This window comes from Schistocerca americana, chromosome 4 (genome assembly GCF_021461395.2).
Source record: "Schistocerca americana isolate TAMUIC-IGC-003095 chromosome 4, iqSchAmer2.1, whole genome shotgun sequence".
NCBI lineage: Eukaryota > Metazoa > Arthropoda > Insecta > Orthoptera > Acrididae > Schistocerca > Schistocerca americana.
Genome location: NC_060122.1, coordinates 654,949,978 through 655,022,066, shown reverse-complemented (window position 1 = coordinate 655,022,066; position 72,089 = coordinate 654,949,978).

Genomic DNA, 72,089 nt, shown 5'->3' with positions numbered 1-72,089 from the left:
AGCGCAGTAGAAGTGGAAACAATGCCTACTAAAAGGAGCAAAGGAATCTACCATGTGTTACGTATCAACCATTTGTAAAATATCGATTTCTAACTTTTGCTCAGATATTATCGTCTTAAAAAGTACCTCGAATTGTTACTGCTATGGCACACACTTCTGATATATTATGTTCTTTATGATGTATTGTGATCTTTTATTATTTGCTGCATATGGCATATTTGAGCACTACCCTGCTGAAGTATATACTTTTTCATTTGTAACTAAATACACTCATTTTTCTCTTCAGGTCAGATTATGACATATATATAATGATAAACATATATACACTCCTGGAAATTGAAATAAGAACACCGTGAATTCATTGTCCCAGGAAGGGGAAACTTTATTGACACATTCCTGGGGTCAGATACATCACATGATCACACTGACAGAACCACAGGCACATAGACACAGGCAACAGAGCATGCACAATGTCGGCACTAGTACAGTGTATATCCACCTTTCGCAGCAATGCAGGCTGCTATTCTCCCATGGAGACGATCGTAGAGATGCTGGATGTAGTCCTGTGGAACGGCTTGCCATGCCATTTCCACCTGGCGCCTCAGTTGGACCAGCGTTCGTGCTGGACGTGCAGACCGCGTGAGACGACGCTTCATCCAGTCCCAAACATGCTCAATGGGGGACAGATCCGGAGATTTTGCTGGCCAGGGTAGTTGACTTACACCTTCTAGAGCACGTTGGGTGGCACGGGATACATGCGGACGTGCATTGTCCTGTTGGAACAGCAAGTTCCCTTACCGGTCTAGGAATGGTAGAACGATGGGTTCGATGACGGTTTGGATGTACCGTGCACTATTCAGTGTCCCCTCGACGATCACCAGTGGTGTACGGACAGTGTAGGAGATCGCTCCCCACACCATGCTGCCGGGTTTTGGCCCTGTGTGCCTCGGTCGTATGCAGTCCTGATTATGGCGCTCACCTGCACGGCGCCAAACACGCATACGACCATAATTGGCACCAAGGCAGAAGCGACTCTCATCGCTGAAGACGACACGTCTCCATTCGTCCCTCCATTCACGCCTGTCGCGACACCACTGGAGGCGGGCTGCACGATGTTGGGGCGTGAGCGGAAGACGGCCTAACGGTGTGCGGGACCGTAGCCCAGCTTCATGGAGACGGTTGCGAATGGTCCTCGCCGATACCCCAGGAGCAACAGTGTCCCTAATTTGCTGGGAAGTGGCGGTGCGGTCCCCTACGGCACTGCGTAGGATCCTACGGTCTTGGCGTGCATCCGTGCGTCGCTGCGGTCCGGTCCCAGGTCGACGGGCACGTGCACCTTCCGCCGACCACTGGCGACAACATCGATGTACTGTGGAGACCTCACGCCCCACGTATTGAGCAATTCGGCGGTATGTCCACCCGGCCTCCCGCATGCCCACTATACGCCCTCGCTCAAAGTCCGTCAACTGCACATACGGTTCACGTCCACGCTGTCGCGGCATGCTACCAGCGTTAAAGACTGCGATGGAGCTCCGTATGCCACGGCAAACTGGCTGACACTGACGGCGGCGGTGCACAAATGCTGCGCAGCTAGCGCCATTCGACGGCCAACACCGCGGTTCCTGGTGTGTCCGCTGTGCCGTGCGTGTGGTCATTGCTTGTACAGCCCTCTCGCAGTGTCCGGAGCAAGTATGGTGGGTCTAACACACCGGTGTCAATGTGTTCTTTTATCCATTTCCAGGAGTGTATTAAAACGAATTTGGCAGCGCGCGTATATTTCATATTTATGACACATAGGTCCCTATAGGATGCACTGCTAAATGACAAGCTTTTATGATGACACTAGGCAGACATGGAATACATGAATGAGAGGTCTATTGATTGAATTATAGTGTATTTTGTGGTAAAATGGGTATTTTAATGAACAATATGCTACTTATCCACAATTAATTCTTTCCTATTTTTACACGTTTAGCACTTACTAATCAATTTTCTTTACATATCTAAGGTTACTATTGTGAAATGTATATGATCTTGTTGCATGATATGAATGTTGCTTAACACAGCTTTTGCCTGTTGCGAACTGACTGTACACAGTTGTTGATGAACCAACATACCTTTGACAGTGGCCTCTTATTGGCATTTTGTGATGACACTGGAATCTTCCATTTTCAGGACAATGTACTTGGCTCAAATTGCTGCATTGTTGTTATAATGAAATTTTTTGTAATATTTGTCTTTGCAAAAACAGACATAATGCCTTATGGGATAACAGCAATCAGTGACTTTATAATGTTACTTAAAATCCGTCTTGATTGCAAATTTTTTATTCATATGACCGGTTTCGGTTCATTCAGAACCATCTTTAGATATGTGATATTTCAGCTACAGGAGTAACCCGTCCAAAGCCAGCAACTTTCGCATGCCACTTTACATAAAAAAAAAATGAAAAATGTGAAAGTTGCTGGATTTGGACGGGTTACTCCTGTAACTGAAATATCAGATCTGAAGATGGTTCTGAATGAACCGAAACCGGTCATATGAATAAAAAATTTGCAATCAAGACGGATTTCAAGTAACATATTTGTCTTTGACCTAGAATTTGTTCATAATTTTTTTACTGACTTACAATACTGTTTTTTGCTGCATAAGTTTAGAATAAAATATTTTGGTGCATTGGCTTCCTGACAAAATTTTTGTCATGTTTATAGGATTTTAATAATGAATTTGGCTGCACTGCTGTTCTGATTAACTATTTTTCTAAATTGATGTATATTGTGGTGCCTACAATGTTGTGAGAGTTCACTTAGAGTAAACATTTACTGCTAGAGTATATAAATGAGGTAAATGTCATAACAAATAGAATTCTGACAAATGATTATAGGAAGACGGTTGGTACGTTGTTTGGGGTTTAAGGGACCAAACTACAAGGTCATCAGTCCCTTGTTTCAAATGTGGTCCATTCCGCTTGTGTGACATCTCAGGAAAGTCAGAACAATTAAAGGGAAAAGGCTAAAAATGTAAAAGGGCAGTCATGTTGTCAGTGATAAAAACAAAATGAAGGAAGTCAGCAAGAGAACGAACCCAACGCTATGCTGAAGCAGCAGCCTGCGACATAAAAGGTACAACCGCTAGAATGAAGAAGTATGTATGGGAAAAGGAGAGTAACCATTCCTTTAAAAAAGGTAAAAACAGACTGAAAGGGGAAGAAAAGAGAATCTCGGTCAGGGAGGTGAGTCGGGAATCTCCAAACACGGCTTACAGTGGGAGATACCCCAACACCACAGAGAGATTAAAAACCTTAAAACTGAGAATAAAAACCACTTTCTCGGAGGAAACCAAGAGCCAGAGAGACCATCCGGGAATCGTCAGTCAACATCAAAGGTAAGGTGTGGGGGAGTCTGTACTTAGCACGCAAAGCCAAAAGAAAGGGGCATTCAACCAAAATGTGGGCTACTGACTGGAAGGCTCCTCAACCACTAAGTGGGGGTGGCTCATCACGCAAAAGAAAACCAACTGATCAGCCTGGTGTGGCCAATGCGGAGACGACACAGTGTGGTCGAGTCCTTTCGGGAGAGGCGAAAGGAAGAACGCCATGGGCCTGGTGTCACCTTAATTGCACGAAGTTTATTAGACAGGGCAGTAGCCTCCCAAGAGTTGGCCCATGACTGTGCGAATTGGGATTTGATGTGAAGCCGTAAATCCGCAGCAGAAGGGTTTACAGGACACGGGGGTAAGTGACTGCTCCCCCAGCCAAACAATCAGCGAGGTCATTACCCGGGATACCCACATGGCCAGGGACCCAAAGGAAGTCAATGGAACAAGCAGCACAGTGAATATCAGCGAGATGGTCATGGATGGCAGAGACCAAGGGTTGGCGCGAAAAACACCAGTCAATAGCCAGAAGGCCACTCATTGAATCTGTACATAACAAAACGCGGTTGTGTTGGGACTGTTTAATAAAGGTAAGGGCCTGGGAAATTGCCATCAATTCCGCAGTAAACACCCCACATGTAGGTGGCAGAAGACGATTTTCCGTTCCAACAGAGGACGTGAAGGCATACCCCACATGATCAGCAGATTTAGAGCCATCAGTGTAAAAAACAACAGCATCCCGAAACTCCCATAAAATTTGGCGGAAAAAGGAACAGAACACCATAGGGGGATGGAATCTTTCGGATCTCGGCGGAGATCCATCCGAATACGAGGCCGAGGAACTAACCAGGGGGGGGGGGGGGGGGGTGGAGGGGAGGGAGCGAGGAAGACAGGACAAAGACGGAAGCTGAAAATCACAGCAAAGAGACGCATGGCGGAGCCCAACCGGTAAACCCACATGAGGGCGGGAATCGGGTTGGCGACGTCCATGGTCTGGGAACAGGATAGAATAGGAAGGATGAGTGGGAGAGGAACGGATAGCGAGTGCATAAGACATCAGAAGCTGGGACCGCCGAGCAGAAAGGATGGGGGATCTCAGCTTCAACAAGGAGCCACCACAGGATGCCTCGCCTGTTGGGCCAGTGGCCGATTCTCCGGCAAGGTCCCGACAGTCACAGAGGGCGGGCCTATTAGTTATAGGGAGCTCCAACGTTAGGCGGGTTATGGAGCCCCTCAGGAAAATAGCGGGTAGGTCGGGGAAGAATGCCAGTGTGCACTCGGTGTGCTTGCCGGGGGGTCTCGTCCGTAATGTGGAGGAGGCCCTTCCGGCAGCTATTGAACGCACTGGGTGTGACCGGCTGCAGATAGTAGCACATGTCGGAACGAATGACGCCTGCCGCTTGGGTTCTGAGGCCATCCTTGGTTCCTTCCGGCGGCTGGCTGATTTGGTGAAGACAACCAGCATCGCACGCGGAGTGTAAGCTGAGCTTAATATCTGCAGCATAGTGCCCAGGGTCGATCGCGGTCCTCTGGTTTGGAGCCGTGTGGAGGGTCTAAACCAGAGGCTCAGACGACTCTGCGACTATAATGGTTGCAAATTCATCGACCTCCGTTATTGGGTGGAGAACTGTAGGGCCCCCCTAGACAGGTCAGGCGTGCACGACACACCGGAAGCAGCTACTAGGGTAGCAGAGTACGTGTGGCGTGCACACGGGGGTTTTTTAGGTTAGAGGGACCCCCCCCCCCCCCCTTGGGCGAAACGATAAAATACCTGACGGCTTACCAGAGAGGACATTATCATCGTTGATAAAGAACGTCCGTCCTCAGAGACCAAAAACAGGAAACGTTAACGTAATATTGGTAAACTGCAGGAGTATCCAGGGCAAGGTTCCTGAATTAGTATCTCTTATTGAAGGAAATAGTGCGCATATAGTATTAGGAACGGAAAGTTGGTTAAAACCGGAAGTGAACAGTAACGAAATCCTAAACACAGAATGGAATATATACCGCAAGGATAGGATAAACGCCAATGGTGGAGGAGTATTTATAGCAGTAAAGAATTCAATAATATCCAGTGAAGTTATTAGCGAATGCGAATGTGAAATAATCTGGGTTAAGTTAAGTATCAAAGGTGGGTCAGATATGATAGTCGGATGCTTCTATAGACCACCTGCATCAGCAACCGTAGTAGTTGAGCGCCTCAGAGAGAACCTGCAGAACGTCGTGAAGAAGTTTCGTGATCATACTATTGTAATAGGGGGAGACTTCAATCTACCAGGTATAGAATGGGATAGTCACACAATCAGAACTGGAGCCAGGGACAGAGACTCTTGTGACATTATCCTGACTGCCTTGTCCGAGAATTACTTCGAGCAGATAGTTAGAGAACCAACTCGTGAAGCTAACGTTTTAGACCTCATAGCAACAAATAGACCGGAACTTTTCGACTCCGTGAATGTAGAAGAGGGTATCAGTGATCATAAGTCAGTGGTTGCATCAATGACTACAAGTGTAATAAGAAATGCCAAGAAAGGAAGGAAAATATATTTGCTTAACAAGAGTGATAGGGCACAAATCGCAGAATATCTGAGTGACCACCATCAAACGTTCATTTCTGAGGAAGAGGATGTGGAACAAAAATGGAAAAAATTCAGAAACATCGTCCAGTACGCCTTAGATAAGTTCGTACCGACTAAGGTCCAAAGCGAGGGGAAAGATCCACCGTGGTATAACAATCATGTACGAAAGGTACTACGGAAATAAAGAAAGCTTCATCATAGGTTTAAGAGTAGTCGAATCATAGCTGATAAGGAAAAGCTGAACGAAGCGAAAAAGAGCGTAAAGAGAGCAATGAGAGAAGCATTCGACGAATTCGAACATAAAACATTGGCAAACAATCTAAACAAGAACCCTAAAAAGTTTTGGTCATATGTAAAATCGGTAAGCGGATCTAAATCCCCTATTCAGTCACTCGTTGACCACGATGGCACCGAAACAGAGGACGACCGAAGAAAGGCAGAAATACTGAATTCAGTGTTCCGAAACTGTTTCACTGCGGAAAATCGTAACACGGTCCCTGACTTCAGCCGTCGCACGGACGCCAAAATGGAAAATATTGAAATAAACGATATCGGAATTGAAAAACAACTGCTATCACTTAGTAGCGGAAAAGCATCCGGACCAGACGAGATACCCTTAAGATTCTACAGTGATTATGCTAAAGAACTTGCCCCCTTTCTATCAGCAATTTATCGTAGATCGCTGGAAGAACGTAAAGTACCTAGCGACTGGAAGAAAGCGCAGGTCGTTCCCATTTTCAAGAAGGGTCATAAATCAGATGCGAATAATTATAGGCCTATTTCGCTTACGTCAATCTGTTGTAGAATAATGGAACATGTTTTGTGTTCTCGTATTATGACGTTCTTAGATAATACAAATCTCCTTCATCATAACCAACATGGATTCCGCAAACAGAGATCATGTGAAACTCAGCTCGCCCTATTTGCCCAAGAAATTCACAGTGCCGTAGACACTGGCGAGCAGATTGATGCCGTATTCCTGGACTTCAGGAAGGCATTTGATACGGTTCCGCACTTACGTTTAGTGAAAAAAATACGAGCTTACGGAATATCGGACCAGGTTTGTGATTGGATTCAGGATTTCCTAGAAGAAAGAACACAACATGTCATTCTTAACGGTTCAAAATCTGCAGATGTAGAGGTAATTTCGGGAGTACCGCAGGGAAGCGTGATAGGACCTTTATTGTTTACAATATACATAAATGACTTAGTTGACAACATCGGTAGCTCCGTGAGGCTATTTGCAGATGACACGGTTGTCTACAAGAAAGTAGCAACATCAGAAGACTCGTACGTACTCCAGGAGGACCTGCAGAGGATTAATGCATGGTGCGACAGCTGGCAGCTTTCCCTAAACGTAGATAAATGTAATATAATGCGCATACATAGGGGCAGAAATCCATTCCAGTACGATTATGCCATAGGTGGTAAATCATTGGAAGCGGTAACGACCGTAAAATACTTAGGAGTTACTATCCGGAGCGATCTGAAGTGGAATGATCACATAAAACAAATAGTGGGAAAAGCAGGCGCCAGGTTGAGATTCATAGGAAGAATTCTAAGAAAATGTGACTCATCGACGAAAGAAGTAGCTTACAAAACGCTTGTTCGTCCGATTCTTGAGTATTGCTCATCAGTATGGGACCCTTACCAGGTTGGATTAATAGAAGAGATAGACATGATCCAGCGAAAAGCAGCGCGATTCGTCATGGGGACATTTAGTCAGCGCGAGAGCGTTACGGAGATGCTGAACAGGCTCCAGTGGCGGACACTTCAAGAAAGGCGTTACGCAATACGGAGAGGTTTATTATCGAAATTACGAGAGAGCACATTCCGGGAAGAGATGGGCAACATATTACTACCGCCCACATATATCTCGCGTAATGATCACAACGAAAAGATCCGAGAAATTAGAGCAAATACGGAGACTTACAAGCAGTCGTTCTTCCCACGCACAATTCGTGAATGGAACAGGGAAGGGGGGATCAGATAGTGGTACAATGGGTGCCCTCCGCCACACGCCGTAGGGTGGCTCGCGGAGTATAGATGTAGATGTAGATCAACAGGGCTAGTAGGATAGGCACCGGTGGCCAAACGGATACCACGATGGTGGACTGGATCCAGCACGTGCAGTGTGGAAGGAGCAGCTGAACCATAAACTTGACAACCATAGTCCAAGCGAGACAGAACTAGAGCACGATAAAGATGGAGAAGGAGGGAATGGTCCGCACCCCAAGAGGAGTGGGCAAGGAAGCAAAGGACATTGAGTTTACGGAAACATCCTACCTTCAGAAGGCTGATATGGGGCAGCCAAGTGAGCTTGTTTTCGAAAAGAAGACCCAGGAAACGAAACTGTGGGACCACAGGCAATCGTTGTGCATCGTGATAGAGCTCTGGATCAGGGTGGATCGTAGTACGGCGACAGAAGTGGACCACCCGCGATTTTAGAGGAGAGAATTGAAACCCGTAGGAGAGGGTCCATGCAGAGACACGCCATATAGCTCCCTGGAGCTGCCGCTCTGCAGAGGAAATCGAAGAGGAACTAACCCAAATGCAGAAATCATCCACATACAGGGCAGGGGCGACCAAAGGACCGGCAGAGGCCACAAGTCCATCGATAGCAATGAGGAAAACAAGGACACTCAAGACAGAACCCTGTGGGATGCCCGTTTCCTGGGTCCGTGGAGAACTAAAAACAGTACCAACCCGAACCCTGAATGACCAATGGAACAGGAACTGGTGGATAAAAATCAGGAGTGGGCCCCGAAGACCCCACTGATGAAGGGTAAGTAAAATGTGATGGCGCCAGGACGTGTCATAGGCCTTGCGAAGCTCAAAAAATACTGCAAGCAAATGGCGGCGCTGGGAAAAAGCCCGCCGAACTGCGGATTCCAAGCAAAGTAAATGATCGATAGGAGACCATCCCTCTCGGAAGCCACTCTGGTAAGGGGACAATAGATCCCGAGATTCGAGGACCCAATTGAGCCGACGGGCTACCATCCGTTCAAGTAACTTACAAACAACATTGGTCAAACTAATTGGCCAATAGCTGTCAACATATCGAGGGTTCTTACCAGGCTTAAGGACAGGAACCACGATACTATCCCCCCACTGAGAAGGGAAGTCATCCTGGAGCCAGATACGGTTGAACACCCAAAGAAGATGTTGCCGTTGTAGAGCACTGAGATGTTGAAGCAGACCATTCTGGGCCAGGGGCCGTATCATGAGAAGAAGATAGAGCAGAAAGAAATTCCCATTCAGTAAAAGGTTCGTTGTAAGATTCTGACTCGAAAGGGGTAAAACATAAGGTGGAACCTTCAGCCCACTGTTTCTGGTGAAGGAAAGCAGCCGGATAGGAGGTTGATGCTGATGCCACTGCAAAATGGGTCGCAAGATGTTCTGCGAGAACTAATGGGTCCGTACAAATGCCATCTGGGAGGTGAAGGCCTGGGAGGGTGGACTGCCGATGGCCACCTTGGAGAGAGCAAAGTGTAGCCCATACCCGTGACAGAGGGACAGTAGAACCGAGGGCAGAAACAAGTCGTTGCCAACATATCCGCTTGCTCTGTTTGATTAAATAACGGGCTTTAGCGCGAAGGTGTTTAAAGGTAGTAAGGCTGGCTATGGATGGGTGCCTCTTAAACTGTTGCAAAGATCGACGATCACAGATGGCAATGGCAATGGCCATACTCCACCACAGGACTTGCCGGCGACGAAATGATCCAGATGAGCGTGGGACAGCAAGGCTAGCAGCGCGAACAATCGCGTCAGACAAGTCACGTAGGACGTCATCAATACAACCCGACAAAGAGAAAACACGACCTGTGCAGTGTACAGAGGCCAATCGGCGCGTTGGAAAGACCAACGAGGTAACCTGTCTATCGGGTAGTGGGAAGGGAGAGAGAGAATCAACGGGAAATAGTCACTATCACAAAAGTCGTCGTGTGGCGACCAGTGTAATGAAGGGAGGAGAGTGGGAGAAGAAAGACAAAGATCAATGGCAGAAAAGGTACCATGACCGGCACTGAAATGAGTAGGGGAGCCATCATTATGAAGGCACAAGTCGTGGTCTGCAATAAGCTAGTCTATGACAAGACCTCGTCTAGATGGAAAGGCACGGCCCCACAAAGGATGATGAGCATTAAAGTCCCGAAGGAGGAGGAAGGGAGGAGGAAGTTGCTGAAGAAGGGCAGTTAAGGTAGCAGGTGCAAGATTCCTGTCAGGAGGGAGATAAAGATTGCAAACCATGACCTCAGAGTCTAGGTGGACCCTAACAGCAACCGCTTCCAATGTAGTTTGAAGAGGAATCCATGTGCTAGCATTGTCTGTACGGACCAACGTACAAAAGCCACCAGAAGCCCGCAGGGGTCCGACCCGATTTCGACAGAACCCACGGAGGGTCGGTGAGTGAGCATTAGTAAAATGAGATTCCTGTAGAACCACACAAGCTGCAGAGTAAGACGAAATAAGGGATTTCAATTCCGGAAGGTGACGATAGTACCCATTACAATTCCATTGGATAACCACAGAACGATGATTTAAATGGGGGCTGAACACACTAAAGCCAGTCATACTGCCAGGTCTCCACCCGTCACGGACAAGGAGGGGGCGACATCCATGAACGACAGGTCAGAATCCGGTTGTGAAGACGGGGATGGGACCTCTTGTGACACCAGAGGCTCTTTGTCCCGGGACTTATGTTTCTTCATCTTTTCAGGCTGAGATCGAGGAGGGCTGTGTGGCATAAAGGAGCCAGCTGCAGCAAGATCGGGAACAGAAAGAGACAGGGCGACCTGGAGGCCGACAGATCGCGGCTCTCGCGGTCGTCGCATGGCAGCAGGCTTTTGGCCTGGAAGGTGCCAGGAAGGGGCATCCCGGGAGAGGCGCCCTTGACCAGCAGACGCCGAAGGAGTGGGACACTTCTCCGGCTGGGGAGGGGGAGCAGCGGCCAGAGTAGAATATGTGGGAGCTGCAGGGGAGGGGGGCAAGAGAGGGGTCTGGGACTGGGGTAAGGAAGGGGGAGGAAGGGGTGAAGATGTAACCAAAGTGTAACTAGATGTCATGGACACAGGATGAAGACGTGTATACTTCTTATGGGCCTCTGTGCAGGTTAAACGATCGAGGTACTTATACTCCTGTATCTTCTTTTCCTTCTTATATACTGGGCAATCTGGTGAACGTGGAGAATGATTGCCATGACAATTAACACACACATGAAGGGGAACACAGGGACTCCCCTCATGGAGTGGACGTCCACAGTCACCACAGAGAGGGTCCTGTGAACAGCGGGAAGACGTGTGCAAAATGCAAGCTCGTAAAACACCTCATAGGAGGTGGGATGTACGGCTTCACATCACATCGATAAACCATAATCTTAACTTTCTCAGGGAGGGTATCCCCTTCAAAGGCCAGGATAAAGGCACCAGTATCAATGCGATTGTCCTCAGGACCCTTCTGAACACGCTGAACGAAGTGAGCACCCCGCCGTCCGAGACTGTCCCGAAGTTCCTCATCAGTTTGAAGGATGAGGTCCCTGTGAAAAATGACACCTTGAACCATATTTAGAGACTGTTGGGGGGTAATAGACACAGGAATTGTGCCAAGATGGGTACAGGCACGAAGGGCAGATTGGGCAGCTGAAGCAGTTTTGATCACCAACGAACCCAACCTCATCTTGCTCAGGGAGTCCACTTCGCCAAACTTGTCTTCAATGTGTTCCACAAAGAATAAAGGTTTGGTATTGGTGAAAGTATCCCCATCAGTCCTGGTGCAAACCAGACAACGGAGAAAAGGTTTCGCCCCTAGGCGACGGGCCTGACCCTCTTCCCAGGGGGTAGCCATGGAAGGGAAGGCGGAAGGGGCAAGGAAAGCAGCACTCGAAGAATCAGTTCCATGCAGAGAGATGGCCGCAGAAGAATGGCCAGAGTTCTGGACCTGTATGTGTTTCATTTGCATAGCGTCCACCCTGATACCACCCACTCTGATCAAGGGCTCTCCTCACGGGCGCCACCCAGCCACAGCAAGGGCAGTCTGGCACGGTGGGCATTGCCGGGAGTTCTGATGCTCCAGGATGACGAGCAACCACTCCAAGGCTTGCATGAGGAGGTCATTGCTCAGGTATCAGAAGTGTGATCCCTGTGTGTTCAGGGGACTCAACGAAAAAGCTACATAGCGACCGCACCACATGGGCTGGCTACCATGCTGGCTATGCACCCTAGCATCAGACAACAACATGAAAGAAAAGGTGGAATGTACTGGGAGGGTAGACGTCGGAGACACTAGGTAAGGTGCTCTTCCCCAAATGGTCCCTGAGGGGGACCAGGGAGTGCCAAAAGGAGGAGGTGATTTCGCAACAAAGCCAAATTGTAAAACCAACAGAACCAGGAGGATAGCGGGGGCCAACATAAGCAAGGACACCAAGAGAGGAAGAGGAGAGGGCTAGGGGAAAGGATCAAGGAGGGGAAAGGAGGGGAAGGGAAAATAAATGCAACCCTGGAGAGAAAGAAGGCTACAATAGCTCGGGGCCCCGCTCTCGCCACTCAGGTATCCACAAAAGAGTTGTGGATCACCTGGTGGGATTATAGGAAGAGAATAAATATGAAATGTAACAGATGCACCTAGAAATAAGAAAGAAATATTTACTAAAATAAACGGATGTAGTAAATTGTCTCAGTAGGACAGTCAATTAAAACAGCATACATGCTATGGTAGAGGAAATATGGTAAATGGAATGTGGAAATATAAATGACCACAATCATTTAGAACAATGATTATACTTGTAGTATGTGGTTATGATGTTGTGACAATGAAACACATAATGTTTTTGGCAGGTAAATTGACATGAAAGGTTGTATTATCTGTCTATAATGTTTTTGGCAGTTATACTGGGTTAAGAAATACTATGAGTGATGCATGAGATTTCAGTGAACGTGTAGTATGTACATAATACAGAAGGTAGAAAGCTGATCAGTTCATTGTAGTAGTATGTGACACTAGGATAAACTGTCACACACAATGACTGAGACTCTAACTTTGACATGCACTCAGTTCCTTTTCCTTCACATGAACCATGATACATTTGTTTGTTTGTCCTTTATTAGTGGTTTATATACCATCTTGCTCTTACATTGTGTATGTTATCATGTATGCATTTTTATTACCACTGTTCCTATGTTTTACACATTAGTTGTTAGTTCTCAGTAACTAAATATTTTCTGTAATGTAAGATGTATTATTGTTTGCTCACTAGATTTTCTTTTACATTTTATGGGTTTTTGTCACCATAAGAAGATAATGATGTTTTCTCTGTTGCTCCTATTGTTAACTTTACTTTGTATCTGACTCAGAATACTGCACAGTTTTTTCTGTATATAGATGTTCCATGACCACTCTGATTATTCTAATCAGCAAATATTCCTGTTTTGTACATAAGGTTCCTCTCACATTCTTACGCAATGCTCGTGTACTATTTCACATATTTTCTAGGAACAAGGTCATTTCTTAGAGAGACAATACTGCATGTTCAGGTCAGATATTTGTAAACTACATATATAATAACAAACTCAATGAATTTGCCAGGGATTTAATGAAGTTATTCACACATTTAAAAGAAAAAATAGTAGTGAGAGCAAACGTATTTACAAGACTTCAAATGAACATTTGAGTTGGCAATGGAAGATTTCTTCCCTGGGTCTGCTCATACTTGATTCTACACTTACTACCAATCTTCAGAATCCTGTCAGTGATTGACAGTCAATGGCCTTACTAAGTCTGCCTCTAGTATAACATCATCAATACTTCAAGAAATGTTGTCAATATTGTGCTGGTTCGTTATCTTATCTGCAGGATTAATGAAGAGATATTAAATAGTATCTTAGTTGGTGATAAGTGAGGCAACATTTTATCTTCAACTGTATTCCCAAACTGGCCTCAAGACTAATGATAAGAGACGTTAAAGTAAACCTTGAATGACTATAAGTGGTGCAACGTTTACCAACATTCTACAGAACTCGGCAAATAGTGTGTGTGCTTCCTGCCTGTGCAAAGACAATTTTCACACATAAAACTCAAATTGGAACGTTCCATTGTACATTTTATAGCCCGAATGCTAACACTTGTAATGTTGTTTATGATTATAAGTTACAGTACTCACTCCTTTATAATTTTTTTTTAATTTTCATTCTCATTACCTTACCACAGCTAAGACAATCCGTATGAAATTTTTTCCTGATGGCAGGGGATGATGCAAGCTTCTCATGTTTTCTGCTATTGTTAATAATTCATTTTTGCTGTACTCTGACAAAGATGAATGAGCGCGCTTTATGAGTAGTCAATAAGACCATTGACACTGTGTCAGTTTTATCTGTAGTTCACTTGCTAGACAGTCAGTTGTACAGCGCTGAGACATTCATATATGAGTCATAGGGGCGAGCAGTCAAATTTTAAGAGGAGATCTGATTTACGTGAATCTGGGAGAAATTCCCTGAAATACTTTGTTATGGTGATGAAAAGCTATTTCTAAACATACATTTTTTTTATAGAGAATACCTCTGGAGGAATTATTCAAGGTAAATAGTGCACACACAAGAATGAAATTTTTGTTTGTCAGAACTATTATTTGAGGGAAATCCCGAGTTCTTTAGATAGCTAACAACTTTCAGGTTTAGTGTTGATTTGGTCCCTTTGTTTTAATTTTGTCACAAATAACACATCTGGCTGAAATGATAACCACTTTTAAGGAGATAATTTCGTAATTGTTGGGTTCTCCTTACATTGTACAGTCCCTTTCGTCAATATCTAGAGTTTAGTTTGTAAAGGGCGATTTACGTAAAAACCTCCTCCATACTTAGTAAAGTTTTGAACATTTTGTTGTGTGTGCATTGCACCGTACGCCACAAAAGCAACAGACTTTTTATGCCAAAAAAATTGGTTGCATTGCGTTTTCTTTAGCTGTTGAAGATGATGATTTGCATTTGCTTTCAAGAACGTTAGTCCAGTAGGCAAAATGTAGCGTAGTGAGCAATAGGTAAGTTATTTCATGGTAGATATCATCTTCCATTCTTGAGCACACAGAGTGTAGTCGGGATTGTCAGCGGTTGTTCTAGAAAGCAGATTAATTTTCAGTGGAAAATTCTGGTAATATAAATCATTTATTTTCTTCCGAATAGAGCAGTAATTTATTTTTGTGGGTATTCCAAATCAAATACTGCACATCATATCACGCAACGACGTTAATGTAGTCTGGTACTGTGTTTTAGTTTTATAGTTTCCATTTGGGAAACAATTTGTGTAATTAGTTCCTTTTGTTATTTAATTAGATTCATTTTCTTCACTTACAGTTTAAAGGTTTATTTATGACACTGTTCACACGCTCAATGTAGGCCCAACTAACAGTCAGTATTGCTTATAAGTTCAATATGATGTATCTAAAGTACACGTTAGACGACGAGAAAACTTTACAAAGCAAAATATTCAGTATTCAACACACATACTTTATTTTATTTTATTTTATTTTATTTTATTTTTTTGGAAGTTCACAGCAGAAGTATTCTACTTGGTCCTGCTAAGCTTTTCAAGTGACGCAAAGATTGACAACTTGCTTGAAATATATGTAAATGTACAATATGTGCTTTGCAAAACAAAACAACGTTGTACCCTATAACTGTAATTTCAGTGACTCACAGTTGGAGTCATTCATCTCATAGAAATGCTTAGGTGTAACAGTGCGTAGGGATACGTATCTGTTGGCTCATTCATAGATAAGCGAGGTGACAGACTTCTGTTCATTAGTAGGATACTGGGGAAATGCAGCCAGTAAAGAAATTACACTGCTCAGAATACCGTCCATACAAAATATTACAAATGGTGGATGTTGAATGTATACAGACAATGATGCCATGAATGGTCAGAGGTTTTTTAACTCATGGTTGAGCATCATGAAAATGCTAAAAAACTTGAGTAGGCATACCCTTTAAAATATATGCTCATTATCCAGCGAATGTTTGATTAAAATTTTTCAAGAATCAGTATTAAGTTAAGAATCTGCATATTTTCCTTAGCTTCCTAAATATTCCTCTTGCAGGAACCACAAAGACAAAATTAGACTAACTACAGAGTGCACATAGGCATTTATGCAGCGATTCTTCCCTGACTCCATTTCAGAAGGAACCGAAAGAGGATTTGCTCTTCAGTTTGGTTTCATTAAACAAAAAAAAAAAAACAAAAAAAGAGTTGACTGTAAATTAGGCTCAATAGAAAAAACGACTATGTGCCCTAGAAATGTGTGAAATCTTAAGGGACTTAACTGCTAAGGTCATCAATCCCTAAGCTTACACACTACTTAACCTAAATTATCCTAAGGACGAACACACACACCCATGCCCGAGAGAGGATTCGAACCTCCGCCGGGACCAGGCGCACAGTGCATGACTGGAGCGTCCTAGACCGTATGTGCCCCTAGTCCGCCACAATTGAAAGAGAACTAAAAACCACAGAGAAAACTAGTTTATTTACTTATCCAAAAAAAATATTGTTGCAAAGCAGCGGGCTGATCAATAACTTATTTACTTCCACAGTAACTAATAATATTGATGTATGACTTTGAATAACACGAGCTATAAAGATCTTATGTACAATTTTTGTGAGTCAGATGCTGTGAAACGTCAAGTTTTCTTTCAGAAATCTTTATTCTATGGTGGTATCTCTTTTTTATGCTGTGGAAATGTATGGACAAAGTTCAAAACCATCGAACAATATGCATTAGATGAGCATGTGCCAAGCAAGATCGTAAGAGACGGAAAAGAGCTACCGTGGTACAACAACCGAGTTAGAAAACTGCTACGGAAGCAAAGTGAACTTCACAGCAAACATAAACATAGCCAAAGCCTTGCAGACAAACAAAAATTACACGAAGCTAAATGTAGTGTGAGGAGGGCGATGCGAGAGTCGTTCAACGAATTCGAAAGTAAAGTTCTATGTTCTGACTTGCCAGAAAATCCTAAGAAATTTTGGTCTTATGTCAAAGCGGTTGGTGGATCAAAACAAAATGTCCAGACACTGTATGACAAAACTGGTTCTGACACAGAGGATGACACACTAAAGGCCGAAATGCTAAATGTCTTTTTCCAAAGCTGTTTCATAGAGGAAGACTGCACTGTAGTTCCTTCTCTAGATTGTCGCACAGATGACAAAATGGTAGATATCGAAATAGATGACAGAGGGATAGAAAAACAATTAAAATCGCTCAAAAGAGGAAAGGCCTCTGGACTATATGGGATACCAGTTCGATTTTACACAGAGTACGTGAAGCAACTTGCCCTCGCTTTTTACAGTGGTGTACCGTAGGTCTCTAGAGAGCGTAGCGTTCTAAAAGATTGGAAAAGGGCACAGGTCGTCCCCGTTTTAAAGAAGGGACGTCGAACAGATGTATGGAACTGTAGACCTATATCTATAACGTCTATCAGTTGTAGAATTCTGGTACATGTATTATGTTCGAATATAAGACTTTTCTGGAGACTAGAGATCTACTCTGTAGGAATCAGCATGGGTTTCGAAAAAGACGATCGTGTGAAACCCAGCTCGCGCTATTCGCCCACGAAATTCAGAGGGCCATTGACACGGGTTCCCAGGTATATGCCGTGTTTCTTGGCTTCCGCAAGGCGTTTGATACAGTTCCCCACAGTCGTTTAGTGAGCAAAGTATGGGTATATGGACTATCAGACCGATTGTGTGATTGGATTGAAGAGTTCCTAGATAACAGAACGCAGCATGTCATTCGCAATGGAGAGAAGTCTTCCGAAGTAGGAGTGATTTCAGGTGTGCCACAGGGGAGTGTCGTAGGACCGTTGCTATTCACAATGTGTATAAATGACCTTTTGGATAACCTCGGAAGTTCACTGAGGCTTTTTGCGGATGATGCTGTAGTATATTGAGAGGTTGTAACAATGGAAAATTGTATTGAAATACAGGAGGATCTGCAACGAATTGACGCATGGTTTAGGGAATGGCAATTTAATGTCAATGTAGACAAGTGCAATGTGCTGCGAAAACCTAGAAAGAAAGATCCTTTATCACTTAGCTACAATATAGCAGGAGAGCAAATGGAAGCAGTTAATTCCATAAATTATCTGGGAGTAAGCATTAGGAGTAATTTAAAATGGAATGACCATATAAAATTAATCGTCCGTAAAGCAGATGCCAGACTGAGATTTATTGGGAGAATCCTAAGGAGATGCAGTCCGAAAACAAAGGAAGTAGGTTACAGTACACTTGTTCGCCCACTGCTTGAATACTGCTCACCAGTGTGGGATCCGTACCAGATAGAGTTGATAGAGCAGATAGAGAAGACCCAACAGAATGCAGCGCGCTTCGTTACAGGATCATTTAGTAATCGTGAAAGCGTTACAGAGATGATAGATAAACTCCAGTGGAAGACTCTGCAAGAGAGACGCTCAGTAGCTCGGTACAGGCTTCTGTTGAAGCTTCGAGACATACCTTCACCTAGGAGTCAAGCAGTATAATCCTCCCTCCTCCGTATAACTCGCGAAGAGACCATGACGATAAAATCAGAAAGATTAGAGCCCACACAGGGGCATACCGATAATCTTTCTTTCCACGAACAATACGAGACTCGAACAGAATGGAGAACCGATAGAGGTACTGAAGGTACACTCCGCCACACACCGTCATGTGGCTTGCGGAGTATGGATGTAGATGTAGATGTGGATGTAGATACAACCTGGATCACATGTTGTTTCTGTTAATGGTATTTTGTAATTACTTATTCTAGTACTCCATTAGGTTGAATCCTCTCTAAACCAGATCATTAACAGGTCTCATTTTAACAACTTAATTTGACTAAGTATTCATTTTCACACAACTGCAAAGGGTATATCTTAAAAACATGATTACTGAAATCCAGACTGGTGAAAAATACTCGTATTCTATTAGGCAGAAACAACTTAATCGCATTATTAATAATGTTTATAGTTTGATTGGTTGTCACTTGGATTCTTGTAATATGTTTGCTAATTACGCCTCACTGTACACTGTACTGATCACTTCGAGTTTTGGTTCTTAGGACTAATGGGGATTAAGGATTACCTAAACCACAGAACGCAAGTCAAATGTTACAAAAGATTTCTCAGTTTTTTGATGAAGTCACATGTTAGTGTCTCGTTTCACTGCCAGATATTTATAAAGTTGTGAAATAATATTAAAATCCAAATATGTGTAGGGCTTTCAGAAGGATTTCGACATCCACCTTCCATGATGATAGCCCCCGGAACACGGAAAAATGTTCCAAGTGATGGTGCTTCAGAGGGATCTAAGTTAATTTTTAAACTTTGGTATAATGCTGTTCGCTTAAACTGTGTCGAATGAAATCTAGAAGTCGGATCACATAGAAATCGTCTAAGTGATCCTTAATTTTTATGTGCTGAATTCCTGTTTGCGGTTTATTAAGATCGCTTAAAGGTCAAGAATATCGAAATACATTGGTATAGTCGAATTTGTGTTACTACAGACCATCTTTCTTCCAAAATGTTTCTGACAACAACGTCATCTGCCCAATAACTAAAAGATCAATAAATGAAATCTTTACCAAACAGCTTAATTCAAAACACGCGCACCTCTAAAATTTCACTGTTGTGCCAAGCACTAATGCTGAAACACTCCTTTCAGAGAGAGTTCCGTAGGAAACATTTGACTGCTCTGTTCTGTAGTAAGTCAATCGAAATCACCAACACTGAATGAGTTGTGGATTTTTGTAGATTTCTCAGTTTAAATTTTATTTATATGCTAAGGTACATAATAAATACATAAATTACCGAATTTTTGAAATTAGTATTCATTTCGCTCTCACACCTTCACAGCTGCCTCTATTCACTCAGGAAACCCCTTCCTCAAAAAATACTTGATTCCATACACGAACCTTAGCTTGCCTCTCATGCGCTGACCGATCAAAAGCTAGAATTCATCAGTTTTATTACTGATCTTCAAAGCATGTATTTGTGCCACATACTCAAATTTGAGCCATCCTGATTTAGGTTTTCCGTGATTTCCCTAAATCGCTTCAGGCAAATGCCGGGATGGTTCATTTGAAAGGGCACGGCCGATATCCTTCCCCATCCTTCCCTCGCCCGAGCTTGCGCTCCGTCTCTAATGACCTCGTTGTCGACGGGACGTTAAACACTAATCTCCTCCTCCTCCTCCTCAAATTTGAAGTAAAACGGATACTGGTTCTTTTGGATTGAGAACTCACGACGATCTTCCAGAGGTTTTTGTAGTTGCCATCTTTGTTGACATGAAGTTTCTAACTTTAATATGCACTTTCTCACAACCTTTGTTGGGATTCATGATTTTTCGGAATGATTCATCAGTTCCCAAACCCGTGACTCAGTGATGCAAAGTTGATCTACATATCCCTGAATTGTACGAATGTCCATTAACGTTTCTGTCATAAATGGCAGTTTAATTCAAGTTATCTTATCAGAGTGATACCCGAACAAATATATTACGTCCCGCAAACTATCTGCAGACGGAAATATTGTATTTGCTACCACCATTACCTGCCCTCGAAACTGAAAGACTTATGGGGTTGTCTACTCTGGGTCATAAAAGGGTTCCGTTCAGGTCTCTTGCCGGTCGTTGAGTCAATGACCCTTCTTGTCACTCGATTGAAACGAACAGTGAAATGAGAACTCATGGGGTTAAGGAAATTTGAGTAAGAAAACTTGCCTACATTAGAGTGTAACTTTATCACGAACAAGTAGTTTCTGCAAAGTTAACACTTTTCTTGGTTTTATCTCCACAGAACCACCGTTCGTTCTTATCCCATGGGCCCCAAATTGCACACAGTTCATCTGTAAATGGAACAGAATGATACTGGGAGTTAGCGTAACAAGTTATCATGAGTTTCACAATCTGTCAAAAGAGAGGAATCATAATTTGGTATCATACCATGTACCTTCTCCCAGTTTGTTGGTTACATGTTACATAGATCATTTGAACTATTCTTTTATTGAAATGGCGTGGACCAAGTCAGTTGACAGGATATGTATACATGGCAATTATTATTAATGAAAACGCTATTATTTTAGTCCTACCCATGCAACTACATTTATGGTTGAAACAACAGTTGAGATCGCAATAACGGTTGTTTATTGTGATCGGTTTCGGCTTGTGTTAACGCCATCCTCAGATTTTTTGGACCCTTTATGTCTGGTGCTGGCGGCTCCTCGGTTTTTCACGTGATGCCACTGTGTACAGTGTACGATCGTGCTATCACCTGAAAAACCGAGGAGCCCCCAGCACCAGCCATAAGGGATCCAAAAAATCTGAGGATGGCTTTAACATAAGCTGAAACTGGTCATAATAAACAAAAGTTATTGAGATCTGGACTGCTTTTTAACCAAAGTATGGCGCCAAATCACTGCGCTCCACGAACAATATTGTCTAAATTTATCAACTACACCTATAATTGTATTTATTTATTTATTTTTACTGGCTATCTGGTTTGAAGAAGAATTCGTCAGCGGAATAAAAGTTGTGCTGTTGAAACGATTTTAATTTAGATTCAAAACTTTCTTAACCAGCTGTGAAACATTACATGTTATTGGGAAAATGATAAAAAGTTTTAGTTGTTGTATTTTGAACTCCTTTCTGAGCCACTGAGATCTTTAACTGTGGGCAATGAAGGACATTTTTCCCTCTACTGTTGTAGGTATGTATATCACCATTCTTCTCGAACTGTTATCGATTATTTAAGACGAATATCATTAGCGAATATATGTATTGCGCCCACGCAGTTAAAATTTCTAGCTTCTTGAAGAAGAGCCCGTGGAGGAACACCACATATTATTCTTACTGCTCATTTTTGTGGAATCAATACTTTCTTTTTAAGTGATGAGTTAGCCAAGAAAATTATTCCTTACGACTTACTAAGTGGAAACGCGCAAAATATGTCAGGAGGTTGATAGGTGTGTTAGCAATTATACGAATAACAAACATAGTTGGACTTAAGTCTTTGAGAAGCTCAGTAACACGATTCTTCCGGTTCAAGTCTTAATCAGTAGATTTACACTAAAATTTGGAGCATTCTTACCTACTTACTGACTTCTGCTCATGTGCTACAACAATTGTTGGAATCACTATTTGTTGCATAGAACTGAATGCAGTGTGGTTTTTCATCATTTAAGGAGAGTCCCTTTTCAGAGAACCACTTAATTATTCCTTATAAATTATCATTTTCCGACTTTTCTGTTGGTTCCTCTCTAATGAGATTTGTTATAACACTAGTGTCATGAGTAAAAATACCAGTTTTGCTTTTACGATATTAAATGAATGGTCATTCACATGTAAAAGAAATAGGATTGGATCAAGAAATTAATCCTCTGGGACTTCCTTCGTCATCATTTTTCTTCCCCAGTCGCGTTACAATAGTTACCAGGGTATGAATGTACATATTTAAAGAGTTTTTGTTGATATAGTCTGAGAAGAACTGCAGCATTAAAGCTGTCCCTCTTTTCCTGACTTTGAAATTTCTGCTTAAATTAGGGGCATATGTGTACTGATTGAATACTCTTCACATTGCGAACATTTTTATCGTAGCTAATTTTGCGCAATTATCAGTACGCCCGTGGCCAGTTCTATCTGCTTTTTAAATGTGAACCACAGTTTCTGCTCAATACAGTAACACCACTACCCAGCTCTTACACGGTACAGCGTCATGACCACATAACCCCCAGTGATTACTGCATGCCGCTGCTTCGGCATAATGCTTTGTATTAGGCCCCAGTACATCGGCACGAACACCATGCGTCAACCTGCGGTGTCACCAAAATCCAGGCTGCCACTTCAGCATTACGACATAGGAACTACGTAATACCTGGGGCATCCAAATGATAACACACTGGTCTGGGCTTGTAAAAACAGCAATCGGCCAAATGGCAAAGGGTGCCGAGTCGGCGACGAGTGTTCGTTGGAAAACTGCCTTGGGATCATGAGAAACCTCTCCACTCAATCACTGTCCGCTTTTCATTGCAGCCAACCAGCGCCAGTCAGCGTCATTCCGCCATACCCCTGTCGCTCAGTCTACACCGAAGGGCCCGAGAGTCAAACTGAGGCCCTACTAGTCGCAGGCTGTATAGTAATTGCTATCACAGAATGTCACCATCAAGACATTGGAGAATGCCAGAGTTCTCTTCCTGGATGAACCACCTTCGACACAAGCCGCGGCTCAGCTTTCTAGCGACATCACATACCACCCGTGTGGTCGCGAGGCGTCGCTACATCGCCAGCATTGACTGCGTGGCCCGTTGCTGCCTGCCTAATAAGAATGCCCCTAGCCACGCAGCCCTGTTTACAGGTCCCGACAGCACACCGCCGTCGCACTGGGTAGAGCACCCATCCTGTCGTTTGGACGTGGATTTGGAACTTCTCTATATAGCAACCAAGAATAATACATTTATGTGTATTTGACGTGAGCTTCGCTGAATTTGCTCCAGCTCTCGGCGGTCCACCCAAAGCACAGGGTGAGGAGGTCGGATCGGCTATCCTGACAAGCCCACACTTGTTCCCGCATACTCCAATGGTGTCGACACTAAGACTGGCGACTCAGTTTCACCGCTCGCTACAGATCGTCGATTCTACTCCAGTACTTCTATCAACTTCTATCAGGAAACAATCCTAGAAACTATCAGAAGTCGAACCCTGGCTACCTTTTGAGGGGACCAGGGGTTTAAATGAAGTCATAAAGTTAGCTTTGTAAACTGTTATACAGCTTCTTGAACAGCGCGGTTCTCTTGATTTGGTGTTTGGTGATGTATTTTTCTTTCTATGCTGTTACCAGTAGATGCTGAAATAATGCCTTCCACCCATTCTCATTTAAGACATATCAAAATCCAAAAAGGACATCTATTTCAATCGCCATCTGAGCTAGCACGACAGTCTTGTTGTAGACGATTTATATCAGAGTAAAATAAAATTGTAATCACTGCTAAGTTATACTACCTTAATTTTACATACGAATTATGAGAAAAACATAACAAAATTCCAGCCATTTAGCCCGCTTTATAGGACACTTGTGGTACATATTCGTGATTACTGCCCGAGTGTTTGGGACCGCCACCAGATCGGGTTACAGGAAGACTTCAAAGCAATTCATAGGTGGGCTGCTGCGTTTGTTACTGGTACGTTCGATCAAAACACGAATACTACAGATATACTTCGTGAACTCAAATGGAAATACGTGGAGTAAATATGAAGCTCTCTTCGCGAAGCACTGATGAGAAAATTTAGAGATGTGACATTTGCAACTGACTGCAGATTGACTCTACTGTCATTGTCCTACGCTTTGCGCAAGAACTGCAAAGACCATATAAGAGAAATAAGGGTTCGCTAGGAGGTATATAATCAGTCTTTTCCCCCTCCATTTGCTAGTGGAACAGGAAAGGTCATGACCGTTAGTAGTACAAGGTAACCTCAGCCATGCGCCATATGGTGGCATGCGGAGTGCATTTGTAGATGCAGATGTAATAGTTTGATCTAGATCTCTTTTTACTGAGCATTATGTGAATGGCCTGTATAAATCGCCATACACATTGATGCGAAGAAAGTAATCGAAACACCAAGACGGAGTTGTGCGACGTAAGCGAAAGTTGGTAGGCATGTTGTTACATCTGAAAAATGTCTATTCAAATTTCAGCACCAGTCGCACAAGAGTGGCCCCAGTGGCGCCACGATGAGGATGTAAATTAGGTTTGGTTTAAGTGGACACTGTAGCGTCTTGATCTTTAGTTATCTTTGGGATTGGACGTGGTGAGTTGAAGATAGTCAAGAATCCCTTTAAGGCGACAAAGACGGGTTTATCAGCATCTCACTAAGTTTGAACAAGGTTGTGTTATAGGGCTAAAAGAAGCTGTATATTCCTTCTGCGACACAGCTGATAGACTTGGCAGAAATGTAACTATGCGTTGATTGCTGGCAGCGAGAATGTACGGTCGCCACACTACCAGGCTTCGGACGGCATTACCAAGATGGGTGACCATCGTGCTTGGCATACTGCTCTGGCGCATCGCACTGTATCAGCAGCAGCAATATGAGCAGCAGTTGGGACTACAGTGACACAATGAACTATTATAAATCGGTTACTTCAAGGACATCTCCGAGCCAGACTCACTGAGTTGTCCATTCCATTGTCCCCAAGCCACCACGATTTGCGACTTGTGTCGAGTGAGCGTTTATTGGAGGATAGATGGGAGGTCTGTTGTGTTTTTTGATGAAAGCTGATTCTGCCGCGGTGCCAGTAATGGCTGTGCAGAGGGCGGCCAGTTGAGGTCCTGCAGCCAATCTGTCTTGTGATAGATGAACTGGACGTACACCTGCTAATATGGCTTGGTGTGCGATTTCGTGTGATGGTAGAAGCACTCTTGTGGTTACCCCACGAATCCTTACAGCAAAACTGTGCGTCACTCTGGTGATTCGACCTGTTGTGTTGCCATTCATGAACAGCATTTCAGGGTGTGTTTTCCTACAGGATAGCGCTCGCCCACATACCACTGCTGTACTCCAACGTGCTCTATATGGTGCTGATGTGTTGCCTTGGCCTGTTCGATCACTAAATCTGTCTCTAGTTGAGCACGTATGGGACATCATCGAACGACAACTCAATCGCCATCCACAAACATCGTTAACCATACTTGCATTGAGCGACCTTGGAACTCCCTCTCACAAACTGACATCCGAAACCGGTGAAACTCAACGCATGCACGTTTGCATGGTTGCATCAAAAATTCTGGCGGTTCCAACAGTTATTAACGTACCTGCATGTCACGTCTCCAGTGGTTTACCTCACACTTACATTAACCTGTGATCTTGCAGTGTTACTCTACATTAACTATAATTTGGTGTTGCAATTTTTTCCTTCAGGTTATATAACATAGCTACAATGAAATCTTCTACAAAGATAAATTATTAGTGATATTTAGAGATATAATAATCATGACAAAATTCTTGTTGCAGCATTTTCTCTTCATAATCTCTAAATAATATAAATTCCATTATTTAGACTCTTGATACCCTTTATTAAATTATTTAGAAATTCGATAATTCAGGCGATTTCGGTGTTCTCGTTTTGCCTCAGTTTCTCACATGTTCTCTCTGTCTACATTGCCAAAATCGTTCTCAAAAACTATGAGAGATAGGTGTATTAATAAATTAAATTCTCTTTTTTTACGTACTGCCGCACAGTAGATATACGTTTTACCGCTCCATGGTCTTTCTCTTATGAAACTGCTTTGTTCTTCTAGAAGTAACAGTTCAATAATAATCTTGAACCTGTTATTAATAGCCTGAATATTCTTATTGTACCATATATTACAATTTCTTCACGTAAAATTCACTGAAACATCGTAAGAAGTTTCATTAATTTTGTTATTATACGTGTACAATCGTTGGTCAAGAATCAGTTTCTATCAACGTGTTTGTAACTGGGCTTAATGGAGAGCTACTCCATCCAAGTGAGAGAAGGAGTGTGTCCCCACATTTTCCGTGTCCATGGGGAAATTAATAACGATCTACTTTCTCAGTAATGACAACGTAAGACATCGAACTCGTCACTACATTGCCGACAACAGTTTCACAAAAGTAAGGTTCGAACCAAGAATTTACTGCACACAGCTACAAGAACACTGCAGACTGTTAACATAGGTCCCATCATACGGAATAGGTTCTCTGTTATGTCAGTAACTGGAATCCCTTTTTAGTAACGAAGTCCAATATGTTGTCCTGGACGGTGATTGGTCATTGGAGGAAGAGGTATCACCAAGAGTTCCTAAGGGAAGTGCTACAGGACGGCTCTGGTTCTCTATACAAATAAACTATCTGTTGTACAGGTTGAGCAGTAACCTGCGGCTGCTTGTTGACGAAACCTTAGTGTACGAGACAGCGTCGTCTTTAATTGACGGTGTCACAGAAATTTTCATGTGATGAATGTCAGCTTATTGAAAATGAGGAAAAATATACATTAATCCAGACGAACTGGAAAAGTCCTTCAATATTCGAATACATTATTAGTGATGTGTTGCTTCATAGAACCACGCCGATTAAATATCTAGACGTAACGTTGCAGTGAGACCTGAAAGGGAACAAGCACGTAAGGTCTGTTTCAGGGGAGGCCAATGGTCTTCGGTTTACTGGGAGCATTCTAGGAATGTGTAACTCAACAATAAACGCGATAGCATGCAGAACACTTGTGCGAACCGTTACTGCGTACTGCTTGATTTCTTGGGATTCCCAATAGCCCTGATTAGAGGAAGATATCGAAACAATACAGGGGTTTCGGGCCTACTGCTAGATTTACTACCGGTATGTTCGGTGTAAACGCGAGTAAGACAGAAATGTTCCGTGAATTCAAACAGGAATCCTCGAAGGAAACAAGACAGAACAATTTTGAGAAAATTTATGAAACTGTCGTTTACAACTGACTGTGGAACAGCACTACTACCAAGATATATTTCCCATAACGAATAAAGGCCGTGAGGACATAGTAAGTTAAATCAGGGCTCATTAGGAAGAATATAGGTAGGCTTTTTGTTTTTCATTTTCTCAGATGCACGTACGAGTTGAACAGGAACGGACACGTCTATCAGTGGTACTAGGTATCCTCTGCCATGCACGGTATGGTGGCTTGCGGAGTATTTATATAGCGCAAAGTTACAGCACTGGGAGACGAGCCTCACTGACGATGAAGTTTTGAATTTTTGTTGGGTAAATTTTGCTACACAGTTTCATATTATCGTTATTATTAAAAATGTCTTAGATTTAGAGATACTTATTTTTAATTATCCTGCTTTAAGACTTTCATCCTAACATTGTAATTTAACCACCTCAGTCCGTGGGTCCACATGCGTGGACTTCGCGGTTTTACTTCGTAAAGCTTATGAACAGTTTCTATCGACTAAATACCTCTAGTACACGTTTGTGGAAGCTTCGTAGTTTCAGTCCGTGCCACCAGATTGCACCCAATCTGCTTGCAGTGCCATCTGTGATGTTTTGAAGATACGGGATGGCGAAATGGCTACACACGGCACACGCTCTGAAGGTAATTGAAAATAATACCTTATTCTATACGCTAACTCTACTTAATTTTTTGCTTTACACATGTAAAAATTGTAACAAATGTGATTGATATATGTTTTTTTTTTCAAATTATCTCACATTGTGAATACAGAGGACATCGAAAGTCGCATTACACGTATGTGTACTTCAGGTCTCAACCTCAAAGTTTTCCTGCTTACCTTATTCATTGTGAAGTTTTAGTTGTTGTAGTATTGCGTGAATAAATCCTCATAATTATCCAATTGTTGTGGCTAAATGTTATATAATGTTTACGATCTCGATTATTTAAACACCATAAATTAATTTATGGCATTATTTTCAGTAATCAACGATGAAGACGTACTTCGGATGCTGAAGGACAGTGACTTCAGTTCACTTTCACACGATGAGAGTCAAGAATTGTCGGATGAGGAGGCTTTCCCTGAATCTACAGTCACTACTGAACAAGCAGACATCGAAATAGAAGACCCTATGCCTGGTTCGTCGCAGGACAATGGACGTAAACGTAAGTTAAAATGGAAGTGCTTAAAAATGGAAAACAAGGAGCCAGGTGAAAATAATTTCGAAGATATGACGGATGATGTGTTAAGGGATCCTGCTGAATTTTTTATCGAATATTATGATAAGAATTTTTAGAATGTTGTTGCAGAACAGACAAATCTATATCATGTGCAAAATAATAGTAAGAATTTGAACACAAATATGAACGAAATTCTTTCCTTTGTAGGGATTGAAATTCTACTGGGTACGCTCATGCTACCACAAGCCAAGATGTACTGGAGTAGGCTACTTGATCTGCCTCTCATCAGTAATACTCTGACGGGACAGATACTTGAAGTTACGCAATCTTTCACATTTTGTAAATAATTTACATGACCAAGATAGGAGTGACAAACTTTGGAAAGTGAGGCCTGTGATTAATGTTTTCAGGAGTAAGTGTCTCGCTTTGCCACGATCTAAGCACCTATTAATTGATGAGCAGATGATTCCATTCTCTGGCAGATGTGCCATAAGAACTTATGTGCCATCGAAACCCAATCCTCTTGGGTTGAAAAACTTTATTTTGGCATCTTCAGATGGTTTATTTCTTGACTTCATAATATATACTGGCAAAGGAACAGTGCCTGACACTGAATTAAAAGAAATAGGTTTAGGTGCAAGTGTAATTAAGCTGTTGACTGTGACAGTTCCAAAGAATGGACAGCATGTGATATGTAGTGACAGATTTTGTACAGGCATTAAGTCAATTGAGCTTCGCTTAAGCAACAACATATAACAAACAAGTACTGTAATGAAAATCAGAATCTCTGATGTGGTTTCAAAATTGAAAACTGATTGTGATCTAAACAGAGGTGAATGGGATGAATATGTGAGGGCAGACAAAAAGGTGTGTGCACTTAAATGGAAAGATAATAAGGCTTTCATTTTGGTATCATCTTGTGTTGGGAGTGAGCCATAAGGTACTTGTATGCGATGGTCAAAGGCGCAGAACAGAAGTATTGATGTACCACAACCAGCTACAGTGAAGAGTTACAATTGTAACATGGGTGGTATTGACCTATGTGACTGATTTATGGCCTACTACAGGTCAAATACCAGAACAAGAAAATGGACAATCAGAATATTTAACCATTTTATTCATTTAGTTATTATTAATTGCTGGATTATGTACAAAAGAACCTATGCAAAAGAAGAAGTACCAAAGTGTAACAGACTGTCCCTAATAAACTTCAGACTGAATGTGGTCAATGTACTGATAAAGGGTTCTCATGTCAGAGGGTCCTCACGACTCTTCAAAGAAATAACCTTCGATGAACAGATCACTGACAGCTCAGGAGAAGATGAAGACAATAAACCCAATAGAAGAAAGGTTGTTTCCATGCCAAGGAAGCCAACTCGATATGACCGGATTGATCATCTTCCCCAATATGTAGAGGCAAAGAATGCTTCTAAATGTCGTTTTGAAGACTGCAGATCCCGCGCAAGAACCTTGTGCAAGAAGTGCAATGTTTATTTATGTGTGACTAAAAACAATTGTTTTGCAAAATTCCATCAACAAAAACTTTAATCTGTTTTTCAATGTATTACTTATTTACCACTTAAGACCTGAAGTCCACATATGTGTGCCTAAAATATTTTGGACTGTACAAAAAATGAAAATACAATTAATGTAATCCTGAATGTAATTATGTTTAAGACTAATAAAAATAACACTGAGAACAATTTTCCTCACTTACTTTATCATCGGGACTCAAAGAGGATATAATATGTATAATAATTTTATTAATAGTAAAACAATAATAGTGCTAGTAACGACGTCTGCCTTAGCCAGGTGGGAGTAAAAGTGGCGTCTTCCTTTTAGTGATTTGGAGAATATTACATCATAGTGGTGAATATTTAAAACTAAACAAAGGGGCTACTGTGGTATTTTCAGCGAGTTTCGTAGCGGCAGTTGAATTCGATCGACTGCTGTATTGTTGTTTGTGTTGCACCGGGATGGAAAGTTGCTCCCAGCGCTCTAAGGCGTTGAACATGTAGATAGAATGACAGTACTAATAACTTTTTAAGGGAAGGAACAATTGCTGGGAGTCCCTGCAATCCCGACATCTTCTGGAGAAAGTCAAGTCACGGCAGTTCACCAGGTATCAGAAAAGTGGGTATAATTGACAACATTCAGGCACTTTGCTGTGATACGACAGCAAGCCATACAGGTTAAGCAAATGACAGCTCTACAAATGTAGGAAAACTGTTCATCCGTGACCTGTTATACCTCCCTTGCGATCGTCACATTCCTTAACTGGTAATGATGACCTGTTTCGGCTCGCTAACGGAGGTTAGTTCGGGCCCAGACGTGAAATTTTGAAGAAATTTAGACTAACTTGGACAAAAGTAAATAAACTGCAACAGCGAATCACTTAACAACTTACAGTCTATTATTCTCAAATTTGTATAAAATGAAATTTCTACGCATAAACAACAGCAACATGATCTTCCTTTGCGGTATTTAAAACAATGAGATATCGTTTCGAATCTCAGGAGGTGCATCTCATTCTACGTGGACGGCAAAGGCCATATATGAATTCAAGTTATATACATTTCAAGTTCAGTTTCACTTGCCTGATATGGGGAAGAACTCATAAATAAGACGATGTATTTTTCTTGGACACTTGTACGTCCCAGTCTGACTCCAGTCGATAGAAGCAATTAAGACACCTTACAATAATTTACTATTTTAAGTCAACTGACAAATTATCTGGATACTGATCCAGTAATCAGTAAGACTGCTGCAAAAAAAGTTTTCGAGTCACCTTTTGTACGTGGCTGCACAAACCCTGGCTTTAGCTTTCTTTGATGACAATGCTCCAACAAAGGTCAAAGAAAATATAGCTACACTTATCTGGAATTAGAAAAAATATGAAGAGGAAGAAGGAAAAAGTCAACTAGAAACGTACGTTATACAATAAATCATCAGTTTCCTATTACGGATATTTACTTTCATCTTATTGTAACACATGTTAAAAAAACTTTCTGTATGAGGTTTTCTATCAGTACAGATTTCCTCTGCACACACGTTTCAGTATCAAAAGAAACGGCGCGTTATAAAAGTCCAATTAAAGGACTTGAGTAGATGGTTGTTGTGAATGATGTTGCAGAAAGAGCTACAGAACTAATACAAAACTACAATAACAATCTCACAAGAGACGAAATTGAAAAACATTTTTTTACAAATGATTATTGTAAATTAAAAAGTACTTCAAATTGAGAATGTGCTTCTTGTGTTCCTCAAATGATCTTTTCAGTAATATGAGTCAAAATGATTTTAAACAATTGCTGGGATTGCTTGAAACTGTCACATAAGGAAGAGTACAATGCATTTTAACGGAAATAGGTCTTGCTCTGTTCCAACTTGAAGGCGTTTGAGAGTCCCCTAGAATTTGTTGGACTGGATTTTCCCGCGCTTATTTTGTTAAATGGGGCAAAAGTGAGGGGAGGGGGAAGCAAAATTTTAAATTTCCAAACTTTACATTTATCTAAGGGCCACCCCAATGTACACTGCAGAGATGCAGATATGTTCAGGAGAAAACTTTCGATGCAAATCAGAGGGATCAGAGAGGGAAAGTCACAGAGATCACTGCACTCATGAGAATCCGGTCGATGCGTAAACTGGGGAGGTGCGGGAGGGGGCGGTGAGTTAATGGTCATCCTCGAAATAGCTCCATGCACTGCGCTAAAACATTTACACTTTATTGCAGGTATCATTAGGCATCTCTGTCCAAGGTCATGAACAGGAAACCTATAACGAGACTCTATGTAACAAGTGCCTAGAGACGAATGTGAAACCGTTGGCGTCTTCCCGATGTGAAACCGCTATTGTTCGAACGAGGAGAATGGTAATTGAGACTACCGCATCCCAGAGTCTTATAACCTGGGCTGCCCTGTAAGCTACTACCTCAAAATGTTGGTCTCATGCCAACTGCTGAGAAAGTCAGCGGCCAAATTTTATCTTCTAAGACACAGAAAGCAGATAATGCCTTCGGTCCTCAGAGATTCCCCATCCTGCCTAACCTCCTACAGATACGAATTAGGACGTTTTCTGTATCAAGGTGCCTCTTTAAGAAGAAGGAATCATTAAAATTTCAGTGGATTCTAACAGCTGTCGCCAGTTCAGAAGAATTACTACTTCCTCTAATGATGATCGTATTCCATATCAAATTCCAGACTATTTTTCTACAGTATGTAAGAAATAGTCTACAATATTCTCCAGTTATACTCTCAGGGACATATCTGATTGTAAAGTAACACATACACGAAATAAAACTAAAATAATGCATGAAATACACTAGAGTGTTTATTCCTTAGGAATACAATACGGAATCTCATTAACTGGGGCCTCTTTCTTTGTTACATGACTTCGGTCGAGGACTCATGTATACGTCTCCACATGTAGCAAATTTGGCTGTAGTTGTACTGTCACATCTTAGCTGCTGGAGTGACAGGTAAAAGAGTGTAGAATGTTTGATTCTGCTCTCATAAAAATCGCCTGTTCGAATTTTCAAAGTGGGTTGTTCAGGATATTTGACGTCTCTTTCAAGTGTCCACCAACTTCACCTATTACACATTTTATACTCTAGTCTTCCATTCTCCTAAACTATTCTTTCCAGTGCCTTCTGAATGACATGCCACGTATCCAAGTACTACTGCTTCTTCTGCTAAAGGTTTTTATAGGCTTCGTACCCCACCTCTTGTTAATAAATCTTCATTTCGTACTTCATATTTCAGTTTAGATTTTAAAATTCCCAAACTTCATCACGTCGCAAATTCTCCCCATTCCTTCTTCTCCAGATTTCCAGTTGTTCGTCTTTCACTCACCTACCTTGCTGTGCTATAGATGTAGACTTACAGGAACATTTTTCTCGGTTCCACATCAAATTCTGTAATCAGTTTTGTTCTATTATTGGAAAGAATTTTACTCACCTGTAGCAACCTACATGTGATATATTCCTTGCTTCGAGCGTTCCGTATGATCTCGCTTCCTAGACAGCATCTTCCGCTACTGTATCGTTCCCACCCTCATCACTGTTTGAAACTCAAATCTGTTGCTAGCCTGGAGGATTCTGACATGTTTGTGGTAGTAATGAAGTAGCGCATGCTTCAAAAGCAGGCCTATGAACAGAGTAGTATATGACAGATGCGAAGGAGGCACCGAAATACGTGGAAACTGACTATGGAAAAAATTTAAAAATGTAATGTCCACAAAATATAAATGTTTTGGACAAGAAACTAACTTAGCAAGGAGAACGAAAAGGGAGGTGGCTTTTCAGCTAACAGAAGACCTGTACAACAAGAAACTCCAGCGCTGCGGCACTGTCATCAAACCAGACTTCCTTTATGCTTCAGAATGCCTTTCGTCAAATACAGCTAAATAGTTAGGTGAAATGCAAAAGAAGGAAAGAAAAATAAACAGGGAAGTCTTGGGACATATTACGAGAAAGGGGAATGGAAATTAAGAATTAATAAGGACATTAATGATAAAATGGAACCAATATCAGACAAAACGAGGAAGAGAAGAGTTGTCTTATAGGGACACCTACGCCAGTTATACGAAAACAAGATAACAAAAAAGAATTTTTAACTTTTTGATAGAAACCCAAAATCATCAATGACATGGATCAAAGACGTTAAAGCAGATCAGAGAGAAATGGAGACAACAGAGGCAGAAATAGGAGAAAGAGGATAGTTCAGAGAAAAATAAAAAGTTTCAAGGGCTTCTAGGAGAAAACAAAGAAAGAGAGAGGCACAATATGGACAGAAGAAAGGAGAGAAAAACATAAGTAACGAATGAAGAGCTACTGGTAAGAAGAAAAGGCGAGAAGAAAGGAGACGCAAGTAATTTCATGTTGTCCTTAGTAGTCCAAACCAATTATGAAGAAAAAAAAGGTAGTGCAAAGTGGTAATCATAAAATTGTCTTAAAATTAAGCTACAGAGCTGTCACAAACGAAATTCCCCTGTAAATGAGCTAAGTGTTAGTTAATACTTTTTTTTTATTTTTCAACTTTAGGGCTTTCACCTGCCAGAACTCAATTTTTCGTGGTGCGTTGTAGAAATGTGATATTCACTATGAAAAATTATATAATTTGTGCCAGAGGATGGCTTCAAGAGACAAGTTGAATAAAAATAAAAATAAAAACTTTTTGCAGCTTGTGATTGTTATTTACAACGAATTGGTATCGTAAAGTACGAGTATGTTGCGTAGCACCACGTTGTAGTCACGAGACCTGAAACGAGAAGATGGAGCGCAGGCACCCGATACGAAATTGTTACTGTGGAAGTATATTGTGCAAAGCAGCTTTCTTCCAGTGTATGCAGGTTCGGAGGGTTTGAGGTATGTAACCCGCCAAGTTATGAGCCCACCGGAAAACCTTGACACGGTAGCGGTTTTCGAGATGGAAGCGGGTGCTGTTCACTGAAGTCACGGCAAGTTTATTGAGCTGTGGCACACCCAAGCCTTGGCGGTGTATCGCGAACTTTTAATCGAGGCGTAAATTTTACTTTCGCCTCGAGGCGTAGGTGGCGAACGGGGTTAGCGGTGGCAGAAAGGGACGGAAGGCGCAACGGCGCCCTCGTTTTTGCCGACGAACCGGCGGGGCTGAGCTCCAGAAGTACGGCAGGGACTATTTATATCTACGCAGTGACTACTTTGGGAGAGCGGAGCTGATAGCCCTAGACTGAGAAGAACAGAGACGTTTCCAGAAGTTAGCTGGCACTAAAAACAGGACTGTCTGCGGGCCCGCGCACGGATCAGAGAGAGGAGATCGTCAACTTTGTTGGGAGCGCTCTGGAATGACGGAGGCAGAAAATGGCTCCCGTTTATTTCTGCTGTGCTACGTTATTCCGCTCCAGTATCTCCGCTTTTACTCTTGCTTTTATGTTTATCTCTCGCAATTCTTCACTGAATTGGCACTTCTGCTGTTTCCCAGAGGACGATACGTCGAAAACTACGTCAACGTCCCGCCGATTGCCACAGGCCATTACCGTAGGCCAAGTTTCACCACAGCCTCTGATGCGCACTGTCAGACAAAGAAAAATTCGGAACAGGGAATAGATTTTACGAAAAGTTGGAAATATAAACAACAACTAGTTAATAACGATAAACAGTAAGGAAATGCCCAAATAAAAAATTTATTAGCACTGAACAGTTTATGTTGTGACGTTGGACCGATAGATGTGTCATTGCAATTCTGTGCTCCGTCTGTGACGAAGAAGTCGATCTACATCCAAAGAAAAGGTGGGAAAAGACATTGACTTAATAGAATCTGAAATTGTTTTGCAGAAAATGGTAATACCATATCGGAATGCAGCTATCTTCCTTATGGTCTTCGATTCATAACACAAAGAACACCAACACTGAAGTAATCTTTTGTGCATTAATGAACATTCGGCTATCATAAACAAAGCAACTGCAGACACAAACACTAAAAAAAAACATTCCAACCAGGTGCATTTAAGGGAATTGGTCACTCAAACTGTGATTATATTTCGGAAATACAACAACCGGAGGAAGACAGTAGAAGAAATTGAAATATATATATTAAAAAAAGCAAAAGGGGATTTTATGGCCATGCATAGCTGGACGTACTGCGGAAAGCGTGATCTGACAGACTCAGAATGAAGAAATGAAACGAAAATTCCATAATACGAAAGAGTTTTGGACACTTGTGTGACCGTGGTTGTCTGCACAAAAATAAAAATCTATACTCTGCAGGTGACGAAGGGGCCGATCTACATATTTTAATTTATTTATTATATACATGTATGTGCAATGTAATAAGAAAAAATATTGTATGCAGATGTGTAAGCAAATCATAGCTAGTTGAAAGGGTGACCACCACCGAAAGAAAATAAATAAAAAGACATCATTTTCTCCTTCTTCTTCCCCCTTTTGGAAGAACCAATATTGACTCCCTTCAGTTTCTGGACATACCACGTTTCTCTCACTCTCTGCAGAGTCCACCGCGGTTTCATATTCGCTTCTCATTTAGTTGTGCTACATCTGCTGCATCTACGTGGTTACTCTGCTATTAACAGTAAAGTGCCTGGCAGAGTCATCAATGAACCACATTCAGGCTGTCTCTCTACCGTTCCACTCTCGAACGGCGCGCGGGAAAAACGAGCACTTAAATTTTTCTGTGCGTGCCCTGATTTCTCTTATTTTAGCGTAATAATCATTTCTCCCTATGTAGGTGGGTGCCAACAGAATGTTTTCGCATTCGGAGGAGAAAACTGAAATTTCATGAGAAGATCCCGTCGCAACAAAAGTGCCCTTCCTTTAATGATTGCCACTCTTGTTCATGTATCCGTCTGTGGCGCTATCTCCCCTATTTCGCGATAATACGAAACGAGATGCCCTTCTTTGATCTTTTTCGATGTCATCCGTCAGTCTCATCCGCTGCGGATCCCACACCGCACAGCAGTACTCCAGAATAGGGCGGACAAGTGTGGTGTAAGTAATCTCTTTGGTAGGTTTGTTACATCGTGTAAGCAGTCTCTTTAGTAGCTCTGTTACACCTTCTAAGTGTTCTGCCAGTGAACCGCAGTCTTTGGTTTGCTCTACCCACAACATTATGTATGTGATCGTTCCAATTTAGGTTTTTTGTAATTGTAATCCCTATTACATTTAGTTGAATTTACAGCCTTAAGATGTGTGCGACTTATCGCGTAATCGAAATTTGGCGGATTTATTTTAGTTCTCATGTGAATAACTTCACACTTTTCTTTATTCGGGGTCAATTGCCCAACTGCCACATTCTGCACCACACAGTATCTTATCCAAATCATTTTGCAATTCGTTTTGGTCATTTGATGACTTTAAAAGACGGTAAATGACAGCATCATCTGCAAATAATCTAAGAGGGCTACTCAGATTGTCTCCTATGTCGTTAATGTAGATAAGGAACAATAGAAGGCCTCTAACGCCTCATCCTGGGAATGCCGGATATTATTTCTGTTTTACTCGATGACTTTTTTCGTCTATTACTACGACCAGTGACCTTTCTGACAGGAATTCACGAATCCAGTCGCACAATTGAGGTGATATTCCATGGGCACACAGTTTAGTTAGAAGACGCTTGTGAGGGACGGTGTCAAAAGGCTTCTGGAAATGTATAAATAAGGAATCAATTTGACATCCCCTGTCGATAGCACTCATCACTTCATGAGTATAGAGAGATAGTTGTGTTTGACAAGAACGATGTTTCCTGAATGCACGCTGATTGTGTGTCAATAAATCATTTTCTTTGAGGTAATTCATGATGTTCGAATACAGTATATGTTCCAAAACGTTACTGCAAATCGACGTTAGTGGATTACTCCTATTTCCCTTTTCGAGTATTGGTGTGACTTGAGCGATTTTCCAGTCTTTAGGTACGGAACTTTCTCCGAGCGAGCGGGTATATATAATTGTTAACGATGGAGCTATTGTTCAGCATACTCTGGGAGGAACCTTACTGGTAAACAATCTGGACCGGAGGCCTTGCCTTTATTAAGTGATTTAAGCTGCTTTGCTATATCGAGGATATCTGCTTCTATGTTTCTCATCTGGGCAGATGTTCTTGATTAGAATTCAGGAATATTTACTTCATCTTCTTTGGTGAAGGAGTTTCGGAAAACTGTGTTTAATAAACTCCGCTTTAGTGACACTGTCATCAGTGACTTCAGCGTTGTTATCGCGCATTGAAGTTATTGATTACGTCTTGCCTCTGGTGTACTTTATGTATGACTAGAATCTCTTTGAGTTTTCTGCCAGATTCCGAGACAGAGTTTCGTTGAGGATATTATTAAAAGCATTTCGCATTGAAGTACGCGCTACATTTCGAACTTCTGCTAAAATATGCCAGTCTTGAGGATTTTCGTTGTATTAAATTTGGAATTCTTTTTTCATTGCTTCTTCAACAGCGATCTGTCCCGTTTTGCGTACTGTGGGGGATCATCACCATCACTTATTTATTTATGTGGTATAGATCTCTCAATTTCCGTCGATACTATCTCTTTGAAATAATTCCACATCTTTTCTACCCTTACGTAATCAGATCGGAAGGAGTGGAGACTGTCTCTTAAAAAGCCATTAAGAGCATTTTTATCAGATTTTTTAAACAGATGTACTTTGCATTTCTTTTTGATGGTCGTGTGTGTTATGGTATTCAGCCTAGCAGCAACTGCCTTGTGGTCACTAATACCTGTATTCGTCAAGATACTCCCTATTTGTTCAGGATCATTTGTTGCTAAGAGGTCAAGTATTCTTTCGCAACCATTTACACTTCGGGTGGGCTCTTGAACTAACTGGTCAAAATAATTTTTTGAGGTAGTATTCAGAACAATTTCGGATTACGTTTTATGCTTGCCGACGGCTTTAAAGGTGTAATTTTTCCAGCAATTTTGTTTCAGCGTATCGAGGGTAGATGAAGTCGCCATCTGCTATAATTGTGCGAGTGGGGTACCCATTAGAAATAAGTTTTCTTTGAACTGTTCAGCAACTATATCTTCTAAGTCAGGGGTCGTTAAAACGATCCAATTAATAGTTTAGTCCGATTGTGAAGTACAACCTCTACCCACACTATTTCGCAGGAACTATTAGATAGGAAATTCGATTCTAAGAAGCTACTCGTTAGTGTTGGCAATCAATGGTGCTGACTCACGTTTCATTATTCAGCGTCTATCAATTTATTCCGATTAGATTTGACTCTTTCGCCGATGCGAAGGGACACACCAGACAGATATTAGAGTTGGGCCGTGCTGTGATTTGAAAGGAGGCCGTCTTGGCACCGACCGGAAAAAGTCATACCATCCAGGTTATATCTCCAGGATGTGCCGGTGCAGTGTAAATTCGCAGAAACAACTTAAGCTGTTCAGGTGAAATCTTAGAAAGTGGAATGAAAAGAGAAAGCTTATGGTCCCTTTGAAGATTGTGCTTCACTGATACCTCACCTACGGGTCGCAAAACAAAATAGCTAAAGAAATGTAAAAATGGCTACTACTCGTTCATTTTGTTCATGTAAGTAATTTAGAAGTGGGTGTAAGGAAAGTGACGACGCCTACAGCAGTCCTTCCAGACTGGCCAGTGCATGAAAGTAAGCAGAGATAGGAAGTAATTAGGATACATTTTGGAGCACCAAAACTAAGAAGCTTTTTAACTAATCAACCGCCTGAGACACGAGTAAGGTAGAGGGATTAGTAGCTGATAAGATAAAATTTTAGAGCTTGGTACTCACAAGGGTTATTATTCAGGCAATCGAAATATGTAACGCTGAGAAACAAAAAGCACCAAACTTTCGTCGTCTGAAGGTCTTTGCAGAGAAATGCTTGATGGGCGGACTTCTTCCCAGACTGGCATATTGATGGACAGACATCACTTCTAGACGACTGCTACTAGCTAGTCTGGGCGATAGTTGATCCTAGAACTGATATTAGATGCAGCCAGAGAGAAGGTTTTGATTCAGAGACAGTGACTGATTTTTTGCTTCCACGTCAATTGCCAGTCGTAGATTATGAGTGGAGTGAGAGCCAGTCGGAACAGAGAAGCCAATTGCAATGAAAGAAAACTTCATATTTAACAACGTTCACTGATTTTCAGTCTTTATCCTGGAGACGTTTACGCAATTAGAGGTTCAACATGCTCTAAACTGCGGCGGTAGAAGAACACACGTATCCTTTTGTAGTATTTTGCTTATCTTTGTGCTTTCAGTAATCACAGTACGACTCTCACGCTTGTAAATGTTTTGTCCAGTCTTGTGTTTACTTGAATCACATTTCAGATCTACTATCCATTTTGCAAATATATAGTCTGCATATGGCTACGAGGAGGTAGTACCGAAGTTTGCAGTCGTCAAACACCACATCAGAAGCGCTGCAGTAAACAGAATATTACGAAAGACCAGCCATGCTATTGTGAAGGAAATATATAGTCTGCATATGGCTACAAGGAGGTAGTACCGAAGTTTGCAGTCGTCAAACACCACATCAGAAGCGCTGCAGTAAACAGAATATTACGAAAGACCAGCCATGCTATTGTGAAGGAGAGGATACGTCATACCAGGTATGAACTAGACATGAACGCTCGCCTGTTATTTAGTTGCCATTTATTTCTGGCCGAAGTCCTCTCACCATTGGACTGGGAATGGGTGGATATGGCTTTGGCGGCACACCAACGAGCCAATTTAAGCAGGACTACGGCGAAACAGGCCGATAAATTTGAGCGGCTTAACCGTGATCAAGGAACTACTGGGTCCAACGGCATTCACCGCACTGTTATCAACTTCTCTGACAAGGAACTTGATGAAGCTACCATCTCGGCTCTCAGTAAAGGATTGAACTTTGCCCCAGCTCCACGTAAGTTACCGGTGGTTGAGATCATTAGTGGAGTGGAACAAGCAGTTCGTCATCTTCCTCAAGAAGCAGCGGATGACGTAAGGCTTGCTACTAGCCGGATTTTAGCGACATCCAAGCCGCCTAAGTCAAACATCAGCAGAGAGGAGAGACAAGGACTGAAATTGTTGCAGAAGGATGAAGATCTAGTTGTTTTACCTGCTGACAAGGGGAACGCCACGGTAATCCTCAATGCTACAGATTACCATAAGAAAGTTGGATTATTACTGGAGGACAGCACATACCGGGTTCTCAGACGGGATCCCACATCGGCGCTCAGCAGGAAGACAAGGGAGCTACTAAAAAACTCTGGCCTCTCCGACGAACTGGTGAAGAACTTACGGCCGAGAGCACCTAGGCCACCAAGACTGTACGGTTTGCCAAAGGTTCATAAGGAGAACGTCCCGTTGAGACCGATTGTTAGCGCTATTGGCTCTCCTACGTACAAGCTTGCAAAGCACTTAACTAAATTGTTGGCGCCTATAGTTGGTCACTGCCCACATCATATTAAAAATTCAAAAATGTTTGTTGATATCATAAAACAGATGAAGATAGGCCCAAGTGATATCATGGTCAGCCTCGACGTGGTTTCTCTGTTCACCAAAGTACCTGTGGATGACACATTACAATTGTTGTCTGCTCATTTCTCCTCAGAAATTTTGAAGTTGTTCCGGCATACCTTGACGACCACTTATTTTTTATACAGTGGAAATTATTATGAAATGACGGATGGAACAGCCATGGGTTCGCCATTGTCACCAGCAATAGCGAATTTTTTCATGGAGGACTTTGAAGAACGAGCCCTGAGCAGTGCTCACCTCCGCCCATCATGCTTCTACAGATACGTCGACGATACTTTTTTAATCTGGCCACACGGCAGCGACACGCTGCAGCAGTTCGTCGAACATCTGAATGGTGTACATCCAAACATAAAATTTACATTGGAGGTCGAGAAGGAAGGGAAGTTACCTTTTTTAGATGTGTTGGTAGAGCGAAAGCCGGATGGACGACTGGGCCATTCTGTGTACAGGAAGCCAACCCATACAGACTTATATCTGCATAGCCATAGCTTCCATCATCCGTCTCAGAAGAGAGCTATGCTGAATACTTTAGTACACAGAGCCAGGACTAGTTCCGACAAGGACCACCTCGGTCCCGAGATCAACCATTTGACGACTGTTTTCAAGAGGAATGGTTATTCTGCCGGTGAAATTAAATCAGTATTGTCCAAGAAAGTAAGACACGATGCCGGCCACATACAAGAAGAGGACCAACACATAGCGCGGCTTCCTTTTTGCGGTGCTACAACGAGCAAGATAGCCAGAGTCCTGAAGAGGCAAGGAATAAAACCAGTTTTCCGACCACCTAGGAAAATTAAGGAAATGTTGAGACCAGTTAAAGATAGTCTCGGCTTAAGAGTGCCGGGAATTTATACTATTCCTTGCGAATGCGGCAAGAATTACGTGGGCCAGTCTGTAAGAACCGTTGCAGACCGCTGCATTGAGCACCAACGCCACCTGAAATACAGATATTTGGAAAAATCAGCGGTGGCTGAACATAGCCTGCTTAACAAGCATAAGATTTTATTTGAAGGAACCAGAGTAATAGCCCACACATCGAATTACTGGGACTCTGTGATCCGGGAAGCAGTCGAAATTAGACTTAGCGATAATAACTTTAATAGAGACAACGGCTATGCACTTAGCAACACTTGGAAGAGCGCACTGGATAAAGAAAAATCGCAGAGAAAAACTTCTCGCACTTTACCTCCTGATTTAAGGGATGGCGCTGCAAGCAACGTGGGATAGCAACTACTCGTACATCTATGGAAGTAGAGGGCACCACTTCGCTACGCGCCATATCGCTGATGTATTCCAGCCAATAAGAAGCCGTCCTTTACATATAAAAGTGGGAACCTCGCTAGTTCACGACAGTCAGTTTTAGCCCTGACGACGACCATGGAGGTAGTGGTCGAAAGCTCGGAGATTTATTCTGAGTTGACGCGGCATGTACACCGAGAAATTTTTACTCATATAGTCTGCACACTTTTTATTGTGGATTTAATTATATACATGTGTAAGAAAATGAGTTCTGAAATATTTGTTTGATTTCATAGTCAGATGAATTCCTTTATAATTCTTTTGAAGGGTGATAGTACGAATGTCAGATATACAGGACTAATTTAAGAAGTTTAATTAAAGATTCTAACCAAAACAGGCCACGCAAGTCCCACAACAAAGCATAACCTAACAAATTGGCGAATCTGCTCACGATATGTTTACTTGCAATTTCCTGATTCCAAAGTTATATCTGAAAAAAATCTTTCAAACTAAGGCTCAATAAGAATTTGCATTTGTCATGTCAATTGTCATGTGATTTATTTCAGTAATTTGAGGTTAGTATATGTCCATCGTTGTCCAGCTGAAGAACGTTGATGAAGTTACAGAGGGCGTAATATTCCTTTTTTGTGTGCATTGTGTTTTGTGTTAGGAGGACATGGCATTTTAACGTAAATGTGGATATCGAGTATTCTACTGCACGATAGTTACTTTTATTTAAACGATAAAAGTATTTAAGCTTACAGAATTTGTTAGGGCGTGCAAAAATTTACAAGAAACTAACTAGAAAATTAGTGATAATGAGCGAGATAGTGAGAGAACTTTCAGTTCAGTAAGCAGGCTGCGGAACAGTCACAGATGTACATTAAGACAATGTTCTCCATATACATTTCAGTTATGCTGGGCGAAGAATCGCAGAATGGAATAAATGTAAGAAGACAGCGGTTTTAGGCGCTTCAGTCCGGAACCGTTCTGCTGCTACGGTCGCGGGTTCGAAACCTGCCTCGGGCATGGGTGTGTGTGATGTCCTTAGGTTAGTTAGGTTTAAGTAGTTCTAAGTCTAGGGGACTGATGACCTCAGATGTTAAGTCCTATAGTGCTCAGAGCCTTTTGAACTTTTTTTTTTTTTTTTTTTTTTGTTTTTTTTTTTTTTTTTTTTTTTTTTTTTTTTGCAGAAAGTCGGATGCATGTTAATTGCAAAATGTCAGAAGTTGAATTTAGGAGAGTAGGTTATAGAGAAATTTTACTTGTAGCGGAGACTTCTGAGGTAGTAGGCCATGAAAACACTACAAAAGTGATGTAACTTGCGAGCTCATATTTCGGTAGCCATTACCATTCAATCAAGAGATCTTTTCAAATTGCACAGTTCAGGAAAACAAAGGACAGCGAAAAGGAAAATGACACATAATACAAGAAAACAGATGAACGATTCGAGACAAGTGAAGATTTACTCAAGAATAATGATTAGTTAAATAAAAAGACAGAAGAACAAGTTTGGGCCATAAATTAGAAACTCGATGAAGATGCGAAGAAATGCGAGGAGAAGTGAAATCATTAGAGAAAAATATTGAAAACCAGGTTACTAAGGTACAGAAACAGCTCACGAAGAAGGTGAATGACCAGGCACAAGATTTTTTTACAAAAGGAGACACACTGACGCTGAATACAAAAGGGACAACAGATAGACTGAAGAAAGCTACTGAAGGATACTAAAACAAAGAAATTGTGGAAGAAGGAGTATCATAACACACAGCAGAACACTTTAGGTAAATTAGTAGATGAAGTTCAATAATTAACCACCACAATGAAGCAGATTTCGAAATTCTACAAACTCACATTTTGTAAAACTGTACCAAAAAGTGTGTATAAGCGTGAACAGATTAGAGATTTAGTACATTTTAAGGAGACTTGGGCCCACATCAATTGAAGGAACAAGGAAACGTTTGTAAGGCGTCCGCATTTTACGGACCTTACATGAGCTTGATCGATAACGGCAGGATGATACAGTATGAGATCCTCAGAAAATAATAATTACATTATATCAACAGAAGGCAATTTCAGTTACTTTAATGTACTGAAAACTAGCAAAACAATCTCTACCAATATGGGCAATGGCTTAGAACAAACAACTTAAATCGAAATGCATTTGGGAGATGAACTGAGCAGGTGGCTAATGATATCGTAGAGCTTCCATTTAGCAAGTTAACGGCGAGCTTCAGCACAGAAAGGGATAAGGCCAGAACAATACACTATTCCTTTTAACGTAAATAAGTCCGGGATCGAGGGCAAGTGGCTGCATGTCATTAACAGGGCTAGGCTGCAACCCAGCAAGAAAAAAAGTTTATTCACCTCAAGCGAGATAGTAATTGGCTGGAGTCATACTGGGCGACTCAGACGCGACATAGTGGGGAGATCCCCATTACATAAAGGATTTTGAGACATTGAGGCCCTGTCTATCTCTCTCTCTCTCTCTCTCTCTCTCTCTCTCTCTCTCTCTCTCTCTCTCTTGTCTCGTGGCGGACCGCACTTGTGTGAAAATAAGCGAGGGCATTGAAAGATTTACTTTCTGCGAAGGGAGGACGATGCGCTTCATGTATAGTGGCGACAGATAGCAAAGCGGTTGTTAATTATTCCTGCGGGATTTTTTGCGGGCAAAGGAAATATGGATATCGCTTCGACCCCTAGCGAGTGTGGAAAAGCCTTTATTTCGACTAGGGATACATTAAGGTTCTACAAAATGCAGGAAAGTTGCGACTGAGTGAATTCAGTGAAGGCCAGAGTAGGGAATTAGCGTTTCAGATCCAGCACGGAGACAACGCCATTGCAGATGGCGCTTGGTAAAGTATCATCGAACATTAAGCCACAGTAAATGTTGAGTCTAGATTTTGCTCACTCTAACTTCCGTATGCTTTGACCATTGAATATCAAAAGCTTGGATACTAACCTACCGTCACATTGAGTAAATAAGAGTTTTTTCATTGGTTCGAAAAGTAAATTTATTCTCCACAAACTCAGTGCATTGACCAGCTATTACAACATAGATTTAAATAAGCTTATGAGGAGTTTGAATAATCGTTCTTTCCTGTAGCAAAAAATTTCCATTTGTAGAGATAACGATTTTAATCGTCATTTCAATATGTCCAAGACTTCAGTATTTTGTTACTGAGTGTCAAAAGTAATTGAACATGACTGTGGTTTATCACTTGACCCCTGAAAGCAGCAGTTGATAAATTATATTTAGAATAAAAGAGGGAATAGCTGTTTTGTCTTTCTAGAATAGACACCAAACTTTCACTTGTATTAAATCATACATTTTAGGGACGTGACAGCAGCATATCTAATGATTTTTATTACAATTCGCAAGTGATATTAGCTGCCTTACAGGGCCAGGGTCATATTTATTTAGAATATCTGCTTGACACTCTGGGCTTGAGAAGACAGTTAAGATGTTTTGCCCAATTGCGCGCTAAGTGTTTAGCTAAGCTTGCACACATTAGTACACTCACTATGCAGATACAAAAGTCGGACATACAACACGCTAGGTGTGCTAAGAGAAGGACACTAACAGAAATTTGAGAAGTAGTGGAGGTGGAAACAAGACGAATAAAAGGGAAGGGGAAAAAAATCGGGAAGAGGAGCAATTAAGAGAACTTTTGTGCCGGCTATGTTGTATCAGAGAGGTACCGACACGTTCAAATCCACCAGTATTTACCACCACAACAGCCGAAACTTTATCGTGAGATGTAGACAAGGAAGAAATGAAAAAGCAGTTCGTGTCAGTTGAAAAATATTCGTTGTTTACAGATGCATCGAACTACATACACCTGAAAATTGGGGTTGAGTAATTTCAGGATGCTTACCTAGGTCGTGGACACATGTTTTGAAGATTAACTTCGCCTCCGAACACTCCAGAGAAGAAGCTGAAGCGAGAGTGGGAGTGATTGCAAGAGAGTGTAAGACGTACGAGGAGTCCAAACACCCTTTCCTTCGTGACACTGGTCAAAACCAAAGCAAGAACAAGTTGAAATGGGAATACTGATGATGGAACATATGTAGAATCGAGGTAGCAGGGCCCAAGACAATATTTCAAGAAGATTGTAGACAGAAATAAAGTCTTGGACGTAATTTATCAACCAGCAGGACTAATTCAAATTTGTTTGACGAAACCACCATGCCAGAGAGAGATTATAATCGCCGGTAGGAACCTGAATTATGTACGAGGATTCCAACATCTGTTACAAGAGTTAGGAAACAACTGTAACAGAAAAGTGAGGGAAGCTGTACACTTCATACAGATGCACTTTCCACCTGGACGTCAGCAACTGGATAAGCAAACCTGGAGAGCGAGACACCACCACAAAGAAATGGAAAAGGAGGGAGTAGGTGGGAAGATGACATACGTTAGTGACAACAGTATTGGTCAGAGGACATTAAAGAAAAATTATAGAGACAACGAACAGGAAGAAGAGAGAGAGAGAGTAAGTTGTGAAAGTGTGGAGGCCTAACCAAAGGGACAACCAGAGGACTGAAGAACGAGTGAAAAGTTCAGTACACTGAGCAGCTCTGACACCTCAAATAGTAATGATAACTCTCCTGCGAGAACTATTTGTAAATTGCGACGATTTGTAAGCATCGTTAGTGGCAGGCATAAATAAATTTGACTTTAGAACACATCCAATAATAGGTAAGTGCAAACATGGGAGAAAATGGAGTTCAGATTCTGGATGCCATGTGTTGGTGGTGGACAAGGAAGCCTATGAGCGAGATGATAAAGAAAACAATTGGGTGTTATTTACGATATAGTATTTTGAGAATACGAGGCACAGTAAAAGAAAAATGTGCGGAGGTTGAGGTGCAAGAGAGAGCAGACTGAGTGCCACTCACACTCATTTAGCGCAGACTTCTTTATTGTAAAGAATTTAACAGTGAAAGCCATATTAGGACTCCATTATTTTTTAAAATATTTCTGCGTCGTGCTGCATTTTAAGGACAGATTTGCACTGGTGATTTCAAATGACGTAAACAAAAAATTAAAATTCGTAGATAATGTTGGCAGAAATCTCGGTAGATGTTAGTTATTCGCTACACCTGGTTGTCACTGAAGAAGAAGATGGACTGTCATTTGGGAACAAAGAGGAACTAGTGGAGGAAGCATGACCAGAGGTTAGCCATAGCACAACAAGTAATTATGGGGAGGTTGAGGTACCTGATTTGATAGAAGAAGTGATTCCAGCTTTGAGCAGAAAAAATGGTGAAATAGTTCATGTAGAAAGGACGAAGGCGAAAAGGATATGAGGATTAACGAATCGGAAGAGACAGGATTCTAGAATGTAACGCAGTAGAAAAGAGCAGTCCTGTGCTGGGGTAAGCTGGCGGCAGCAGTCTGGGCTGCAAAGAGGTTGCGAGAAGATCGATAATAGATGCCGGAGCAAGCGAGCCTATCACGTGAGAGGCCAAAGACAAACTTGCAAGAAATGCGCAGCCAATGCCCTCTCGACTGCGAGTATTTAGATCGCCGCCACGGGCCAGAGGGCCCAGACAGTTCCAGTCAGTCATCAAGTGAGTCAACAACTCGAGTCTTCAGTCACCATCCAGTCACATGCAGTCGCAGACAGAGTCTCACTCTCAGGCAGCACATAGCGACCAGAGCAGTGTGCACAGCGGGACTTGTACTTCACTAGCAGTGAGGCTAACGTAGGCTTTTACGGAGAGCTTGTACCACAACATCTGGACTGTCTTAAGTAGCTTCCTGTTTATGTTAATAAACAACCCTGTTAATACATGCATGCAGTTATGTTATAGAAAGAGGATACCGGCCACGAAACAACATCCTCTCCTTGCTTCCCGTGGTACAAGCCTAGAGTGAAAACGAGACGACAGAAAAAGTACGATACTCGATATTTTTAACTTGAGAGGATTTGTAGATGCTCAGTTAAACGCATCAAAAGAGGGAGAGGACACGAACGGGGTCGACGATGTTTCAGACGCCGAAAAATATTCATATGTGCTACCTATAGGACCTGAGAAGAAGGGAAAGAGATACGGAAAAGAAGCGGAGAGCGATTGCAAAGGCTATTTGTGGGGCAACCGATTCTACAGAAAGAGTTGAATAGTCAATACACGTCGAGAATTTTCAGTAAGGTGAAGAAAGTGAGGCCACTCTAAGCAAATATTGGATGGTATCAATAAACTAGTGAGACGTGAGAAAGATTAGCGAAAGAAGATTAGACGTAAACGCCACCAAGGAATTTTAAAGTTAGCACTAGAGACGGTAAGGTTACTTTCATGTGTCGCTAGAAATATGAATTTAAATGGTAGTCTAATTGAGAACTAATTAATTGGTCACAGAGAAGTTTTGCACCAAAAAAAAAAAAAAAAAAAAGGAAGTGTCATAACAGTAGGATGGGACCCTTAAGGTCAGTGTCCCCCTCGTTCTATTTCAGAGCAATAGGCCATCTTGCGCTTCTGGGTTTCACCCTTCCACCTTCAATTTCTCTGATCATCATACAATGGAAATAAGTCACCAAATTCCTCACGTCCCTTACAGCCATCCACATGTATAAGACAGACTTCACAAACAAATCTAACACTTCATGAAGGAAAGATGCCAGCGTGCGTCAAGAACAGGGTAAACATTTCCAGTTAGGTAGTCGAACTTGCCCCTCGGTGTCTTCAAGGCAATCATCCTTTTTTTTCTTTCGGCTTTGTCTCTCATCTGTGCAGGACCAGCATAGTTATTTACAGACGTGGCATGATTAGTTTAATGGGTAGCCAGATACCCTTCCCGTTAGTTACCCCCGAGAACGGAATATGTGTACGTGTAGTGTTATTCGTGTCAAGGAGAGCGAAAGTTTGCTAAATGTTTGCCAGTCGTGTAAATGAGGTGGGACTTGGTTACCACCATGGAATTCACCTAGTGGGATGTAGGAAACCGCATAAAATCACTTACAGGCTGGTCAACACATCGACCCTCGACGTTATTCAATTGGTAGGATTCGGTCCAGGTCCAGCAGTGCGGCTCCCCATCCCAGAGGCGGCGCTTTAAGACACAGCGCAATTCGGGAGGGTAGCTTCCCAGCCAATTATGTAATACGACTTAAGCTTTTAATAAAAACCTATTGGAGGCTGTGTAGTGACTGTTTTCGGTTCCAGTTTTCCAGCCTAGTGCACAATTTGGAAATCTTTTGAAAGTAGTCTGAATGTTACAGGGCACTTGTATCCTCCCCCCTCACTTATCGACCTTAATGGCAGTGAAAAATTAAACCGCGTGTACCTAATGGACATTTGGGAAAAGCAATCGTCACCGAAGTTAATTTGTCGGTAAAGAGGGAGGAAAGGGTTACATCTAAATGAAAGGAAAAATGCAAATGAAACTGGTGGAAATTAATTTTGAAAAGGGGTAAAGTTAATAAAGAAAGTAAATATGCGGCCGTTACGTTAACAATCAACTAGTGGTGATTAGATATTTGAGATTTGGGGGAAATTACGGTCGCCAGTCCTAAGGACAATTACTATAGTAACTGAAAAAGAAAGGTTATTACACATACAATTAGCACTAGAAGCGTGGCAACTGAAGGTTGACACGTGTAGTGTGAAAACTGAAAGTTTGTCAGAAGTAATAAATTTCGCTACACTCTGACTTAATTTAGCAAAAGAATTAATAAAACCGGAAAATTGAAAGTTAATTTAGTGACTGAAATTAATAGTGAGCTTTGTTTCTGAAGCACATCGAAATTCAGTATAATACGGTTAGTCTTGGGCTACCTCAACAATCATTTCGAAAGCTACTTGAAGCTACGCAATTTAGAAATAAGAGATTTAACTTTGAACTTGAATTAAATGATTCTGAACAATTAACAACAGTAAAATTTAGTACATACCAAGCTGAGCTGCAGTCACAGGTAAGCTAAAATACGGTAGCAAAACTCGCACCCTTAATTTGTGCTTGTGTAATCTAAATATTGTAGCCAGCTATGAATACCTTAACTGAACTTGGAAATTAAAGCAGTGAAATAGAATGATGCTGGCGTTTGAATTTCAACGACACTCGGGTTCATTCCGGAAAAGGAAGGGACCCTGCTTAGTAATGCAATTGGGACAATGAGCAACAAAGGTTCATGCTACGTTGCTGTAATTTAGTTATGAAAATGGAACAGTTTGAAAAGCTGAGGTCTGCCATACAGTTCTAAAACTTTACGTGCTTCCAGTCTTCCTTGTTGGTTGATTGAAGGTTTGAAGCCGCCGATCGAGGAGGTGGCGACAGTCACTCATTGTCGGCCGTCGCTGTTGCAGAAGCTGGATGTTGGCGCGCCTTCTTCTCGACACGGTCACCAGGCGAAACGGGCTCTTGATGTGCGACAGCTAATGCTTCCCGTCCGCGACACCGTGTCAGAAACTATCATAGCAAGTCCAGCGCAATTACATGCTGCCCAACCCCGAAAGCGCGGCAACTCGCGGGAGCGTCACACAACACACCTGCTCCACTGCCCCACCCCAGCCAGACTCTCCCTCTGCCCGCGCTCCACGCGACAGAGTTAACACTACCAAAGATCTTAAACACTTTGGTTCTCCACACGACCTATCGATGTATTCGTTCGATAGCATAGTATTCCCCAGGCCAGACCCAGCGTATAAATACAAATAATATTTACAAAACAAACCAATTATACATCGATATAAATGCATAAATATATATACAAATAGTAAAACAATTACAATAAAGAGACAGAAATGTCATATCTTCAGGTGACAAAATATGGAAAAAATTATAGTACAATAGATGGAAACAGGAGGATATGCATTTCTGGCGTTACACGTGCCCCACATTGTCTGAGGATGTTCGTGTAACCTAAACAGACAAAGAAAATGTCCCAAAAAAGAAACAGCGGAAATGCATGTGCTCAAAACTTCAACAAAATTTAGCATTCGTCTAATTAACCATAAATCAATTTTTAGACCATACAAATTTAGTGGAGACACTCCTAATCTTATTCCACTCTGTCATCTTGCACAAAATAAAACAGGTTGACAACATATTAAAATTCATAGAAAACATAGAAAATGGTTTAGCTATTCCAAAATCATTAAAATTCGTAACACTATAAGAAATGGAATACTATTTACAAAATTAATTACAGTGCATGGTCATAAAAATACGCAAATAAATAATTAGATAGACTACACATTTTTTATAACCTTTTTATAATTAATATTCTCGTCATGAGGGTCTACTTAACGCTAAACAAGAGAATAATATACTGCAGATCGACAGAAACATAAATATTAACAGCAGAATTCTTTCACATCAGCTGTCCGGGAAGAAAAACAACTCCGCCTTCCGTACCCGCAAGTACAAAGAATGCCGACAGCAGCACAAGAGTCGACAGCAGCTCGGCCTCGCCAGTATTGTTGCGCCCGCCTCTGCGGCACGCTTGATCTCACTCGCCCTTGTAACGGCATTTCCAGAACGTGCGTTTCACTGAATTCTTTCGGAAAAACTCACTCCCGAGTAATCTCAAGGAGTCCATTAACACTATCACAGTGGATAACTCGACACTGTCCATCATCACACGCATGTACTAGCCTGAAACTTAAAACATTGTCTAAGTACATTGGCAATGACTAGTAAATCACATATTTATGAAATCTTACAGCTAGTAACAAAATCATATTTAGATTCCTTAATCTACTGTGACCCAGCTGAAAACTTAAAATAGCAGCTTGGATTTTTCAATTGATTATTAATCAATTCCTCTTAAATCATTTAGTCAAAATTAATTAGTTATTAATTACAACTTATTTAATGTCCTCTTGGTCAGGCAAAAGCATGGCAATCTAGCAAACCTTAAATCGTACACTCTATATTTACATACTGACAAATTACCCATTGTGTGGTATTAATCGATCCTAGGTTGGTACAATTTCAAGTCTACAATGTTCCGTATACCTCATAGTTTTCCAGAGCTTGGATACTCTAAGCAATAAGCATTTGTGTGAGGTATACCAATGACTTTATATGGTCCATTATACGCAAACTTAAATTTAGAGATTTCATTGTCTATCTTGCCCGATTTCACATGAGCTTTTACAAGTACTAAGTCTCCGAATGCAAACTTAGCTAAACGCACTTTAGCGTTATGACGACGTATGCGAGCATCGGCTTTTAGCTTCATTATTTCTCGCAAACGATCATTTTTCACACCAATACTAACGTCAATCCGAGGAGGGAATTTGATTATCTCTTCCGATTCACTATCTGCACTTTTGTCGATGCCTAGATTCCTCACGTTACGGCAGTTCAAATTCATTCATACGTCAATGTCATCCGGCCAGTTAACAATGTGTATTGGCTGGTATTGCCTATGCACACCGTCTCCTGCCGCGTCAAAACTAACTACTGTTGTTTTAGCTTGTGACGTACATGTCAAAGTTTTGCTTTCGCAATTAATCACTGCACGTTACTTTAATAGCCAATCTAACCCGATAATTACTTCCGTAGTTAAGTCTGGCACGACGACAAACTCTTGTTCAAATCGTGCCCCACATATCTCGAAGTGGACAAAAATCTGTTTTGTGACTGGTTTACTGGCCTTCCCAGTAGCACCGACAATTTTCACTTCTGCTACTGGCATAACTACGATGCCAGGTCTGTCTTTCAGTAACTCAAATATTTTCCCAGATACAGCACTCAATTCTGCACCGGTGTCAACCAACACGTTTAGTTGCAGGCAGTGCATATTAACAGACACTACTATCTGTCTACACTTATCCTCGACTGTTTCTTTATTTTCCCAGAGTAAATCCTCGTCTATATCCAGGTCATTCCAGAAAAAAAACACCCGGCTTTATTCCTAAATCCGGCTTATCTGGCGGCTTTTTTAGCCTCTGTTCGCATACAGCTTTAATTTCAACGCGTTTGTCCCGAGGCTTAGTCTGTAGCTTCGCCTCCAATACTGAAACCTTTTCCTGTAACTCGTCAACTAAGTGTGTTGCTCTGCTATCAATTCACTAATTGTCACCTTCGTTGATTCCTCTTTGGTCAGATTGATCTCATCTGCCAATCTACCTGGAGGTATGTGCCCAGTAGCATCTGCAATTACTTCCTCTGGATCTGCGCAACCCACACTGCTACCGTCTGACCGTATAACGTCAGCTCTAACCTCATACACGCTGTAATCTACGTGCTTTTCTACCAATCGTATCCGGCTATCACTAAAATTTTCGTAATCTTTCTCCTTAATACTCTCGCAATGTTTAAACTGGAGGTTTGCGTCGGATGGGTCGGCTACTTCTACCACTACAACTTTCGGCAAGGTCTGCCGGCTATGGCCAGAACTTTCCGTTACTACTTCAACATCTAACTCTTGCGGTATGAAACACGACGAATCTTGCTCGTGCTCCCCATTAGCATCAACTATTTCTAGTAAAGTCTGCCGGTTGGGGCCAAGAACTTTCTATCATTTCACAAACACTATCTTCCTGCGGGACGAGACGCGGAAAATCCTGCCCGCGCTCCCCATAAACACTTCTCCCATACCGGCCCCTACAATCTCTTAGTTCGTCGTATAAGCGACCAAACCGCCTTAACCAGACCTCATCCCCCTCTGCATCCCCTCGCTCGATGACGGACGTGTTATCCGACATCTGATCTTCTCTCAACAATTGCGAATCATTCTTAATCTCAATCTCCAGTTCCGCTGTGGGTGTTACAGCTGCCACTTTATAATCGATTTCAGGAACACTACTTAAATTGTTCTCACTGACAGTGAATGTATTTTCTACTGCCGTGTCTACAGCTGATCTACTACTTGTGGGCGCACTCCTTTCTCTTAACACTGGCACACTCTCCCACCGTTGAATAGTCCATACGGAATTTTCGTAACGACGACACCTAGGTTTTCTCCTGTTATTGGGCCTCCAAAATATCTCCACGCCCGGTCGGCCCCTCACCAGCGCGGTTAATGGTTTCCCTGTCTCCTCCCAGCAGATACGCTCCCCGGATGCTGCTGAGGCGGCTGATCACACCTTCTGGCGTTATTACTATTCTGCGAAGCCCGTACCACGCTAGTATGATGCTGGTTTACGTCATTCCTGTTATTATTTGCATTGTACCGACTGTCATTACGTCCCGAACCACTATTGCTATTGCTGCCAAGATTGCGGTATGCATTATTCCCATAGTTATCATTGTTGTGGTTGCTGTGGTACCCGTTGTTGTTACCACGGCCTCTACCACAATCGCGGTTATTGCGCCAATTGTCCTCGTCCTCAACTCTTTCCAGGATATCATTGATTGTCCTGTAATTGCTTCTTATGTAGCGCTATGTATCATCTGGAAGCTTCTTGTAGAGTTCCCAGACTATTTCGGATTCCGTGCGGCGATCACGCAAATATTCCAACTTGCGGATCCAGCCCTCACAAAACTCCTTCATCGAGCCACGCGAATTTGCATCGAAAGGATTCGATACGACAAATTCGCGCCAGACACTTTGTTGTTCTTGCTCTGACCAGTATTCAGCCAGAAACAAATTTTTAAACTCGTCAAAAGCCAGGTTCGTAATGTTGAGGTTTAGGCCCCAACACTTGGCATAACGAGCCAACACATCAATAACCGCATTAATTTATCTCTCATTAGTCCATGATCTGGGTAAAACTCTTTCACAATTTTTAATGAAATCCGTCGGGTGAATATCGCCTTTTTTCAAGGGGTCGAACCACTCCTCTTTCGTCAACAATTCCGAACTATGTGCACAGATTGGCACATAGCTCTGTTTTTCGTCAAGTTTCTTTTCTAATTTCGACACTCTCGTAATTACTTGGCAAGTGGTTGTCGCAAGCGTTTCTACTTGCGTTTTTTTTTTTTCTTCGCAGGTATTAGTCTGCTTCGTCACTTTGGTATCTCTTTCGGGTACTACAGCCTTTAAAGTTTCCACCTTCTTTTGATCCTCTTTTTTCACTAATTAAATTTGATCCGTCACCTTATTCTCGATGATCGGAGCAACTGCTTCTCCTACACTTTTCTTGATTCTGCTAATTTCGGAATAAAAACGAGTATTTATGCTCGCAATTTCCGGCTGAACGCCTATCATTTTCTGTTTAAGATTACCGATTTCGGTATTAATCACAATAATATCTTCTTTGATTTTATCAACTTTTGTGTTAACAACTCCAACATTGTTGTTAACAACATCAATAGCTTTGTTCTGATGGTCTAGCTTCCGTTCAATTTCTTCAGACTGAACTTCTTCCTTGGCAGACTGAGCTTCTTGCTTGGCAGCCTGATCTTCTTGCTTGGCAGACAGAGCTTTAATTTCTACCGATTGACTCTTGATTTCGTTAATCAAAGCATTCAATAAATCAGTTAAATTCCCGGAAACTACCGGTTTTACTTCCGTAGCGGCTTCCTTTTTAATTGTCCCCCCGTATTGGTCATCAAGGGATTCAGATTTGATTTTCACTTCCGATTCCGAAACATTTTCTAAAGTTTGGAATTCCATCTCTGCTCTTTGTTGCGTTTCGGCGGTCGCGTCTTTCATGCTAGCCGCCTGCCCCTGAACAATGGGTACCGCGGTGCGCGTTTCCCACTGTTCGACAGTTTGTTCCCTACCCAAGTCTACCAAATTTTGGTAATTTTTGCCTTCACTCATTTTAATAATTTTCAATATAAATGCCAAATCTCAAATGTAATTAGGATTCCTCACACTAATATTATCGCTGACGTATCGACCATTTCGTAACCAGTACTTTGTTACGAGGTTTGCAGAATGCAAAATTCGTGTCCAGAACAACCTCAAATCCGAAGATTGTCCTGTCACCAGGTCGCCACGTGTAACCTCCCCCCTCACTTATCGACCTTAATGACAGTGAAAAATTAAACCGGGTGTACCTAATGAAAATTTGGGAAAAGCAATCGTCACCGAAGTTAATTTGTCGGTAAAGAGGGAGGAAAGGGTTACATCTAAATGAAAGGAAAAATGCAAATGAAACTGGTGGAAATTAATTTTGAAAAGGGGTAAAGTTAATAAAGAAAGTAAATGTGCGGCCGTTACGTTAACAATTAACTAGCGGCAATTAGATATTTGAGATTTGGGGGAAATTACAGTCGCCAGTCCTAAGGACAATTACTATAGTAACTGAAAAAAGAAAGGTTATTACACATATAATTAGCACTAGAAGCGTGGCAACTGAAGGTTGACACGAGTAGTGTGAAAACTGAAAGTTTGTCAGTAGTAATAAATTTCGCTACACTCTGACTTAATTTAGCAAAAGAATTAATAAAACCGGAAAATTGAAAGTTAATTTAGTGACTGAAATTAATAGTGAGCTTTGTTTCTGAAGCACATCGAAATTCAGTAAAATACGGTTAGTCTTGGGCTACCTCAACAATTTAGAAATAAGAGATTTAACTTTGAACTTGAATTAAATGATTCCGAACAATTAACAATAGTAAAATTTAGTACATACCAAGCTGAGCTGCAGTCACAGGTAAGCTAAAATACGGTAGCAAAACTCGCATCCTTAATTTGTGCTTGTGTAATCTAAATATTGTAGCCAGCTATGAATACCTTAACTGAACTTTGAAATTAAAGCAGTGAAATAGAATGATGCTGGCGTTTGAATTTCAACGACACTCGGGTTCATTCCGGAAAAGGAAGGGACCCTGCTTGGTAATGCAATTGGGACAATGAGCAACAAAGGTTCATGCTACGTTGCTGTAATTTAGTTATGAAAATGGAACAGTTTGAAAAGCTGAGGTCTGCCTTACAGTTCTAAAACTTTACGTGCTTCCAGTCTTCCTTGTTGGTTGATTGAAGGTTTGAAGCCGCCGATCGAGGAGGTGGCGACAGTCACTTATTGTCGGCCGTCGCTGTTGCAGAAGCTGGATGTTGGCGCGCCTTCTTCTCGACACGGTCACCAGGCGAAGCGGGCTCTTGATGTGCGCCAACCAATGCTTCCCGTCCGCGACACCGTGTCAGAAACTATCATAGCAAGTCCAGCGCAATTACATGCTGCCCAACCCCGAATGCGCGGCAACTCGCGGGAGCGTCACACAACACACCTGCTCCACTGCCCTATCCTAGCCAGACTCTCCCTCTGCCCGCGCTCCACGCGACAGAGTTAACACTACCAAAGATCCTAAACACTTTGGTTCTCCACACGACCTATCGATGCATTCGTTTGATAGCATAGTTTTCCCTAGGCCAGACCCAGCGTATAAATACAAATAATATTTACAAAACAAACCAATTATACATCGATATAAATGCATAAATATATATACAAATAGTAAAACAATTACCATAAAGAGGCGGAAATGTCATATCTTCAGGTGACAAAATATGGAAAAAATTTATAGTACAATAGATGGAAACAGGAGGATATGCATTTCCGGCGTTACACACTGATTCGCGGTATATAAGAAGGGCCGATTTTAACCCTGCTTCACGAATCAAAGGGATGGTAGTTGATCTATACTTAAAATGTAAGTACATGTTGAGCAGTGCAAAGAAATAATGCAGATCCGGCAACAAACGTTTCGAAGGAGGTACACGGAACAAAACGGCGCATGATCCGAGTCGCGCACTGCTCGGCGCTAATAGTGCATGGATTTTGGCAGTAGTCGCGACTGAGCCTTCGCCAGACGGTACATAATTCTCGAGAGGACTGAGAAATAATGCTTCCAGCTAGCTTACAGAACACTCGTTCGACCAATACTTGAAGATTACTGGTGATTCTGGCATTCGCACCACAGAGCATTGAAAAAGGAAATAGAGGAGATTCCATGAAAAGCAGAGTGTTTCGTTACAAGTTCATTTAACAAGCAGGACGGCGTCAAAGAGATGCTCAGGAAACTCCGACTGCAGGCTCTACAAGGCAGCGTTCTGCACAAGAGCAAAGTTTGCTGCTAAAATTCGGAGTATATTTTCCCTCGCAGCTGCATCTCGCGAAAAGATCACGAAGGTAAAATTATAGACTCGAGAAAAATTGGAGGTCAACGGACAATAGCTCCTTCCGTGGATCATTAGCGACTGGGACAGGGAACGGAGAGAGGTGACAGTGGTACACAATGTATTCTCCAATAACGTCATAAGGTAGTTTGTGAAGTGTAGATGAAGATGTAATACTAATACACTGCCGGAAAAAAAATGCAAGACCCTCAACATATCTGTTCTGTGGCACGAGGGAACAATACATACATAATGATGCCATCAGTCCCCTAGAACTTAAAACTACTTAAACCTAACTAACCTAAGGACATCACACACATCCATGCCCGAGGCAGTATTCGAACCTTATGCATACTGGTGGGTTGAATTGTTGTTGATTTATTTCTACACGGTCATCGGCAATCAGGTGGCACTCAGGACGATTGTCTATGCACCCCGTGTGTCGACTGAGCATACAGTACTGTGCTGAGTAAGAGGTGAACAGTGTTTGTAATATTCATTGCTCTAGGGTACCCCACATAAGAGTACATACTCCCGCTGAACTAATTCAGACACTTGAACGGGGTTCGTATTATATGCTTCCGGGTACGTGACGGTCTTATTGAGTGCCTGCTGCACGTCTTGGCCACACTGTATTGATAGTGTGTCGCTGCTTTCAGGAGTGGTCTGTGGAACACTCTCACACGTAGACCATTTTCTGGACGTCCGAGTAGTACAGATGATTGTCAAGATCGGCGCTTAGTGCGAGAAACGGAGGTCGACCGAACACCATCCAGGAAAAAAATCCGGGCATATGTTGCAACTGCTGTCTCGCCGAGGGGAATGGGGAACCGTCTGCTTGTAGCAGGTCTCATATCACGTGTGCCTTGGCCAGGCAATCACTGAAACCACGACACTGCTAGGAATTGCACGGGTGTCCTGACATTGTCGACTGGAGAAAGGAATAGCACTCTGTTTTCTCCCTTAAGGAGAACAGGTTGTGTCTGTATGCGAGACTCCTTTGGTGTTTCTGCAGGGTAAAGTAACGAGTGCCCACTACATTGATCTATTCATTTTCCCCTTGCTACGGCCATTTGTATGAAATGAGGGTGATGTGCTTTTTCACCAGGACAGTACACGTCCACATACGGCTGCTGCGATGCAAAGTGCTCTTCATGATTTACAAAACCTGATACTTCCCCTTTGAACAATTTATACAAGACTGTGCTTAAACTGACACACAATGTTTTTAGCGCAACACAATCTGACTTTCAAAAATCCCTACAAAAGAATGGCCCTGACTAACATTAACCTATACGTTTCACAAATCACTTACCTCACAAAAATCTTGGTTACTCGAGCTACTGCAATACAGCAAGCACCACTACTGCCAGCTAAATAAAAGATTCAAACTACGGAAGGCACTAACTACTGATAGGGATAGTTAGCAAATGAAAGATATTAATAGAGAACAAACAATGTATTTACCTTAATAGTCATAATATATGTAGCAGTTCATGACAAATTACAAAACTCCGCCATCTCTCTCCCTACATCCACCACTGCTGGCGGCTCACCTCCAACTGCGCAACGCTACGCGCTGTCCACATCCAGCTGCCGCTGCCCAACACTACAATGGCAGACAAGAATGCAAACTAGACACAGGCTGCACACAGCACAGCCAGTGATTTTTATACAGAGGTGGCGTTACCAATAAAAAAACCTAAACAGCCTACTTACATAGCCCCCATGCTCCCCACAAAAAATTTTACAAATTGGTTTGGGCAGTGGCCAATACAGATTTGAAAAAATTTTTCTTAATTACAATAACAAAGAAATCAAATGCACACACTTATTGATACAATGTTGGTCAAAAGCTAAAATTTTCTCACAGTCTGTCTGATCATTCATCATGGTAAAATAGTAGTGTTTTTCTCAAAGTCTGAGCAGTAGAAGAAAATGCACACAGAAGTAGTGGATTTCCATGCAGTCTTGAAGAAGTACTGTTGTCCTTCCAACTGAAAGACAGTGCTGACTCTTGACATGCTGACAGGTAATGGGCCACAGCAGAGCAAACCCACAGCAGAGTCATTCGACGGTTTGAAGAAGATTGGTAGGTAGGTCATCACAGAGCAGACCCACTGTAGTCCTGGTAGAGAGTATGGTATTGGTGGGCCACCAGAGGTGCTGACCCACTTCAGTCCTTGTAGAAAGTGTGGACAGGCCCACTGTAGTCCTGGTAGAGATGACCAGCAGCCATCTGTTGTGATTGTGCAGGTGCACAATCACCAGTGAAGAGTCTTGCAGTTAATATGGCAAGTCCATAACCACCACTTGTGCACTCACAAAGTTTTTTGGAATTGTCCTTAGAACGAGCAATGCTGTTATCCAGTCCCTTGTTGAATTATCAACACACGTGCAAACACTAACAGTCCCTACTTCTCACATATTGTCCATATATTATGACCAACAGAAACGTGTGCAGTGAAATGGAACTTACAAGTTACTTAATTTGATTAACTGGTGTCAATTACAATATTATAACACGAAAATATAATTACAAGGGTACAAAATACATCATTAAAAACATAACAATACAGATAACATTTGTAGTACAGGCTTTACAAAAGAATAGATATAAACATATACATCAGTGTTACAGGAATTATGACATGAGTACAAAAATAAAAGATCAGAATCACTTTCGAAACATCAACTTCACACATGAGCATTAAAACAAAACAGAATAAATAATGTGTAAGCATATTTAGAAGGTAAATAACATATTATTAATGGCAATTATATTTGAGGATAACAGTATTCCTCATCGTAGTGAATGTAGCTTAGTATTAGAAGAAGAAAAAATCCTATGAAACTACACAGAGACAGGAAGAAAACAAATACACAAGGGTACACAAACATATAGTGGGATAATACAAAAGGAAAGGACAGGGTTTGTTGTACTGCAGTATTTTGCAAACAAAACTTTCTTTACTTCTTGGAGATCTCCCTTCATTCATCATTATTCCCAAAAAGTCCTATCTATACCTGCTTTCTGTATTCTATTCATATTTCTTTCAATATAATTATTTCTCAGTGTACAATACTCATTTTGGCCCAAATCTTTTTCATATAACTTCGCAACGCATTCTTTACCTACTCTCCATAGTCAGTTTCTTATATAGTCTACCCCCCTTAAGCTAACTTAAATCTACTGAGCTCAGATGCTAAACTAAGGGACGAGGCAATGCAGCATCACATAAAACAATTAATATAAACAGCAATAAAAAAAAATGCAGATTTGCGAAGCAAGCAGCATTAAGAAATTAGCAATGCAATTGTAATATTACAACTAATCTAAGGCAATGTGCAGCAAACAATAAAAATAAATCATTAGTAAAACTAATAATGCAAAGTCAAATTCAATAACACTATGCCTGGCAAACAGCAGCAACTTATACCTAAACACGACATAGCTCAAGCAGAAAAAATATTACAGTAAAAACAACAATGCAGATAAGGGAAATGTATATTCACATCTTAATGTCTATGTAATTAAAGTGGTGCACCACAACAACTTATTGTAAAAAGAATATTACCATGTACTTGAAAAGAAAATTATGTGTCCAGTTACTGTTACTAGTCCCTTCTTATTGTTCTTTCCTTTCCAAGTCCTCCTTTTTTTTTAAAGAATGTGGATTACAAAATTATCATTTAAGAGATCTGTTGACAGAAAGTGTTCACATTAGCAAATGCATCTAAGTTTATTTTATAAAACTAATGCTGTAACACAGCTGGAAAACAGGTATCAAATGAAATAAGCACTTACGCAAACCGAAGCATAAAAATATCATTCAATAGTCATGTGACATTTCATAAGTTAGTAGAAATTCTCTCAACTCTCATAGAAAGACGCGTGTCGTAATCAGGTGTGCAGATGTAAAAATATTTATCGTCATTTCATTAGGCATTTCAGTAAATATCATAAATTACGAGCTCCACAGTATGCTTTCAACAAGGAAATGTCAATAGCGAGGATAATGGCCTCCCCTTTTCTTTTTTCTACCTGTGCTTCCGGAAAGGCACACCCTAATGTCTTGTTCTCCAGGTGTCTGACACAGCGGTGTGCCGACGACGCACGTGCAGGTGGTCACTTAACTTTCTAACGGAAATATTTACGACAGCAGTTTCCGCTACAGTGACAGTCTCATATAAAAATTTCACAGGTCGAGAATTTACGTTGCAAATGTGTAGAAACAAAATCCTATGAATATAACAGTGTCCAAAAAAATTTTCGCCGGCATTGTGATACATTCACGCATTTACACACATTTCATAACTCTTAAAGTACGATTCTTGGTTTCCAACATCCTGTTTCACAAGTCAAGAGTCCCTAACTTCTATTCATTATTCATATACATATAAACACGTAATCACATTGCTCATATATGGTAGCATCATCTTATTGACATAAACATACCTCAACAGCATAATACACATCGTCGTCGTAAAAATAACATCATAACACCTCAGTCAAATCTCAAATAGGTCGTAGCTTTCTGCAATAATTTCAAACCATAAAAAATATTCTCTGCTCATTTCAATAGTGTCATCTGCCTCAAACGTACTTTAAAAATCATGATCTCATACCAAATACATCATTCAAAGCTCTCATAGTATCACAATGGTTCCGAAAAATGTGAGCATTTCTCAAAGTACAGACAAAATACAATTTCGTAAGTGTGAAGTTATCCAACTGTGTAGTTACGTAAACATCTGTCACTGATGTAGTAAAAACGTTTGTCTGTCTCAGTTAAATGATCAGATAGCTGTGTAATTATGTGTTGGAGAAATATGGTACTGATGTGTAAGGTTGTGTAAGCAAATACCATATTAGCTAGGGCTCCTTGTGCTTGCCAAACACATGATACACAAAGTAAGCGTGTACCCCCCTGATGATTAATGTAATTATACCCTCAGGTGTTACAGATTACAACAATGGAATGAAATGTATTACGGAAAACCTTTGTATCATTGTCCTTCAAAAGCTAAGTTCTGCAGAAGTCAATGTACTTACCTCATGATAAACAAAAGTGAAATGCTTTGCGTATAGATATCTTAGTTATTACACTTATTGCCGTGATGAAGAAATTACTGTGCTGTAATGTATTGTTGTGCTACGGAAAAGGCTGTCTCCTTGTAGTTATACCACAAAAGTTACTAATAAAACATGTTTTGCTTTCCAGAAGAATTCAGAAAAACTGTGCAGATATAAAGCAGATACACCGCAAAAGCAACAATGTAAATTATCTCACACATTAGTAGTGTCGTAATATAACCGTGTAGCTGTCAAAGAAACCAAATACTAAGTCATCTTTAATCTCACAGAAAGTAATTTAAATCCAAAATGTATTTGCAAGTAAACCAAAATGTTGCATAAAAATCTCATTAGCAGTGCCAGTATATGTTCTAAGTATGTGAGCCTTATAGTCGTTACGTAATCGTGCAACTAACAAGCAAGAATGTACAAATACAACACTGTGTCGTCTGTTCACTATAACAATGCAATCGTAATTTCTGTTTAAAAATGTTCCCTAGGTTCTAGACTGGATATTTAACTTCAAACATTGTTGCATATTAACAGTTTCTTAAGTCTGACAAAGCATACTAGAAATGTGAAGTGAAAAGTTATATGGCAAAGACAAAGTGAAAAAGCAGATTATCTTTCAATAAACGGTTTTACATGTGAAATCTGGTATAAACCTTTACTCTTCATAGTACTCAGAGTTTGAACTTGAATGCAATTGTCATGCGGTATACGTCGGTAAAGAATACTGGAATTTTTCTCAAGGTTAGCGTCTATGTTATTTTTCTCTGAGCCAGCCGGCGCACGTGGGTGCCTGCGGCGCGAGTCATTGTCTGTATCTTTGTTGGCGCGCGTTGTTATTGGGATTAGGAGACCTACCTTCTACAAATTCACGTTGTCGAAAGTGCCCTGCTCTGTTTGAATCCCGCCAGTTCTGATGCAATTCAGGTCTGTCGTAACGAATATATCGTCTGTCGTCATGTCGGTAGATTCTGTAGTCTCTTCCTTGTCCGTCACGTGGTGGAGAGTTTCTCCTTGAATCGTAACTGTGCGCCGAACTGTTGCGTCTGAAGTTATTCTGCCTCCCTTGATAATAATAGTTTTGGTTCCCATATTGTCTGTTTCTCTGATTGTCTCTGTGATAGTCATTACTACGGAAATGCGATCTTTCTCTGTAACTATTATTACTCTGCCAGCGGTTGTCATATGGGTGGTGTCTGTTTTGGTCACGATTTGCGCTGTAAGAATAGCCGTTTCGTGTCCAGTTATTGTTTCTGTCATCACGGAATTGTGACGTATGTGACCTGTAGTGATTGTTTTCCTGTTTTCGCATCCGGCGACTGTCTGTGTCAATTTCTAATTCTTGTAGGAGTCCCTGAAAAGCTTAAATGTCGTCTTTGCAACGTCCTGCCAAAATAATATGTCGTAAATGTTCAGGTAGTTTGATTAAGCAAATGCGTATGAGTTCTGAGGGGCTGTATGGGTTTGAAAGATACTGATTCTTATGCAACATGTCTTCAAAATATTTCATAAGACTGGAAAATTCAGATTGTTCGAAACGTTTCATCATTATGATGCCATGTTTTACTCGGTCTTGTGTAGCTTGAGACCAATATGCTGAGAGGAAGGCATGATAAAATTCTCCTTCACTGTGACAATCGTGAATGACCGATGGCATTCTTACAGCTGGTTCATTCTCTAAGTAGCCACACATAAATTCTAATCTGTGTTCTAACGACCAGTTGGGAGGAAAACAATGAGAGAATTGATGGAGCCATGCTTGTGGATGAATGTCGTTGCCAGAATTTTTAAATGTTTTGAATTTACGTGTAGTAATGAACAGCTTATAGTCAAAATCATCGTGTCGGCGAGTAGCATATCGGTCATTGTTACGTCGTGTCGGCGGTTCCATCTCAAAATTCGGTCCACCTTGCCAATTCCTTTCATAATTACCGAAATGCCCTGTGTTATTATTTTGTGGCTTTTCCGTATTTCTAAGTTCCTCTTCCCGTGTTGGAGCGCGAGTGTCCTCTGAAATATGTAATTCTTGTATCACCTGCGTCAACTGATCTTGTACTTCCCGGATCTCTCTTTTGCACTGTGTATTGATTTGATTTTGATTTTGTTTGAATTTTCTTATTTGTTCACACTCTTCTGTGTCAGTGAAGGCTATGGGTCTTGTGTCATTCAGATCATCATCTACCTTTGTAGATAAGTTAGTGACCTGATCCGAAAGTTCGGCTACTTTCTCCGATAGTGAACACATTTCCTCAGTGTGTTTTTCTGAACCAAGTTTCAGTGTGTCCATTTGTGTTGAAATCGAATCTACTGTGTCCTTTAAGTTTTCCTGAGATTTTGCAAGTTGCGTAACCGAATCGGTAGATGCAACTGAGTCAATTTTAGCCCACAAGGTCTCATGATTTTCATGAACAATGGTTTGCAGTTCTTTTATGGCTGCTTCGTGATTCTGTAATGCATTTTCATGCCGCGAAAAAATAGGTTGAAAATGCTCACAAATTTGTGTTTTTACGTCATTACAGACTTTTTGACATTTAGATTCAATGTTATGTAACTCAGTAGTTAAATCTTCACGTGTTTGTTCAAGCGTGGTGTGAAGATTTTGTTCCATTGCGTCTAACTGTTGCTGTGTTTGTCTCTGGTGTTGTTCCATTGTGTCTAACTTTAGAAGATTCTGTTCTATTGTGTCTAACTTTTGTAGCCTTTGTCCCATTTGTTGCATTAACTGTAATAACAGTGCACTGGTGTCTGAAACATGTTCCTCAGTGTTATTCGGCAACACATTTGAACCGGCAATATTCGCAGTTTGAATAGCAGAAAATGTGTCTTGACTTATTTGAGAAAAGGGTGAGGACGCAAAACCTGAATCTACAGTATTTGCAAGATTGTGTCCTGTCATTTCGGATTCCTGAGGCGAGCTGTTGCCGACCGATCGATCGATAATGCTTCCCTGTTCACTAATTGTTTCACTGTCTACACCATTGTTTGCAGCCCGCTCCATTTCCCTATGTACAATTACCAAATTACTACTTTGAACATTAGTTAATTCATTACTCGGTGGCGCTAACACACTGCTTTCTTCACTGTCATTTGTCAGTTTACTTTGGAGCCTAGTATTACGTTTTTCACACGCCATTATTGTCACAATATTTCACACGACAACACAGAAAAGCACAATTTTAAGAGCAAAAATAAGAGAACACATTAACATAGAACTGAAAATAATATCTAGTTAATTGCAGCTGCGAAATACTTGGTGCAAATCTACATGCATGCCACAACTGTTTTACTGTGCAACAATGAAAAACCACAACTACCAAGGAGATTCTCTCTACAATTACGCAGTAGCAATAAACAAAATCTACACTAATTACACAAACTACAAGAAAAAAATCAGAAGGTTTCAGTGAGGTACCCTCGGCTAAGGGTCGACATATGATACTTCCCCTTTGAACAATTTATACAAGACTGTGCTTAAACTGACACACAATGTTTTTAGAGCAACGCAATCTGACTTTCAAAAATCCCTACAAAAGAATGGCCCTGACTAACATTAACCTATACGTTTCGCAAATCACGTACCTCACAAAAATCTTGGTTACTCGAGCTACTGCAATACAGCGAGCACCACTACTGCTAGCTAAATAAAAGATTCAAACTACGGAAGGCACTAACTACTGATAGGGATAGTTAGCAAATGAAAGATATCAATAGAGAACAAACAATGTATTTACCTTAATAGTCATAATACACTCCTGGAAATGGAAAAAAGAACACATTGACACCGGTGTGTCAGACCCACCATACTTGCTCCGGACACTGCGAGAGGGCTGTACAAGCAATGATCACACGCACGGCACAGCGGACACACCAGGAACCGCGGTGTTGGCCGTCGAATGGAGCTAGCTGCGTAGCATTTGTGCACCGCCGCCGTCAGTGTCAGCCAGTTTGCCGTGGCATACGGAGCTCCATCGCAGTCTTTAACACTGGTAGCATGCCGCGACAGCGTGGACGTGAACCGTATGTGCAGTTGACGGACTTTGAGCGAGGGCGTATAGTGGGCATGCGGGAGGCCGGGTGGACGTACCGCCGAATTGCTCAACACGTGGGGCGTGAGGTCTCCACAATACATCGATGTTGTCGCCAGTGGTCGGCGGAAGGTGGACGTGCCCGTCGACCTGGGACCGGACCGCAGCGACGCACGGATGCACGCCAAGACCGTAGGATCCTACGCAGTGCCGTAGGGGACCGCACCGCCACTTCCCAGCAAATTAGGGACACTGTTGCTCCTGGGGTATCGGCGAGGACCATTCGCAACAGTCTCCATGAAGCTGGGCTACGGTCCCGCACACCGTTAGGCCGTCTTCCGCTCACGCCCCAACATCGTGCAGCCCGCCTCCAGTGGTGTCGCGACAGGCGTGAATGGAGGGACGAATGCAGACGTGTCGTCTTCAGCGATGAGAGTCGCTTCTGCCTTGGTGCCAATGATGGTCGTATGCGTGTTTGGCGCCGTGCAGGTGAGCGCCACAATCAGGACTGCATACGACCGAGGCACACAGGGCCAACACCCGGCATCATGGTGTGGGGAGCGATCTCCTCCACTGGCCGTACACCACTGGTGATCGTCGAGGGGACACTGAATAGTGCACGGTACATCCAAACCGTCATCGAACCCATCGTTCTACCATTCCTAGACCGGCAAGGAAGTTGCTGTTCCAACAGGACAATGCACGTCCGCATGTATCCCGTGCCACCCAACGTGCTCTAGAAGGTGTAAGTCAACCACCCTGGCCAGCAAGATCTCCGGATCTGTCCCCCATTGAGCATGTTTGGGACTGGATGAAGCGTCGTCTCACGCGGTCTGCACGTCCAGCACGAACGCTGGTCCAACTGAGGCGCCAGGTGGAAATGGCATGGCAAGCCGTTCCACAGGACTACATCCAGCATCTCTACGATCGTCTCCATGGGAGAATAGCAGCCTGCATTGCTGCGAAAGGTGGATATACACTGTACTAGTGCCGACATTCTGCATGCTCTGTTGCCTGTGTCTATGTGCCTGTGGTTCTGTCAGTGTGATCATGTGATGTATCTGACCCCAGGAATGTGTCAATAAAGTTTCCCCTTCCTGGGACAATGAATTCACGGTGTTCTTATTTCAATTTCCAGGAGTGTATATGTAGCAGTTCATGACAAATTACAAAACTTCGCCATCTCTCTCCCCACATTCACCACTGCTGGCGGCTCACCTCCAACTGCGCAACGCTACGCGCTGTTCACATCCAGCTGCCGCTGCCCAACACTACAATGGCAGACAACAATGCAAACTAGACACAGACTGCACACAGCACAGCCAGTGATTTTTATACAGAGGTGGCGTTACCATTAAAAAAACCTAAACAGCCTACTTACAAACCTGCCCTGGCTTGTAAGTTCACAAAATCTTTAGCAAACTGAATATGTATATGACCTGGTGCTGATGGAAGTCACTCATTTGTCAGAGTCTGGGATAATTATATCCGGATCGTAACCGAAGGTGCAAGGCGCTTGAGACAATAGATTAATTATAGGACGTCATACGGCGCCTTTATGATCGTTTGCATGCGGGAATACACGCCCGCGTTGCGGCCGGAGGGATGTTTGACCACCTGTCACTGTGACATGTCTGTTTTTTTTGGTATGAAGTTGTTGTCATACACTCCTACAATAATGTACTACAGTCACGTCACTTTTCAACAAAATCACCCTGGCGTTGATGGTGTTGCATTTTTATCCAGCAGGGTAGATAATAATGGTGGCTATTCCTTGAGGATTTGTGGCGGCGTCCTCCCAATAATATAAATCTCAATAGACGCTGCAGTATGAAGCAATCGTGAATCAAAAATCCACAAATTAATTTTCTTATTATACCAACCCATCTACGCGAATGATCAATGATAGTAGAATGGGTCAGTTATAAGCCCCGCGTAAGTGAATGATCAACGATTTTAGAATGGATCGACTGTTGATCTTTCGGCGAACCCTCCCACAGGACTGAAAGCGTGTGAAAGAAAGGGTGGGGGGTACTGCCAGTTGAGTGACGGCCGTGCGTTGTGTTAGGGCTGTTTAGGGCGGCGTTTGCGGGAAGCCGGCGAAGTATTCGCTTAAGGAGCACAAGCAAAGGAATATATTGAAAAACCATTAATTGTATATTTATGGGGTTTTCGAAAATAATTCGGTACGAGAGGCTTTCCTCTATATACGCTGTCTGCTATCAGTTAATTTCCAAAACAACATCGCAAACAGATTAAAATTTTTAAGGCGATGTGTGAATACCTTACTAAAGTATAAGAAAGAAATAGCCGGGTGCACTGGGATCAGTGAATGTTGTAATATCAATGATGATTGAACAACCAAGAAAACAGTTTCGACAAACGACCAAGAATTTCCCCTCTTGGTTGAATTTCTCAGTAAGGTCTTGCCATTCACCGACATTTATTTTAATCAGCTGCGACGTAGAGATATTGAAAGTATGAAAGATCTTGTGATCGGGTCTCATTTAACTCAGTGATAAAACCGACAAGAACATCTTTCGATTTCGATCATCATTGGGATAAGGGGTAAGAAAATGAGGAGATCACCGGCCCAAATTGTTTCCGTTTCGTAAGGGCCAATAAAACTTTTGCAAAAGGAGTCTCACCTTGTAATGGCTAACACTTACGAGCGTTTCGCATTTAGCTGCCACTTGCCGTTAGCTATATTGTTTCATCCCAGTTCGTTTCCGAAACACAAGCTGTTAGTCCTTGAAACAGAATTTCAGGCAACAGTTGGACTGTTTGGCTGAAATGAAAATGAACTGCGACAGCAATTGACAGTCATACTGAGTAGAAATGATTTATGAATTACAAACGGAGCTGTAATACTTCTGAAGTGTACCTGCGGGAGTAATTTAGAAACTGTATAACCAGCAGAAGTGAAACTTTTATGAATTACTTGCAGAATACCAGTGACAACAGCGGAATGCGAGAGGTGTTTCAAATAGTTCAAATGGCTCTAAGCACTATGGGACTTAGCATCTGAGGTCATCAGTCCCCTAGACTGAGAACTACTTAGACCTAAGTAACCTAAGGACATCACACACATGCATGCCCGAGGCAGGATTCGAACCTGCGACCGTAGCACCCTCGTGGTTCTGGACTGAAGCTCCTAGAACCGCTTGGCTAGAGAAGCCGGCTTTCTCCACACTGAAAAGCGTTAGCTATGCCCTCTATAAAAAAAAGTCATTTGTGAATGTGCATAATTCTTTTGAGATTGTAATTGACGATTTTACTGAAGAGAAGGAAAGGAGAATGGACTTCGTCTACAAACTTATTAATTAAGGTAAGAACGACGTTATAATTTTTTCCATAAATTACTGTCTTTCTCACATAAAATGATACCCATATATTTGTGGATAAATTTTTGTATTTTGGTATCAGAGTAAAAAAAAAAGTGTTAAATGAAGGTTTCGATTACGTCACTTGCTAATATACTAAATGCTATCGGTGTATTTTCCACGTTCAAGAAACTTTCTAAAGAGACAAGAAGTTGAAAGTGGTTTTTTTGGGACACATGTGCCACCGATCTTAATCTACAGGCTATCGGCCGCCACTGGCTTGATGGCACGGGAAATCCTTTCGGAAATATCGGTAGGGAAGAAAACTTGTGACGCACACACTAGTAGAGAGAGAGATTAATTTCAGTTTTCTTCCTCAGTTTGTGACAACGTCGTGTAACCTGAAATTTAGACTGTATTATTCAGCAGCTGTCTGACGACCGCACGTGATGTGACACGGTACTGACTCCTCTGAAATACGTGCCAGACGGGTTCGTGGCGCGCTCCAGGAGTTTCAGGGCGTCAGAGCGCCGCGCCGCCTTCCTCTCCTGTCGCAGACCTGGTCCTCCAGTGTGCGCCTGCAGAGGGCTCTGGGAAGCGGCCTTTGTGCCGCCGCCGGGGGCGGATGCCGGCTACAATGGCCCGGACGGCGGACCGCGTTATCAAGTTAGCATCTCGCCGCCGCCTCCACTTCTCCCCAGGCGCTAGTGTGCTCGCACGGACGCGGTCCGTCATCAAAACTGCAGCGGGGTAGCAATTAGTGGGCTTCTCTGGGGACTGCGGACTGCCCGACACGTAACTGGCGGACCTGTATGGAAGTGGCGGGCAGAAAGGCCTATTTCTAAGTAGAATTGGCAATGGAAGTGGGCGAAAGGAATCTG